This window comes from Saccoglossus kowalevskii, chromosome 1, assembly GCF_978046115.1.
Source record: "Saccoglossus kowalevskii chromosome 1, keSacKowa6.1, whole genome shotgun sequence".
Lineage (NCBI taxonomy): Eukaryota > Metazoa > Hemichordata > Enteropneusta > Harrimaniidae > Saccoglossus > Saccoglossus kowalevskii.
Window position 1 is genome coordinate 15764578 of NC_140641.1, and position 72089 is coordinate 15836666.

At 34.5% G+C, this 72089-nt stretch overlaps 2 protein-coding genes and 2 long non-coding RNA genes across 7 annotated transcripts; 1 reads left to right on the forward strand and 3 right to left on the reverse strand.

The window, feature by feature from the left end:
• Positions 1–2705: 2705 nt before the first annotated feature.
• LOC144344470 (uncharacterized) lies at positions 2706–13276 on the forward strand. 3 transcript variants are annotated; one of them, XR_014930047.1, is made up of 7 exons: positions 2706–2803; positions 5248–5320; positions 6655–6688; positions 8625–8767; positions 11042–11074; positions 12690–12725; positions 13163–13276. It is a non-coding gene; the product is annotated as an uncharacterized LOC144344470 (long non-coding RNA). The 3 variants fall into 3 exon arrangements; XR_013419183.1 differs by having other exon boundaries at positions 8729–8767; XR_013419184.1 differs by lacking the exon at positions 11042–11074 and having other exon boundaries at positions 8729–8767.
• Positions 13277–17169: 3893 nt separating this feature from the next.
• LOC146750384 (C-type lectin-like) lies at positions 17170–19701 on the reverse strand. Of its 2 annotated transcripts, none has more exons than XM_085501986.1 (6): positions 19657–19701; positions 19404–19515; positions 19217–19252; positions 18895–19050; positions 18470–18708; positions 17170–17957 (listed from the first exon to the last, which is right to left on the reverse strand). In XM_085501986.1, the coding sequence occupies exons 1-6, from the start codon at positions 19687–19689 to the stop codon at positions 17775–17777; spliced, it is 759 nt and encodes a 252-aa protein (XP_085358112.1). In that variant the 5' UTR covers positions 19690–19701; the 3' UTR covers positions 17170–17774. The 2 variants fall into 2 exon arrangements, with proteins under 2 accessions (XP_085358112.1, XP_085358145.1); XM_085502019.1 differs by having other exon boundaries at positions 17791–17957; positions 18466–18708.
• Positions 19702–31237: 11536 nt separating this feature from the next.
• LOC100370188 (uncharacterized) lies at positions 31238–32662 on the reverse strand. The gene has a single exon (XM_002742241.3). It carries the CDS (start codon positions 32660–32662, stop codon positions 31238–31240), a length of 1425 nt encoding a protein of 474 aa, XP_002742287.3.
• Positions 32663–37915: 5253 nt separating this feature from the next.
• On the reverse strand, positions 37916–53316 carry LOC144344471 (uncharacterized). Its single transcript, XR_014929459.1, has 3 exons — positions 53107–53316; positions 52916–52982; positions 37916–38061 (listed from the first exon to the last, which is right to left on the reverse strand). It is a non-coding gene; the product is annotated as an uncharacterized LOC144344471 (long non-coding RNA).
• Positions 53317–72089: the final 18773 nt, after the last annotated feature.

Genomic DNA, 72089 nt, shown 5'->3' on the forward strand with positions numbered 1-72089 from the left:
GTCGCCAGAAATCGAACACTACGTGCGCACGTCAAGTTTTTTTTCTCACGTACTGCGTCTAATTTGCATATAGGAATGCCGTTCTTTGAATAACGAGATTATTGAAAACTAATTGCCATCCGAAAATGATTTTCAGATTTGCACTTTCACTGTTATGTACAAATTGCTAAAATCATTACAAGAATCTGGGTATTTTGTGAGAGGCTTTAGTTATACAGTGGGCCAACACAGTATACCATATTTCCTCAATTAGATGTGCATTTTAATATAAATTAAATTACACAGTCGAGACTCTCAGAATGGTAATAAAGGACGGTGACCGTACAGCGCGTGTTCGATTATATTGTAAACAAACAGTACTTTGGTTCCAACGCCGTTTAAAAACTTGTTACACGTGGGCTAGTGTATGACCCGATAATATCTAATAATATCTATGTGGATGGCATGCATTTGGCAGCAAAATAAAATAATGACAAATGCCAAAAATAATATAGATAGGCAAAAACAACGAATAATAACATTTTAAAACAAAAGCTTTATTAAACAGATGTGTCTTGACGTTCTGTTTAAAATTACTGAAACTGCTTGGCAGCATATGGTACGTCCTTGCACAAACATAAGCCAGTAACTGAAAATAACTTGTCATAGAGTTGTTAAAATTCATTTAGATTATACCAATAAAGACATAAATTGAGGGGTACATATATATACTTGTTCCTACCCGAGTGTCTTCCACACTAGAAGTAACATTTTGAATTCAAAAAACATCCAAGTTAATTTAATAAAGATCAATGCGATGTGGTCACATTTTGTACTGTTTTATGACGTCATTTCATATGGACATGCAGACTACAATAGTGCTTTTTAGATTCTCGATTATATTGGCTTATATCAATGGCAACATTGGGAACATCAAGCGTAACTTAGATACTAGACACTCGAAATTGCGATTATTTGGCAAAACGTGAAATATTTACCATGGTTAGAGCGAAGTTACAGGGCGGCAACACGTTGTGTTGGACCAAAATAACTGTTATACTTTTATTTTACTGTCAATGATCTCGACGTATCTGATTTGAAAATAAACTGTTATTAAATGAATGCAGTAGCTTTGATTGACCACCAACTGGCGACTATTTGACAAAAAACGTATTGAGTGCATGATATAGTTTGTGTAAGTCAATGAATACTATTCCTATCGTGACACTCTTGTTTTCTGTCTGGGAATATTTGTTTTACAATTAGTTTACCCCTAGTCCACCCTACATATGCACGTACATATTTATTTACGGCAGCTTTTTATTGGTTTACATTAGAAGAAACCGTGAAACGAGTGGTTTGCGAATCAAAGTAATACGTTTCTATGAATTCTAGTATACCATATTTGCTTTTGTGAATGGCTGGAAATGAAGTGGATATCTATATCAAAATAATTGTTGATGTTTCTCATAACTTCAAATAACATATGTATGACCTGGAAATAAAGCAAAGAGATTAATAGAAGTGAATATTGTTGAAACAAATCGGCAAATATATTAATGTTAAAAAGTAAGTACATGGTAAAGGATTTGTCTTGGTAACCAAATGCTAAATTTATCATTTATTGTGTTTTTGATGATTTTTTCTTTCCAATTTGTACAGAAGTTATTAAGGCGAAGGATGTGTTGTAAGATTCCTTTCCTAGGTGAATGATCGAGGCATGGGTGTTACAAACATTGACGCAAAACTTGTCTTTATCACTGACTAAAGATAAAGAACTCGGAATAAACGTGTGCCATTTTTTTGTCTCAAAAACCATGCAACAATATTTTGATCATTTCATTTTCTGTTTAGGATCATGTTCAGCCTATGAGTATAGTATCACATAACTTGTATACCATGGAGTTCATATATCTTTCTCTAACTGACTATATGTAGTGTTATATGCGATATAAGCGGTTACGGTCTTGATGTGAAGATAATGTGAATACAAGTTTTCTTTTACTCGTTCCATGTGGAGTTATCTATTGGCCCTGTCGTTTTAACATTTATTATTGCTTTGGCATACAAGAAGATTACTTATTTTGACATATCGGCTTTCTTTTCCGTTAAGGAAAACAAGTGGCCTTATAACATAACTCGACTGGTCTGTTATTTGGTTTTACTTTAATTGCACATGGCATGCATTTTCTAGAATTTATTCAATCTTTCCTTATGTTGCCCGTAATATCGATGCTAAATAAACATTGTTTTCAACTGATCTATTGGTCGCAATTTTATTTGTTAAACTCACGCTGTTATACTAAATTTATATGACATTGATATTCACGAATATCACGTTCGAAAATTTCATTTTTGTCATGTCAGTAACAATAAATTACATTGGTATAATTGGTCAATTTACGTGAATATCGATGTCTAAATATGCTAATTTGCTGATTCATACGATTATGTAGTTTCTGTAATTCTGTAAAACAAATCTTGTTTTCGGGAATATTAAATTAATGATGGAAAATTGACTAACTATTAAAAGATATATATGTATCATGTCCTTATATGGTTGTATGGTAATTGGTACTGCATTTAACGTAACAAATTACACACAATTTATTATCACGAAAGAGAAACATTACATAGCAGACGATAAAAAATCATAAACACATTTTCATCTGTACACCCCCGTAATCTGTTTGCTACTGGTATATGCCATACACAAATAGCGAGTTTTAAGTGCCCCCTAACCAGTCGGTCATACAGTCTTCTGATACAGTCTAACTGATCACTGAAGAAAAGGTATTCTCTACAATTCGATACAGACTGACCTGTAAGTTTCTTATTTTTAACATTCACACAGTTCTCCAGATCAATATGCCTTTGCTACTCAGAAACAATCATACTTACTAACATGATTTTAGACCACTGTATTTCAGAGAAGAGGCTAATTTTTAATCTTGCAGTAAAAACATTATTTTGTACATGCAGATCTTTCACTATCAATCATGTTGTCAGGTCGTAGTCGTAAAAAGTGTGCATGATATAAAGACGTTCACACATAATATAATGATATTCACACATCCTGTAAAGAAGTTTACTCAATATAATATTAAACACACAAAGGCGAATATCATTGTGTTTAAGGTAGAGATGCAGTTTACCTGACAGGTATTTTAATTAGTTAATTAGGAAACCAAGATGACCTTCCTTGTCCACAAAACTATATATTTTCGGAAAGCTTATTAAAAAAAATTAAAAATGTTGTTATTGTTTTTTATGGACACTGTAGTTTGAAATATGCACAAAATGAGCTTTTTTGGTCAAAAGTGATTTAAAAAAATTAGCTTCTAAACGAAAGTGCCGTCTTGAAAACTGTCTACCTGTTGTCAATTTTGCAGGGCAGCAGCTCAAATTTCACTACTTCAAGTTTATGCATTAATTAACACCCAGGCTAGTTGTCTGTACAATTGTTGTAACACTGTTCAGCCAAAAACAATGCTCCGACGGCGTTTTGAAGATAAACACATTGTCAATCATTTGTGAAATTTCAAAACAAAAGGTCGAAGCGTCTAGGAGCTATTTTTTGTTAAAGTTCTGGGATGTGCACTAAAAAGAAGCTGAGATAATTGCTAATTTGCATAACAATTCACTCAGTAAGAAGTTTGCTAATGTAACAGTTCCAAATTTAAATATATTATCGTTTCGTTAAAAGTTGAATACAGTGCATATTATGGAGATCCCGTCATTTCTTTTTTTCAACATGTTTCTTTTTTACTATTGTGTACAGCCTTGCTAAATCTTGCTAAGCATTCAAAAGAGAGAATGTTTGCACCTGTTATCTCTATTTTAAAATCGTTTTTTGAGTATGTTCCACTATTCACCATTCTACAAAATTTTAACAGTCTTTATCCAAGACTGTTTAGATAATAAAAAGCAAAAAAAAAAAAAAAATTCACTCCCAAGTGCCCAAAAACCTGCATCTCTACTTTAAGTTACACTATAATTACAGAGTAGTCCATTGATGTTGACAATTCCTTGTCCTGGTATGTCACTCTGTACACACAATTTGAATTGTCTAGTTGTTATGTGCAATCGTTTCCTGTAATTCTTGTTTGAATAATAATTCAATGATGAAACATTGGCTAACTTTCAAAAGATATAATTGTATGCACTTGCATCTAAAATAACACACAATTTATTACCATGAAAAAAAGAAACATTATATTACATAGCAGACGAGAAATATATTATGCACACATTTTGTTTTTAAACCCACGTAATCCATATGTTATTGGTATACGCCATACAAAAATATAGAGTTGACTCCCTAGCCCGTCCGATATATAGTGGAGACATAGATATATTTGTAAAACTGGAACTCTTCGTGGAAAATTGGAGCTTCAACGCTGCTTTATTCGATCAAATACTAACGCAGTATTACTGACATCTAACAATATGTACTTCGTAGCTGGGAGTCAATTCTAGTAGTATATAAACTGGAAAAGATCAAACACTAGTCCGCCATCTTTGTGCATACAGGGTGCATACCCCTGTAGCACAAAGATGGCGGACTGGTGTGTGTACAAATTATTGCAAATTACCTGCATTTTGTCCAGCACCTTTCAGTTTTAAATACCAACCACCACTTTTATCTGTTGTACACTGCTTTAACCTTTTCACCACCAGCTCCCTCTTTTCATCATAAACAAGTCCCGTATAGTATGCACTTTTCATAAAAGGATTGGAACGAAAATAGCCAATTATTTTTTTAGTAAAATCGGAAAATTTACTCAAATTTTGTCTCCAAAATTAGGGTTCCTTTCCAGAAATATTGAAGAATATAAGATAAAATGCAGAACAATTAGGCGAGAAAATCCGGTGACGAAAGGATTAATCCAGCTACATCTACGAATTTAACGCACTGTGCAACTATTGCATGTTCACTATCCACAACGTGTATCCCTCATCTATCAATTGTATTCAATGGGCAAAACCTCTATCCGATACCCATCACTGATATCTGCCACCTTTTCCAAACGTTTAAATTCATTCAGTTTATAATTTGAACCTGTAACGTCACCACTGTCTGTAACTGTGTGTTTGTTAGTGTTATAGAAAAAATATATGCTGTTCAGCAACTTGAATTATTGTGCAGAAGTTAAATGTGGTCTTCACTGAGAAACATATGTTTCAATATAAATGTCAACAAACCTGAGTCTAGTCCTAAACAATTTGTGTACTTCAGCTGCTTATTATTTTAATGTTTTCATGCAGGAATATGACATGCTATAAGGCAATGCTGGTTCTATGTGTTGTGTTTTCTCTCGTCGTACGTATGGAATGTCAGGTAATTTTTTTATATACGTAATACATCTATGTAGAAATCATTACGACATATCCAATATATACAATGCAACATATCCAACCGCATCATACAATGATAATGACACCTTGAATTTGTATTAGCAACATAGCAATCTAATCCATTATCAAACTATTTACTAGCCACACGACCTTGAATGGTTTGAATACCTCTCATCAAGTTAACAAATTAATGCTTGTAATATATCAATGGAAGAAACAAAAAGCGCTTATCATGCCAAATAAAACATGGTATCTCGACGACATACTTCCAGTGTAATAGTGTTGATACAGCTTATGGTATGGTATGACTCTGTGTCTCGATTCCAATAGGTTGGTCATCGATGGCTTATACACTCACATACACACCACATAAAGTAGAGCATAATATGTCATTTAGACACACTGGCATTATTCATTGTTTAGGTTCACATAAAAAACACAGTAATCATTGTTACTATCAGTGTTGGACATTCATCAAACTTAGTTAATAGTAAAATGGGCAGATAATTGTTCAATTTAAAGTCGTGGTTCTAACTAAGCATAACTCAACTGCATACCACCATTACTAAAAATGTAAAAAACTTCTTAGTTATCCTTAGATCTATACTCAAATATGATTAAAATTAGCGGATTTCTACTGGTTGCTTTGACAACAAACTCTTTCCTGCGTACGAGGTATATATTTTCCAGCATTTGGAAGTTTGTGAGATTTAAAAACAAAACAAAAACAAACAACAACTTGTTACCCTGTGAGGGGGTACTCATAGAGGTACACGATGTACTTATTACCTGGGTTACTTTTTCATGAATACTGGAATATTAAAAACGTGTCTTTTTCTACCCTGACGTTGTACCAAAAATGTTAGTTTAAACAATTTCGAGCCGATGTTAATCAAAGATTTAATTTCCTAGAGATGTTTTGCCAGAAATAGCGAAGTTTTTTTAATCTATCACATATTCTATCACAGATGTTTGCCGGTGATATGTCACTTCTCTGGCGTGGATGTCAGGTTTCTAACAAAAGCCGTGTGATTACTGGGTTATATGTTGTTTTTACTGAATTGTTCTTTGTGGACTGATGAAATTATTTTAAAGTTCACAAATCAGACGAAGATATCAAATAGTTAACGTAACGTAACCAGTGAGCAGATTAGTTAAACAAGTTCTGAATTAAGCTGTGATTTTAAGGAAGCACATTACATATATTGCATATTGTAGCATTGTGGGATATGTCAGTTGCGATTTTCTTCTATTCAAAACATATTTTACAATGTATCTGTAATAATGTACCCATTTTTTTCCCCTTGAATTCTACAGGGTTTGCGAGAACATCGAATTATGGTTGATGAAGGTTAGTATTCATATAACCATCATTATATTCAGTTCTTATTATAGCTCTGTGGTAAATTACATAATTCTGAATTACATTTTTCTTAGGATGTAAAAGTTCATACTCGTAAGGGCAGCATATATTGCACAATGATTGTATTAATCATACATAGAACTGATATCCGCATGTGTCATTTCTCTTCATATGGAAATATTAAAACATTCTCTTTGGTCACTATTTTGTTTTGTTCAAAATGTCGAAACTACTATCATCGAAGAGAACTCGACAAGTGGATCACAAAAAGTTTTTGGTGATAAAACATACATTTCATATTAAAATGTAAGCTTCTGCACTGAAGACATGTTGTGGTACTTCCGGGTTAATAATTGCTCGAGAATTGGGTTGAATATTTATCACCTAATTTGCATAATGATTAAACAATTTTCGGCTTTTCTACTGATATATCAAATATAAATCATCACATTCCAATTAAACTTGGTGCATAGAAGATCTGGTACAATGCAAAGACCTCAATATTTTGGCTATAAAATCTGTGATGATTAATTACTTGTTTTGCATAATAATTTATCTCCAGTACTTATATTATTTCATTCAATCTTGCTACATATTTATAATATAAGACAACTTGAATGCGACGATCTAATTATGTTTTGGTTTATTTAATTTAGTTTCCAGCTTTCTACCAGTGTTTTAAAAATAATCATCACATTATAATGGAAATGAGTACATATATGCGCAGGAACAATGCACATACCTAATTAGTTTTGGGTTGTAATATATTTTGGAAGTCTTGATATATACCTTCCTGGGAACAATGCTAAATACCTGGTGTGTTAAAGACCGACATGGTCTATGAACAGGCGCGGGCGGAAGCTATTATTAAAATGAAGTCATCCTCACCCACAGCAAAAACGGTGAATGAAAGCTCCACAAAAAACACGAGAAACAGTGATTTATTGCATTATATTTTCTATTGTTCGAAAGTGAGTGGGCAACGAATGCCCAAAATTAAAATAGAAGTCAATTTGACAGCTACCCAATTTCCTTTTTGCGGAAAAAACAAGAAAAAATATGATCACTGGCAATGATAGCAACACGTGAATATGGGACGCGAAACAAACCATTTCCCGTACGATAGTTCTGATTTTTTTCCGCGTTTATTGCTGTTTTGTTGTGAAAAGTCCACAAGATCGCTATAGTTTGTATTCATTCACTGTATAGTTCATGTGCTAACGGCGCTTTGACAAAAATCTCTGAGTGTCAAGATACTTTGGAAAAAGGTCAAAATGCTAACTTTCGGTTCAATTCTAATTCAAGATGGCAACCAAACAAGTTGAGCAATCACAGTTTAATTTATTATTGTGAAAAACTTGAATAATTGTTGTTGTATAAAGTTATTGTGATTAATAAAAACCACCGCCTTTTGAACCCAATACTTGATGCATCTTTTCAATTTAATTGCATTATCAGCGATGAACAATTGAACAACGTTACAAATATTATATTTACCATGCATAGTATCAATGATGATTTGTATACGGAAAATACAAAATACTGCATGGTATCGCCATAGTTTGAGAAAAGGTTTTGTTACATAACACAATATATATCATGCCATTTTTATTGGGCTATTCTGTAATTACTTGAACCAAACACCCCGCCTCACAGAGAGGGGAATGAAGGGTTATGATACGACAATCCAAAGACATCGCATTGTATGCAATATACTACTTGTTGCTTTACGTGGTTTATCAAAATCACAGGGTAATCGGTACGCTAGCACAGATTTTCTTTCCAACATTTAACGTTATGCTGTGGGTGACATTTATTTTGGAACATACACTATAGTTTTTGTAACAACTAGCTTTGTAAAAGCGTACACTGATTAGGATAATATCGAACTCGTGATATAGTGCATTTTTTATTTAATTTGCAGTGTAAAATTCGACTATTTAATGCTGTCCAATGATACTGCGAGTAATTAAAATACACCGGCTATCCAACATAGTACTCATATATTATTTTCAATTGCATTGGCAGCGAAGGATTTTTGGTTTTGGTACGAAGAACGTGATGAAGGTAAGTTAGTTGTAGAGTAAGTAAGTTGAAATAACCACTGACATGCGAGCTATTAAATAGATATCCAGGAAATATCCAGTTCGGTACTTATACTGTATGTTTCAATGGTTAAATAACAAAAATTATTTTTTTGTTTGCCTTGACGAGATTAGAATGTAATAAATATGTCTCAAATGTATAATACTGTCTGCAAGTCACACCAATATGCACATGCATACCAATACCAAAATGATTGTACATGAAAAATACATAAAACGTACGGTATTACCACATACTATACTGTACACCTGCATGCTAAATTGTGTAGTGGCAGTTAAGAACAAAATGTATATATGAATAAAAGATCCATATATAAAAGCTAGTGAAATGTGTTGTTGATATACCCAGGCAATGAACAATTTCGGTATAATATCATTTTCTAATTCTGTTTAATTCATAATATCTAAGCTCGCTGACAATGTTCAGCTCCAGTAATCCTGAGTGCATGTATTTATTTGTATATAATATGGCCCTTCATCGGGGTGTAGTTATGGATGTACACATATGGGTGTATGTATAACTGTTGTATATATGAATGCTACCACATGATTTCACACGCAAGCGAGCATGGATGTATTACAACCTACAACACGGTATTCAAACAAGCGATCACGGCAAGTTTCTCGCCGTAACAGGCAGTCACACAAGCTACCACGTCTTTCAAAATGGCGCGTAGTACATATATCACATATATAGCATTCATTTGTATATGCATGTATTACTATAATTACTGCTAAACGCATATTACGCATATACTGGATTCCAACGGTAAAGACACGCAATAACCAACTAAGGTGAAGAAGATGGTTTTACAGAAAACGGCGCTTAACTTGGTATTGGTGTTGCAGTAGAAGCTGCAGATACTGAAAAGATAGCTGATACTTTCAATAAATCACTTGATTTAACCCCGGAAAACACAGAAGTAGCCCATAGGGTGCTAATACAACAAAGTAAAAAATACTGATTAAAGTATATACATAATATTAAAATAGATTACATCATAAACATTCTTCCTGTTAAAATGAATCTGATTACTATAGTTCTGGATGTAGGTGATAATCAATGATTCCCTGGCATCATTCAGACCGTCGTGGTCATTGTCGCTATTGTGCTAAATGTGTCTAATTTAGTGTGTCTAATTGGGAAGGTAATGGAAGTATTTGAAAATTATCGTCAATACAGAATTGTTAATCCGGGCTGTTAACTTTTTGGCATACATAGTGAAATTTAAAACTGCTCCGTTAGGCAGGCACACAGAAATAAGAACCACCATGATTGATGCACTTGTTTTGATCGTTGGAATGAACAATCCCAGCCAAAAAGAATACATAGTTCACTGATGTATTCAAATTAAGTCAGCTGTCTGGTGTATTATACAGCATTAAAATAGTCCCGTGACTATCCTGTTTAATAATGGCGGGACAGCCACTATGTTGTATTGGGTACTGATATCTGCCATTGTATGCAACCAATTGTGATTTCATTGTTCCTCGGTTTAAATATGGGGATTGTTTCACTATAAAATGGTTCCACAGAGATTTCGGCAGGGGCTGTTACATATGTGACATCAAAACTAGTCATCTCAAAATGGTTACATATTGTTTACTGATGTATTGAAATTAATTCAGCTGTGCATCATGCAGCATTGAAATAGTCCTTCGACTTTCCTGTTTAATAATGCTCCTGGGTTTGAATATGTGCATTGATTTCTGATTTCTGTTCACTATAAAATGGTTCCACAGAGATTTCGGTATGAGCTGTTACACATGGTTCTTTATTGTTAAACTTCTGGTTTATCAAATCATTTTGGAATTGACTTTAGGAATCTGTGTCTGTTTGTTATGTATATAGTGTAGCACTGTCATACTGAACAAGGGTTCATTAGAATAACCGCAGTAATATGTTTGTATACATGATTCCCGTGTAGTAAAGGCGTTGTGTGTTGGCTTGCAGTAACAATCTAGTACGAGTACATTGAATACGTCAGATGAGAATCCCGTGACGTAAGATTAATTAGAATGACCCGAATTTCAGTCTCAATGGAGAGAAGAATTTGAATTATTATTGCCCTTTTGCAATATACAATGCTGACTGCATTGAACATAATTTTGTCTTCCAGAACTGACATATTCTACATAGGTCATCTGGTACACATTAATGTGTTTGTATACATGTTTGTATACACCATCTTTCTAATCTAATATTCTTTTCCTTATTTTTCAATTGTATCGGCAGAGAGGGAATTTCGGGACAAAAAACGCGAAGAAGGTAACAAGTTAACCCAACAACACTGTGTATATTATATCAAACATACAAGATGTAAATTGGGATTCATAAGTGGCAAATACAAACACATTATAATGACAAACAATAAACAAGCACACTAAATATATGATTATATTAACCTCAAGACGCACTTAATGTGAGGTGTATTATAAAGAGCGAGAACATCCAACTGTTTGTATGTTACCGCCATCTGTCCAATCGATTTCATATAAATTGAAAAGCATTTCGATCTGTGGTACATCCTGGCCATTTCACAATGTAATCTCATTCTTACAATAAAAAATTAGTATATTAGTCTTATTTTTGATTCGCTGTTAACATAACTCTGTACTATGGTATTGGTGATATATGCATTGGGTGCCATAGGATGGTCCTTGATGGCCAACCAACCTACTCAAATATGTATTTTGCATTGCACGAGTGCAAAATAAGTTATTAGGAAATTAGAATATTAAGATATTAGTACCAGCTGTTTTATACGCATGCGCATTGGCCGATCCTGTCAAATCTCGTCATCTGTTTTGGGGCGTATCTGGTCGATGTGAAATTGCTTCAGCCATTAGGTAACGGAATTAACTGGTGTCTGTGTGAAAACCGTTGTAAATTGGCGGTGAAATGAATTTGCGCGGTTTTTGTGCTGCCATTTTCCGAATGATTCGGAGCAGCAATGGAAGCCGACCATTTAATTGATAAAAATCTTGTCCAGAATATGATTTTAAATGGCCGAACTTATAGAGAAATCAGTCTCGTATTGGAAAGCATGTTTCCGGGAAGGAGAGGTATCGAGGTGGCGTGGCGTGGTGAGTAGATTTCCTCCCAGGACGCCGAGTTGGCCGTCGGTACCGAGAGGTCCTTAGTAATTAATGATTCCACGTATTTATTTGGCCGTTATTTGGCAGACGTAAGATGCCATAATGTTAATTGACGGAAATTTAAACATACTGATAATGAATTAAAAATTTGCAAAAAAATACTAAATTTGTTATCCCATGGAAATAATTGAAATCAAAATAGTTGGCAATATTTTAAGTTTTGCGGCGCATGCACACGATTGAAATATCATATAAAATTGGCCTAATGTACTAATGAATGGCCACGATGTACTACGGATCTATTTTTAAGACAATTGATGGTGTTCACCCAGGGACGCCGCACAAACGATTTTACTGCGACATAATCACAGATGCGAAAGTTTATAGTGGAGGCTTGATTCACATATCGTTAAAATTCAAAAATCATGGAGACCACGCCACGATATAACGCATTTTTCTTATAGAGTTGGGGGAAATAAAGATAATTTTGAAGCAAAACTAGCATAGTACATTGTAAGCGTACAGTAAACGGCACGGGTACTATTGAGTGCATTTCCGGAGAACGCTCCTTGCCCGGAGAGGGGTACCGATATTGCGCATGTTTGATGGAACGTAATGTGGACTTGCAGTAGCTCGTCAACTGTGACAATTATTGACCACTCATATAATACTCGCATCAAACAAGACAAACAATACTTATAGAAAATATGGTCTTCATGAATAATTTACATATAAAAAAACACCTATTCAATTTAACATTTGCCTTATTTCTTTTCTAATTGTAGAGGCAGAGAGGCACGTATAGTTGTTTAAAGATTAAGGTAAACAAGCAAACAACATACATACATTAATACAAGCAAACAACATACATGACGCCAAACATGTTCCGTATATATAAATTCCAATATGATACATAGTTGATAAACGCCAGACACACTACCATATAACTATCCCAAGACTTAACCAACAGATTAAATCGGGTCATTAAGAATGATCAACTTAGTTATTCCTATTTTTACTTGAATGGTTGCTCTAAATGAGAATGTGTGCATAATGAAATTCTGAAATAGTCTAGTCATTCCTGTGCATAATTGTGTATCAACTTTTCAGTGACTATGTATTTCAAACGGTATATGGGTTAATAAAAAAAAAATATCCCACATAATATGAATCTGTAAAGGTTTATTTGTAGAAATGGTCTAATTCATGAAGATTGTTATATTATTCACATATATATATATTTTCTTATTTTGAACAGGACAAATTAAGGAGAAGATATCGCGATTTTGTCGTATTCCGCAGCCATGGAAACGTTATTACACTTGTACTGGATACAAAAATCATTAGAATAAAGTAGCGTAACCAATGGTAATATACAGTCTCTTGTATAATAATGTTAAAATGTCATTCAGTCGCTGCGCAGTAAACAATGCGTAAACAATGCATTCTACATGCGTGTTGTATGTCGCTATGGGTCCCATGCCGAACACGACGCGATGCGACGACTTGTAACCTGTTAAATAAATGTGACAAAAAACAAGGAAAGGTATTTTGCTCCTCTGGTTTCCGTCTTTGTCGAATATTGGTTCTGACATATCAAAACTATAATGGTTATCTTTTCTTATTTTTCCGGATCTAAATCATCCTTGGCACTAAATTAAATATACGTAATTGAAACACTTTGAGTCAGAGTGTAATTTACAAGATTGATTCAAAATGTGGATATGTAAACCCAGACTGTTAAGTCAGTGTTTCGTACTTGTACTTATACCACAAAAAAAAAATGTCAGCACCATCATATTGATTTCAAGCTCATTGAATTTTGAGAAAACAATAATCGCTAATGAGAATAATTTAATAAATTGAATTAATGAGACATAGTTTGCTGGTTCTTGTAATCGAGTTCGTGCAAGCATACCTGATGGAATGGTAATTCCACGTGTTCAGTCAGTCCATAATTCTAGTTGTGAACATCGATACAATGGCTGTTTATCCAGGTTATCTCTAACACTGACGAAGCGTTAAGCGTTCTTCTCTTCTGTTTGGCAAGCCTTAAACTTAAAACTATAAGACAAGCGGGACATTAATCTCGCGAAACAAGAACGCTGGCGTCTTGCATTTCCAGGTTATTTTTTTCAAATTCAAAAGTGTTTATTTTTATTCTGGAAGGTTTATATCCTGTAAAACAATATGGTAGAACTATATTAACAGCATACAGTTTATATACGTGGTGGGATTCTGAAAGTACAAACACAGGAGTAGAGAAGTCAATACAATTTTGGAGAGGTTTCATTACATTAGAGCATTACCACATGAATTGAAGGCAATATGTGAAAAGCGGCGAGCAAAGTTGAAAAATGTGTTTGGTAAGTCGAGATATTGCTCGGAAAATTGTTGAAAATTACTTTCAAAAAAATATTGTAAAATCTCACAAAAGTTTATTATTTTCAAGAATTGTCGCACAAGACAGTAAAAACTCCCAAAATTTGTATTAAAGTTCAATAAATAAAATACAAATGTCAAATTCGGGTGGCGAATTATTTTGGTGACACAGCCTCTTTTCACCGCAAATAGAAAAAAAAACAGAACTATCCTTACATATACAAATTTACATATACAACGAAAAAATGGAAATGTCATCAAAATATAACTTAGAAAAGTGTATTTAACTAAGTTTACATGATAGTTAATTCTAATCTCCATGCTTATTTCGTGTTAAATAAAAATGATAAATATACTGATAAATATAAAAACTAAAAGAAACACATGTCTCGCAATATCTACTACGACTTCAAAACAAGTTAGTGCGTTTTTTTTTCAGTTTTCGCAAACCTGAGATTGTTCACAACAACTCTGATCAGCAATGAACTGTTCTGAAATCGAAGTGCTTTTTGTTTTAAACTGTTTGTTGCCATAAAATAAATTGAGATGACAAATTAAACATAGAATAACAAATTAATTCCCCTCAGTTCATATGTTCTTGTGGGTTGTAACATACTATGACAACAGTATTTGCTCTACATGTATTCGTTATAGCATGGTCTATATTATGTTCACAAGAATCATATGTATATATCAGGAGTTTTATTATGAATATGGCCAATTTGTTTGTATGCTGCCTTCTACGTTTTATCAGTGTTAATGCTGTGTACTTTCGTTTACGTCTGACAAGTTCAGAATATGTGTCTGGGCGGATTCATACAATATGGATATAAATTGTGTATCAAAACATGGCGGCGCCTTTTTAAAGATGCTAGCTGGAATGTGCTGGGAACAACAAATCAGCATGTTATGGATATGAATGAGTATCATATGAGATTGGTTACATTTTTATGGGATGTTGCACTAAATGTTGATGACTATGTCGGTAAGCTAGTGCTATTTGAAGATGTAAGAAACAAAGAAGATTGTGTGTACTTTACCCTAATTTTACCATATGATTGGCGTGATGATGTTACTAGTGTTAAAATTAGGAGCATGGCTATCTGCATTAGCCAAATTATTACAGAAAGAATTATTCGGGGAACAGCTACCAGGTCAGTATGATGTGAGATTACGGGAAAAACGTGTTGATAAGCGTAGAAAGATTGTTTGGTTACATGGATAATCTGCTGAAATTTAAACTAAATATCCTTGTCAATCAGCTTTGAGAGTATAAATGCTCATAGCATGAAAACAGAGTATCTTACTTAATATTCATTCCCGCAAGTTCGCTGTCTATTTTAAATGGTTAAAGTTTCTTCAAAACCTTGACAGCAACCCGAAAGCAACAACAACTGGGACAGCACTAGCGTAGCGAACGAAAATTTGTTATAGGCGGTATTTTCAGTGACGTCATACAAGTAATATACAATGTGATATCCCCTTGGCGGGCAATATAGCATGTAATATTTATTTCTATTCAATGTCATGTGACTGAGTCTCAGCCAATCACAGCAACAACACTGAGATGTGATAAATGATGTATATTAAGGTAGAGATGCAGGTTCGTGGGCACTTGGGAATGAAATTTGTTTTTGTTTTTGTCTTGGCTATAGACTGTTAAACTTTTGTAGAATTGTGAATAGTGGAATATACTCAAAAAACGATTTTAAAATATAGATAACAGTGCAAACATTCTCTTTTGAATGCTTAGCAAGATATAGCAAGGCTGTACATAAATAATATAAAAGAAACATGGTGAAAAAGAGAAATGACAGGATCTCCATATTATGCACTATATTTAACTTTTTACAAAACGATAATACAATTAAATTTGGAACTGTTAGAGCCATTTTAATTATGAGCATTAGAAAATTTCTTACTGAGTAAATTGTTATGCAAATTAGCTATTATCTCAGCTTCTTTTTAGTGCACATCCCAGAAGTTAAAAAATAATAGCTCCTAGACGCTTTGACCTTTTGTTTTGAAATTTTCACAAATGATTGTGTTTATCTTCAAAACGCCGTCGGGGCATTGTTTTTGGTTGAACAGTGTTACAACAATCATACAGACAACTCGCCGGGGTGTTAATTTATGCATAAACTTGAAGTAGTGAAATTTCAGATAACTAGTAATCGACATATTGTTCCACTGGGCTGGGATTCCGACCTAAAGTCACGTTACTAAGTGACGTAATTTGAAAACATTCTTATATTCGTTTTCTGTAATCAAGTCTTCATTACGCTATGCCCATACATAGACTTGCATATTTGAGATGTTTCTGGCATTTCTCGCCGTTTCTGTACAAATTTATAACAAAAGAAGCGGTTTTTATTCGCACAACTTTCGAGAGTAAAAAAAAAAAACTTGCTCTAGGGCCACCAGCGTAAGCGCTGACGTCAGGTAACCAAGGGAAATAGAACAAGCAACGAAAAAGTGACGGACCAATGAGAATGTCGGAACCGTTACTAGTTACCGGCCTCTTGTGGCTTGGTATGCCAAGCACGAGAGACGGGAACCAGCCAATTTACGTCATTGAATTGCTCCGTCACGAGAGGGCGCGATTCATGAGAATACTGTATTCAACAACAACTGTGACGTTGACCTTCATAAACACACTCTAACTCGTGTAATTTCCTAAATGTTTCTTAGGTGACTGGGTCTTAATCTTAATTTCCTTATTTTTAGTATGATACAAATTTCAAATATATGAAAAGCAATTTGTAATGAGAACAGAAGAATGTGTTATGAACAGGAGCTTCGTGTTCGAGGAACTTGGTCTCACTTGACTGTTAGCCCTTACACGGAGACATACCAGATTCGTCCCAAATGAATACACATTGGTTCATTACAGATATTCCAGCTTTATTCACCCATTTCACTCATTCTCTCCCTCTTACAAATATTACAGACTGTCTATCTTAAAGGTCAAGTCTCTAAGGCCTTGCAGAATAAACAGCCAATCGCGGCAGTCGTTGGCACGATCATGTGATTACAAGGATTGTGTCTCGCAGTTAAAGCCTTGCAAAGATGCGACTTGTAAATACAATAATTAAACAATATATTTATCAAATTCCTGTGATATATGTTTATAATCTCCACCCTAAATATAACAATTGTTGATTCTAAACAATAGTCTAACGGCGTGTGATTGGAATGTGCGAATATGAAGTCGCTATCATAACAAAGGATTGAAACAATATTGGTAATTGTGTAATCACAACCTAAATCTGTTAATGGCATTGTTTGTGACATGATTGTTTTAGTCGAACAATAGATGTAATAGATAATGATCTCGATGCGGTCATATGACTGCTTGTTGAAGCTGAACATTGATATGATGCGATGAATAAAGATGAATAAAGTAATGATTATACATTCTCACATGGTGATTCATGGATCGTCTCGGTTAAAGTACATTTTTATAAGCCGTATTCAAACTTTAAACCTCATACTTGTATTTCAAACTCGCACACATATCTTCTTCGCTGGGTACAAAGCACATCATTCCATTCCGACAATCTTGTAACAACAACACAGTTATGTTGCTCGTTTACATCATTTGGTTCACCCTGCTTCCAACGGAAGTAGCTGACACTTTCACCATTTGTGTACTCGAATCCTGTGGAAGTCTGTAAAATATACGGAATATATTAATGTAGTATCAGAAGTCACAAAACAATTAGGTTGTAGAGATGTCAAAATAATTCACCACACTAACTACTGTAATCTACTTTGTTTACCATATTTTACATTTAGTTCGTCAAAAATCAGTGAAAATAATACAAATACACTTATAAGAGCTTTTAATATTTGTTCTGTACAGCAATTCCATCGATATTGTCACACAGTTATACAGATTGGTGTTTATTATTGTACAATTAAAACACAAACAAAAATACTTTGGGATAATAGATATGTTCACAGTATAACCTGGAAAAAGAGATTGCTAATTTATAAATGTTCATTATGTTCACAAAAGAATATAATAGCATAACCGTCGTTTGCTGATCGAGTCATACTACACCATTGTTATAAACCGCACCCGCCAGTCGTGATCATTCCTGTCACGCATTGACGTCATAGAAGCCCCCCATCGCTGGGAACGCGATTTATAGGAAGGTTGTAGTGATAAAATACCTACAAGTCTGATGCCTATAAAATAACGGCACGAATACAGTGGGTCGCAACCATCCGTAGATACATCAGCCATCGCTGTCCCCAAAAATTCTGCTTCTTCATCATCTGTAATGAATACCAAATGAGCACCCATAGTTTCGCAGTTATCATTCGCTTCTTGCCAGGTTGTAAGATTTACTTCTAGTTTATAACACGATACTACTGCACCATAGCATTTCAAATACCAACCTTCGGGGCATGTAACTAAAACGGAAAACGATACACTAATTGTGACAATGTATTTATGCAATAAACTACACATTAAAACAAGTGTTCAAAACGAATATGTGTTTTGGAACTACAAAATAATTTTTAAATACACAAATAACTATTCTATATTCAAAACAATATTACTTGTACATATATAAGGTTAAAATAAGTCACTCTCACCCTCCTCGCATGGCATTGATGGACCCGGTGCTGGTTCAGTTGGGGTACCACGGGAAGTAAGAACAGGGTCTGCGGGCGTTGTCACATGCGCTATTGGTGACGTAGTGACTTCAAATGAGTGGTCATCGCGTTCACGCCATCGTGTAGTGGAAACATCTATAGGTTTGATAACAATTAATTTATATATTAAATCCGTTCCCAGGCTTACGTGCCTTTCCTGTGTCTCGTATTCTCTCCACAATAACCATTAAGTAATTGTGTAATGTGTAATATTATTAGTTACTAAGTGTCGATACGAGTGTCCGAATGATCGATTTCTTACCTGTTGTATTTGTTACAGATGTTATATTTGGTTTGTCTGTGAATAAACAAATATACAATTTGTGAAAAAAATTCTATAAATATTGATGTCGAAAGTTGAAAATGGTGTCTATCATTGTCGATTCGTCGATGTCATGAAATGAATTACACTTCCGAGCCGTGACCTAATACATGTGTCATAAACTTACCCGAGTCGTTAGAGACTAAGATGCCAGTTGGTATAAAAACTACAAGCATAGTTGTGAAAACACTTAATGCTGCCGCTATCACACGTTTTCTTATATTATTTTTGACTTTTTCCTGAAATACAAGTATTTCGTCGTCAATGACAACACGCTGCATTGGAATAACATGTCCATTTATTATATTAAAATTTAATTAACACATAGAATAATACTTACAAATGTTTTCAGTAATGTACAACATAGTCATTATACTTACTCTTTCGGTTGGTACCACTCTGTTCTTCATCATTTCAACTCGGCTACCAATACCACACTAAGATATCCTAGTCTAGGCGACGTTGTTTGTTGTGGACGACGATTGCGATAGCAATGTACTCGTGCTTGCGGCGTTTTTCGAGTGTATATCAAAGCTCGCCACCATAGTTAATTGTGTGCACTTAATACTTTTTTTTAAAAGTGTTGGTGTTAATGGTAAATGTAATAATAATGTGAGACAATGGGTTGGATTAACGCCATTCATTGCGTTGTACTTACGTAAATATCAAATGAAAGGGCGGTCACTGGTATAATAGTTAACCGAAGGCGATGATTACATTTTTTGTGTACGATGACAGCAATATCTGAATCGTGCAGTGTAAAACGCATTAAAAAGGTAATCGAACCTGTGAATTGCACACAATGTTGTGTTGCGTGATTAAAAACGTTTTGTCAGTAGAAAGGCATACTAGTGAAAATGGCTAAGCGTTGAAAACACGTCGGTCTGGCACACACGGCAGAATTATTCACCTATATCTAATATAAAATTAACCTCAAGGTGGTGTTCAAAAATGTATTTACAATTAAGTTGAGAGAGAATGATAATTGTGCGGCACACACGGCCGAATTAGTCGCATATATCTAATATAAAATTAACCTCAAGGTGGTGTTCACAAATCTAACAAGTAACTACTCACAATTAAGTTGAGAAATAATTGTGCGGCATGGGATGCTCTTATTCTTACTGGACCCATGTAAATATGTTACGACTGTTTTCGGAACCTGCTTTTTAAATGTTCACAGAGAAGTGTTTCCATCCTATAAGTCACTACTACTTAGCACAAATGATTGGCCATTATTCCATGAAAAGGCATAATTATATTGCAAAACACAAACACATCCACATCTGTCACAGTCTTATGGATCATCGGTGTAAATTTTGAAAACATGTGGCACTAATGTAGTAGATTTGACGGGGGGAATGCCAGTAAGATTCATTCATTTTTTAAGGTTGAGAAAACGACTTGCTTGTTCTAATACAATATTTATAAATGTCCCAATTTATTGACCAGAATTATGTTTTCAAGAAAATAATTTTATACCAAAGGCTGCAATCTATTGTCAAACATTATTGTTCCACAACAATCACAGAATGTTTACAAATAAGCTTTAATTTGAATGCATCTGTACATATCTGTAGTACTATTAATTTGTTTAAAGACATTAGTTGCGTTTGAACACGTTTTTTTAGCAAAGGCTAAAGAACACTAAGTATGGGTTGAAAGCTGTTTTTAAGACTCGGTCCAGAACCTGAACACGGCCTAACGAGGTATGTGCGAACGCTTAGATCGGGGCTAACCGCCCAAAACTCCGTTGTATTCAACGTCCATTTGGAAGAAAATACTATTATATTCATGACTATTCACTTCAGTATGCCATTTCCGACACGACAATCTACGCGAACACATCTCGGGACATTGTTCTCGCGAGAAAAAATAACTAACGATGACGCACTGTATTACTTCTTGTCATTCTGCAGTGTCACTTTCTGGATCCGATTTAGCAACGTTTTATAACCGTATAACTACCATGTATACCTTCCTGGTTAGTGTACTGAATAATCATTGTTAAAATGACTAAAGAGTAAGACTTTCATATTCTTAACATGTTTGGGGGAGTTTCTTAGCATGTGCAAACCGTTGCTTACATCCCGTGCGTGAACGCAATTGGGTATAGCCGATATGCAAATATATGAGATTAGCTTAAATCTTATCCAGCATGTTAACAATGATGAACAAACAACCCAATCACTGCCAAGTCAGCTAGCTACACAAATGGAGTTCTATGCTATAGACAACCGCAAAAAAATAACACCGGGTATGTTCACATATATGTTAATAATAGAGAAAATAACAAAGTTTTAAATGAAGCAAAGCATCATGGTTATACAACTTCCATTCAGCAATATCTTCTACAATTTATAGCACCGATAATGCAATGTACACGACTTCATTCACAATTCTGATTAAGTAATTCTGTCAACGCAAAATGTTATAGTTTTGGGTGTAGTTTATGAATGAATTTAACTATCTGTGACAAATAAAATAGCGTATTTAGTTTAAGTTTGAGCTTAACTCCAAGTAGAGAGACAATGGATTTTACATTTTGCTTCGTTTTGGAAATAGATCTCTATTGTGTGACTGTCATCTGGTACATATACATAAACACCTTGCCCGTACGTGTGTAAAATTGTGTGTTTCGGTAGAAATGGACATTTGTTGTGCACTGGTTCAGTAGTTGTTTGGTAAAATGCTGGATATTGTATTCAATATTTCAAACACCAATTATACACTGTCCCAACTGTATTAGGATTAGCTATAATGAGCTCTTCTCAAAAATAATCACAATGTTGTTGTATATTGCCCTTTATGTTTTATCAGTGTCCATGATGTGTACTTTCGATTTTGTTTTGCGGATAGGTGCGCCGGCTATTCAAATAGTTTTCCCTCTGATAATCTCCGAGTTTATCAGAGGGCAAGTTTGCTATATAATGGATATAATATGAGGATTGACTGTATTGCAATATTAGGCATGAGCCGCTTGCTTTTATTACTTTTCACTTTGTCTTGGCGGATTGATACATTTTGGCAGATGAAGTGTGTATCAAATCAGTATAATTTTCTTATTTGGTTCTGAACCACTTTTATGTTTTCTTTTACTCGTTCCATGTGGAGTTATCTATTGTCCCTGTCGTTTTAACATTTATTAGTGCTTTAGCGTACAACAAGATCACTTATTGTGACATATCGACTTTGAACAAGTGGCTCTATAACATAACTCGACTGTTCTGTTATTTAGTCTTACTTTAATTGCACAGGGCATGCATTTTCTAGAATTTATTCAATCTTTCCTCACGTCGTCCGTTTTTTACGCTGGTATCAATGCTAAATAAACATTGTTTTCAACAAAGCTATTTATCGCATTTTTTGTTATACTGACACTGTTATATTAAATTGATATAACATCAATGTACACGAATATCGCATCTGATTATATATATATATATATATATATATATAGGAAGGTAGTCGATTATTCCAGGTGAGAGTGCTCGATACTAAACTATGAGTTTGTAGAGCAGATTACATACGTGGACAGAGAAATTAAGGCACGACTACATGAGTAAAGTTCACTCTACAGTACTGTTTCGTAAGGTAGATGGAGTACCTCACTCATCAGGAGTTAAGACTACCGAAACAGACTATGTTATAAGCGCTACAGATTTGCATAACAATGGAGTGTGTTTACGATATTTCAGCCGTAACACCATCAAATTGAGCTACAGTTGTACGAATAACCATGGAACTATAAGTTCCATGGAATAACGTACAAAGCAAATAATCTGTAATCAAAACAAATGAATTTAAAACCCGTACAGAAACCACACTGCATCGCTACGCAACCAATCATTGAGAAACGCAACAGAGCTCAGTAAATACGCTTGGTCATTAAAAGACAATAACATCGATTACGACATCAAATGGAGTGTTATCGCGTGCTGCACCATACAATACTTCAAGCAAACGTTGCAACTTATGTATTAGAGAGAAATATATTATATTTTTCCAACCACATTACTGTAGTTTAAATAAAAGAAATGAGTTGTTTTCTTCCTGTAGACACAGAGCCAAATCTAGTTTTAATATCGTAAACACACTCCATTGTTGTGCAAATCTGTAACGCTTATAAAGTAGTCTGTTTCGGTAGTTTATTTAATAAAGTCTTAACTCCTGATGAGTGAGGTACTCCATGCACCTTACGAAACAGTACTGTAGAGTCAACTTTACTCATGTAGTCGTGTCTTAATTTCTCTGTCCACGTACGTATGTATGTGTGTATATATATATATATCTATATATATCTCTATCTATCTATCTATCTATCTATCTATCTATCTATCTCTATATATATCTATATCTGTTCTATTTTTACAGAAGAACCTTCCCAAATAAAAGAAATTCTAAAATTTAAAAATATAAGAGGTAGTCACTAAACCATGTACTTTCACACTCAAGCAAGAGAATAGACATGTTGGTGAACTAGCCTTGCACTGTGAGTGTTTTATTGTTTACACTCTGTAAAATACCATTTTTTTTTCACAAATAAAAAAATTAAAAAAAAAGAACTGCAGACCACACTTCTTTATATTTTTGAGTGGGCCAGCCATGTTTCCACATACAAAAATACACATGATATTTCTATTTAATTTATTTTATTTAAAAAAAAATATTTTAGAAGCATAACAATACAACGACTAGATTTGGTGTCACAGTTTGCTCCCAATTCATACTGGAATATTGCCAGCAATAATTAATTAGGCTTGTTCAGAAAACCATTTATTCCCAACATCATATTCAATGGCTAGTTCTCAGGATCTACAACAGTAAATAAACAGAAATCATTTTGATGCGTGGTTTTTAGACGACACTGCCATATTCAACACCGCCATATCGAATTTGGATTTGGACCATACCATTTCAATGACTCAACAAACAATAAACACATCTTCCACCCACCACACAAATTTTAGCCACAATTGAACAACCAAGAAAGCAACAAATATCAGACTGCATCTTGAAAACAACGAGATACCACATTACAACCAGTCATTACAAACATGAAATCCTCCACCCCTCCCAGTACACCTTACAGCATCAATGGTTCCTATACTAATTTGCATCTATGTACAAGCTTAGCCAATAGATGCACCTGACTCGTCAAACTTTTGACCAACCACTCATTCTAAATATTGTTGAGTGAGGGCGCTATTTACTAATGAGGAATCTTTTAAACGAATTAAACAGATCTAATATTACCAGCAGTGAGTATCTAGTTATGCTTTAATTAATGAAGGTATACAATTCACTCACCTGTCAGTGTAAACATACTATGGGATGACTTTTAACTTGTTCCTATAGATTTTGTAGCCTAGGCGCAGTGAATAGTTGTGAGATATATGATTTCTTAAGTAGTGATTGAGATTTAGTTACAATAAAATAAAGAACACTTTCCTGGGGTATTTGAAACTAAAAATTTGCATTCCAGCTCAGCAGCCAATCAGCGGCGGCCTTACGCTTAGATGACAATTTCGGTTTCAAATACCTCGGCTTAGTGTTCTAGGTTCTTCGTGTAATTACATGTAGGTGTTCGTATGCAAAGGATTTTTCCACACAAACGAATTCGGTTGAATTTTGTAATTGGTTGGCCTAATATAACCCCAACGAACCGTATTTTTGTGAAAGATTGGTATTTTTGTCCTGATTTGTAGGAATCTGAAAAACGAGTTTCACAACTTGTCTCATTTAGCTGTGTGCGTCATTCAAGATGGCGGCCCCCATATAGTAAATATCTAGTATTTATTTTATTATCACGTTTGCGCCAGCTGACTGTGACTGGTACATGTCTCCAGGTGTTTTTTTTTCAGGATGGCGTGTGCTAAAAAGGGACATCAATTTGTTTTCAGCTTCATTGAAAGTTATTTTATCGTTATTACGTTAGTAATGTGAATATTCGTTTTTATGTCTGGTTGTTTTTTGATTGGCGTTTGAGCAAATAGTTGGTCATGTTCTAGAAAATACATCTTGCAACCTCACCATGAACATATAGTGTGTTGTGCGTTATTAAGTGGATGTGTGGTCTGGTGAAGACATGCACCGGTGTGTGTCATTGGCCCATTGCATTTGTATACAAACGTAACACACATACACTGTGACAACACACAACCCGAGTTGGAACCTAAATAACTGTGCAGTAGCAAGGAACTTATTCAAAAGCCAAAATTATACTATTCTTATCATATTAGAATTAGAATAAAATGATATAAGAGACATTTAGATGGAATACTTTTCATTAATGAAATCAAAGAAGCGTTGCAAGTAGTGCAAACAAACTGCGAATTTTCCCTGTGGTGTGAAATGAAGAAAGATATTCACATTTGTACAGCATATATACAATCAAAAGAACTTTATTTAAGAAAAATATGAATGCCACTGCACATGTATATAATATTAAAGAAACACAAAAATACAGTATAATGAGAAATATAATCTTACAAGGAGAATAAGGACATAACAAAACGAAACTTAATGGGTGTGATAATCAACAATCAACGCATATAAACATACAAAAAGTCAACAAACGTATATATTTTGACAGTAGGGTATGTTAAACAATTTAAGGAATTTATGTGAGTGAACATGTGAAAGGAAACTAATATGGTATAGTTACCATGATGCCAGTACAGTTGACCAGTGAATCTCTCCGAAAAATGTTATACAAGTAGAAAACCCACATTCCGCCAGTGACCGTAACATACACTAATTATTAGAATATTTATATAAGCTTCAATCCGGTACAATCAATCTACCAATATCAAAAAATGGAAACCGCATTAGGCAATACACTAAATTAAATTAACAATAACGAAATTAAAAATTAAGTAAAACAAATGTATTCATTAAGTTCATTATTTATAAATGCTCTCATCACAAGAATTAAAGTAATGAAATAACTCAAGAACTTCGAGAAATCAGTTTCGTGTCTACAACAATTGATTTTGTTATGAGTATACTAACTAACACTGGATATAGAAAAAATAAAACACGTTAATATTTTTCACATGAATGGATGTAAAATAAATCAAGAACAATCCAAATATGGTAACAAATTAACTAAGGACTGGGGAGCAATAAACAATTGAAAAAGTCTGTTTACGCCATAAACCAGCAATAAAAAAAAGACAGAATGTGTTCAAAATGTCATGTAGTAGAAGATGCACCGTGATGAAATATAATTTATTTAACAAAGACAACATAAAATAGTTCAATAAACGGCAAATTTGATAACATAATTTCAATTCAAATTCGAATCAAAACACCACAAATTATATAGTTGCATTATCACATCTTAAGCGAAAACAGGATTTAAACAAAACAGTGTTTTCTACATTTTGATTTATAGTATTTTCTAATGAATGGAATCTTTTATTTCCTAACGATTGAACAGGATCTGATATCCTTTAGATCCACGATGAAACAATTATTCGAATGATACAATGTGTATGTGATATTGGTGATCGAGTCATGTGTAGAAATGTGGATGAATCTATACATCTTAGGAAGAGTCAAATGGAGATCTGTATGGATTGTTCTCTCCATGAAGAAAAAGGATTTAATCCACTGGATAGGCAAAGGCGATTAAATTAAGGTAGAGATGCAGTTTATTTGTGAATTTCAATCAAAAATAGTTTTTTTCGTTTTTTATATAGATTTTTATCTAAAGAACATTCTGTGAAAATTTGACCAATGAATTCTTATTGGAACACTGTTAAAATTGCTGTTTATTTTCTGGTTGAAAATAAAAAACACTCACACGTGGCAATGTTTATGTCCAATTGCCTAATTTGCATGAGTAACCAAATAACAAGACCTTTGATTGACAATATGCAAATCGAGATTGTACGGGTCATAGTTCATTCAATTACGCGCATGTGCAATTAATCTTAAATCAGTTCTCGCTCGCTAGCAAACCAAACATATTTCCTCAGCGTTTTTTCCTAATTTTTATCATTACATTATGCGTGGTGTGAAAAGAAAGAGAGGTAGAAAGAAGATTCAGATGATTTCTATGTCGGAAGAGGCAAAAGCTACACTGAAGGCATCAGCCCACCGAACGAAAAACAAAATCGATGTGAGCGTCCAAACATGACTTTCCTTGAAGGCATGAATCCGAGTTTCTGATTGACAGAGATTTTATTTTTAAATAATTGTTTTCAAAAAATAAACTGAGCATGTGAAGAATAATTTAACATTGTTTACAGTGATAACTGCTCATTGTCGAAACGAAGCTTACCCATTCACGCTAGTCACAATAAACATCATACTCTTGAATAGGCGTCAATGACTACGGTAAAACTTAGAAAATGACGTCAAAATACACCTTAAAAGTCCCATTTTATTTATTTTTTAAATCCCATCCCGAATTTACGGCAGAATCTGTTCCCTCAAATAAGGGGCACGTGAGCTTTGATTCTAACCGGATATATTGCACTGGGTCGGGGAGATACAAACTTTTGTGTATCTTTTGTCCAATGGGTACCTGTACTTCGATCATTCGCAAGTTTTGCTAGGTGGTGCGAGATAGCTTTGTTTGCAACCGGACGAACTCCGTTTAATTCAATGAAGCAAACAACTGACAATGCTAAAATAAATTGCAGAGGTACGCTAAAATTAATTGAAAACAACCAAATAATTTCAATGAAAAATAAATCACAGAGAGAGGTAACTTGATACATTTCGGTAACAACTCTTTTGACGCGCTGACCGCTTCTCCGCGTCTGATGTTTTGTTTTCCTAGTCATAATACTTACTGATTGATGATTTTGTTTTGATTTTTGAGTTTTTTAGCCTGCAACTCTGCCACGACCTTTGCTTTTTCCGTGAAAAATGGGGAAGTTTACGTCAATTTGACGGACATTCCATTTTTTTTAAACTAACGAAGCACACTGTTTAGCACTCCTATTTTTTTCATTTGCCGATTTCTATTCAGAAAAATTCGACCGCTCGAAAATGCACTTAATTTTGCACTCTTAAAACATGTCAGATTTCCAACATTAATTATTTAAAACCGGTCGAAATTTTAAAACTTTTACGTTAGGAGCTGGAGCTCTCTTCTTGCAGGCGACCGTCGCCGGTAGTACAACAGCATGTTTTGTGCGTACATCCGTGCGCTGATTGTCTGCGACTGTCTTAGAAAATCCCTGAATAAGGCGTTGCCAAAATCGGAAAAAAATATATAAATGCCTCCTTAAAAAACGAACAGAATTAAAATATTTCTTTTAACAAATATGTTGCAGTGGGAAAAATGGGATTGGAAACGATGAACAAAACTTCTGTGCCTCGAGTTTCGATTCTAGGATTACGCGATTATTCATTATTGTGCGTTCGCTTCCTGGAGTTGGTTCTCAATACTACATAAAAATCATCAAGGATAAATAATTTAATATCCCACTTTGTACTCTTCACGGTAAACCATAGGCTCTGAAATACTCGTAGACTTTTTATTGAAAATACATCGAAGAGAAGCCATGATGTTTTGATCGTGATAAAAGGTCACCTTCCTAGGACCGCCCCCTGTTTAATAATTCATGAGATGACGCCATATTTACTGGGCATTGCCACGTGTTTTTACCGACCCCATCAAAACACTGGTATGAATAACTGTATCTGATTTATATATTCAAGAGTAGTTGTTCTGGTCCAACGATTTTACATAAAATGTCTATGTCTATACGTTAACTTTCATTTTCAATAGTCTAGAAAGTATGACAAAGTATGACAAAGCAGTAATTCCCGGTTTAACGCGCAAATATGCAAATAAGCCTTTTTCTCGTCTTCTATTTTTGGAGAATTCTTGGGTTTTAAATTAAAATAGCTGATAGACGCTTTGGCCATTTGCTTCGAAATTTTCACACATTATTGACAAGGTGTTCCCCCTTCAAAATGCGTCCGGACAGTTTATTACGGCGAGTGGAACAAAAATAACAAGTCCGCAATTAACATGGATATATAAATTATGCAAAAATAGAAAAGAGTGAACTTTGAGGTCATGCTGTGCGACTTTGAAAGCCGTTAGAGAGATGAGTGTACGCATTTGAATTAGTAGTATACCTAGGTATCCAGTGATGTAATTTTACCCACAAACGAACTTGAAGTTTTTAAGCTATTTTTGTTTAAACCACTTTTGTCCAAAAAAGCATATTTTTGACCCAAAATCAGAAACGCATTCTGGATATTTAAAATAAAGACAAGTTTTACAAAGTTTGTATAATAAGCTTTCAGAAAATGTATAACATGTTGGATATATAATACGATCTTCATTGTCTAATTACTCAATTAAAAAGCAAGCCAAATAAACTGCATCTCTACCTTAAACCACAAACAAGCAAGCAATGCATGGCGCAGTCCCTGTTAGTATGCAAATCTAAATTATGCAGTTTTATTTATACTACCATAGTACAATACTTGTCCATATTGAGAGATACTGCGCTGGAACATCATTAATTAAAACAAAAGGATCACAATTCGGCCATTTTGAATTGGATCATCAAACTGAAACATCTGTATATCTATGACATGATGTATAATGAATATAGAAAATTTAAACATAATCAGTCAAAGCACGTCAGAGATTTGGCTCTAGTAAATCATTAATAAAATGGCCACCAGTGAGCCATTTCTAATCCGATCTCAAAAACAAAATGACGTACATCAGAGACCCATAATTTCTAATGTATATACCATGTTTGAACAAAATCCATCCATGTCACAGATCTTAAAAATGCTATATCTGATTGTTATATATTTTAGGTATTACAAAAACATTCATGATAATACAAAAATATTTGTGGAAAATTGTTGTGAACTATATAATTCGTTGGTGTTCTTTCAGTTGCATAATCACAAAATAGCTTAAATAAAACTTCCTTTTCAGTAAAACTAAATCTTTATCATAGTCTAAATATCTTACAAAATGGTGAATAAAATGTCTTCAATAGATTTGACAAATCTCTGGTGTGAATATGGGAATCATGTTAACATATGTCTGTATCAGGTTGAAAAATCATAAGCTTTAAATTGATGTGCATAAGTAAACCACTTAATCACACAAGGCAAAACTTGGTTTGTAAATGTACATCATTGTTACTCGGATCTCTAAAATGAATTCGATGCCGCAAGTCCGAGAGGCAGATGTGAGAGTTTGTAATTGAACTTTATATTTGCTATTATAAATTACATCGATAAACTGAATATTTTGATTGAATTGTGTGATAGAAAAGAAAGTTGTTTATTGTTTCTACAGTCAGATATACATTTGTTTCCACATACGAGGAAATATTGATAAGCAATATTGAGAAGTCTTGACAGAGTCACTGTTTGACCAATATGCTTGCTCCACTTACTAAAAAATGTTTCAGAGAAACTCCACCATATATTGTATGCACACAAATTTGCTTTGTATTTTAGTGGCGTTGGTTTGTACAACTTCTCATTGTACTCATTGTATATAAAATGTTATGTAGCAATTTCCACTGAAAGTCTTAGTCCTATATAAATTGCAAGTGAAAATGTTCTGTTATATATATATCCAATACATTTTCAGAGTATACAGTACTTGATTAGGATTCTCATTAGATATGTATTTACAACTGTTACAACAGCGACATGATTTATTGGAAGATTTTAATACGAATGGTCAAAATGTTGGGGTTCTTCTTTGCATGAAAAGTTTTCTAGGAAAACAACACCCACAATTAAATTTTTTTTTCACTTTCAAGTGGTGATTAACTAAATTATATGCAACTTAAATCGAATCATTTTAATGTTTACTCAAAAAAAATACTCTGCACTTCACAGGAACTACAAACGTCTGCCAAAATAATTAAGGTGCTTTTTCGAAAGAAAATTAATTTCCGTTTATGCACTGTAATAAGTTGATTGAATGAGATTACACTTCAGAACGTATCAACCATGGCTGTATAATCTGAATTCTTCCACAGCATCATGACTCCTCTTCTCAACAATGAAAACAGCATGCATAATAAACAATTGTTTCTGCTCCTCGTCGCTTAAATGCTCATCATATCCGTTACGCGTGACAGTTAACTGTTTTTTATCATTCATTGTTTCCCATCTATATGTATATTTCTCCTCTCTATGAATAATTAATAAATGTCTTTGACTGGTTATTTGACTATATATACACTCACACTGATGACAGTAAAACTGACTTACTGAATTAGGTATTACAGTAACATTTGGATTATTTGAATCTACCGGTATAAAAGTAAAATTTCCAAGCTTAAATGGATGTCTCTTTTTTATGTTATTGTATGAAGAGCAGTTCTCTTTGGAAGACATTTTATTGGCATGTGTTTGCATATGCCCTTTGAGATTACTTGACCAATTGAAACTCTTCTGACATTGCTGACAGTGATAAGGCTTCTCATTGGTATGTGTTCGCATATGCTGTTTCAGAGTACTTGAATGGGTGAAACTCTTCTCACATTGCTGACAGTGATAAGGCTTCTCATTGGTATGTGTACATGTATGCTTTTTCAGAGTACTTGAACGGGTGAAACTCTTCTTACATTGCTGACAGTGATAAGGCTTCTCATTGGTATGTGTTCGCATATGCTGTTTCAGAGTACTTGAATGGGTGAAACTCTTCTCACATTGCTCACAGTGATAAGGCTTCTCATTGGCATGTGTTCGCATATGCTGTTTGAGATTACTTGTCCAATTGAAACTCTTCTCACATTTCTGACAATGACAAGGCTTCTCATTGGTATGTGTTTGCATATGCTGTTTCAGAGTACTTGAACGGGTGAAACTCTTCTCACATTGCTGACAGTGATAAGGCTTCTCATTGGTATGTGTTCGCATATGCTGTTTCAGAGTACTTGAATGGGTGAAACTCTTCTCACATTGCTGACAGTGATAAGGCTTCTCATTGGTATGTGTTCGCATATGCTGTTTCAGAGTACTTGAACGGGTGAAACTCTTCTCACATTGCTCACAGTGATAAGGCTTCTCATTGGCATGTGTTCGCATATGCACTTTGAGATTACTTGTCCAATTGAAACTCTTCTCACATTGCTGACAGTAATAAGGCTTCTCATTGGCATGTGTTCGCATATGCTGTTTGAGATTACTTGTCCAATTGAAACTCTTTTCACATTTCTGACAATGACAAGGCTTCTCATTGGTATGTGTTTGCATATGCTGTTTCAGAGTACTTGACCGGGTGAAACTCTTCTCACACTGCACACAATGATAAGGCTTCTCATTGGTATGTGTTCGCATATGCCGTTTGAGAGTACTTGACCGGGTGAAACTCTTCTCACACTGCACACAATGATAAGGCCTCTCATTGGTATGTGTTCGCATATGCCGTTTGAGAGTACTTGACCGGGTGAAACTCTTCTCACACTGCACACAATGATAAGGCCTCTCATTGGTATGTGTTCGCATATGCTGTTTGACAGTACATGACCAGGTGAAACTCTTCTCACACCCCACACAATGATGTACCTTCTCATTAGTATGTGTTTGCATATGCTGTTTAAGATTACCTGAGGTGATAAAATGCTTCTTGCATTGCTTACAGCAATGTGGCTTCTCATTGGTATGTGTTTGCATATGCTGTTTAGGAGTACTTGACTGGGTACAACTCTTCTCACATTGGTCACACTGATATATTTCCATATTCATGAAATTGTCTTAAAATGGTTGGAGCAAAGCACTTCTCATCGTGTTCACAGCCTATATTTTATAAATATTTACCATTTTCACTACTTTACAGAATAACACACTTCCTAATTTGTGTATGTTCCAGTTCTGTTGTTGCTTAAGAATACTGCAACTGTAAAAAATATAGACATTTTGAAAGCAAGGTGAATGTGACCAATAAACTTTTTTGACCTGTGACTGAAGAGACAAACAATCATACTTAGCCCAGAAGTGTTGTTGCTTGGCACACTACTCTATGCTCTAGCAGGTTTGATATATAGGCTTGGCATTCAGAAAAAGAATGTGGTCATTTGATTGACACTCAATTACCCTTACAAAAGTTTAATATAGGATTCCTATAAGAATTCTATAGAACAAATTCCTGTAGGATTCCTATAATATTTTGACACGTGTTTTCCTATAGGAATCCTATAGGATTTTGTGTCAAAATATTATAGGAATCCTATTGGATTTTGTCCTATAGGAATCCTATAGGTTTTTGTGTCGAAATATTATAGGAATCCTATTGGATTTTGTCCTATAGGAATCCTATAGGATTTTGTGTCAAAATATTATAGGAATCCTATTGGATTTTGTCCTATAGGAATCCTATAGGTTTTTGTGTCAAAATATTATAGGAATCCTATTGGATTTTGTCCTATAGGAATCCTATAGGATTTTGTTCAATAGAAATCTTATAGGATTTTGTGTCAAAATATTATAGGAATCCTATTGGATTTTGTCCTATAGGAATCCTATAGGTTTTTGTGTCAAAATATTATAGGAATCCTATTGGATATTGTCCTATAGGAATCCTATAGGATTTTGTGTCAAAATATTATAGGAATCATATTGGATTTTGTCCTATAGGAATCCTATAGGTTTTTGTGTCAAAATATTATAGGAATCCTATTGGATTTTGTCCTATAGGAATCCTATAGGTTTTTGTGTCAAAATATTATAGGAATCCTATTGGATTTTGTCCTATAGGAATCCTATTGGATTTTGTCCTATAGGAATCCTATAGGATTTTGTTCAATAGAAATCTTATAGGATTTTGTGTCAAAATATTATAGGAATCCTATAGGTTTTTGTCCTATAGGAATCCTATTGGATTTTGTCCTATAGGAATCCTATTGGATTTTGTCCTATAGGAATCCTATTGGATTTTGTCCTATAGGAATCCTATAGGTTTTTGTGTCAAAATATTATAGGAATCCTATTAGAATTTGTCCTATAGGAATCCGTGTCAAAATATTATAGGAATCCTACATGAATTTGTCCTATAGCAATCCTGGATATTTTTCCTGGAGGTTCCAGCTGTTTTGGGGAAAGAGCCCATCAATCACTTACATAAATAACATCATAAACTAAAATTAGTTAAACAAGAATATTTTATTGCTTAACATGTACCAGACTTAAATTTAATACAATTGTAAGAAAAATATAAAAAAAGATAAAACTATTACCATAAATATATTGCACAACATTTCTTGAAATGCAATGAAAATATAAAGTTGATGACAATTTGAATAATAAATGTAATTCCCTCCACTCTGTCATTGTTTCTAAGTACTAGATTTTTTTCATAAAAATTATTTTATATTACCGAGTAATTCCAAAAAACAAAACAGTAAACAATCTCAACCAGCAATTACAAACTTTTCAGTCAATCAAGAAATGTACCGGTACACTGAAATAAAATAAAAGTTTACTGCCTTGGAATAAAATGATGTACACTGAGTGATACACAGTATCCAGACAATTTAAATCAAAGAAAGCTTAGAAAGAACTCCCATGTGCTGAGAGTATTGGAGACACATTAAATATAATTCGAAATTACTTAGCTGAAAACTAATTATGCAAATCAGAAAATTAATATGACCAGATTTGAGTGTAAAACTAATGAGGTCTGCGCAATGTAACAGAAAATCTATGTCTCCAAGTTTAATTGAAATGTGATTAGAACCAAAAAATTATGAATTATTATGCTTATTAGGGAATTAATATGAACAGATTTTTACCCCAAACTAATTAGGTTTGTACATTGTCCTAGAGCATCTTTGTACTAAGTTTCATTGAAATGGAATAATTAGTGCCGTAAAAACTCCAAAATTTTGACCCCTCTAAAAATTCGTCCACCTAATTATTTGCCGGGTTTCGGTGTTTTATTTACCTCCAAATTGTCGACTCCACTAAAAATTGCCGACTCATTCTTAATCGAAAATTGCGACCAGTTTTAGTTTTCCCCCAAACGAAAAAAAACCCCGATGTGAGCGTTCAAACGGGACCTTCCTCGAAGGCATGAATCCGGGTTTCTGATTGACTGAGAGATTTTTATTTTATTGGTAACGAAAATATATTCTAAATAAACAAAGTTTCAAATAAAAACGAACACAAAAATCTCGGCATGCTGCGTTTCTGAATTGTTGATTATTACCGTACTCAGTAGTGATTATAATAATGTACACAAAATAAATTTGTTGAATGGTTATGAAATACAAATAAAAGTCAACTTAGTTTCATCGTAAGCGAATGATTCTGGTCTCGTATAAACGTTTGATGCTGTAGGATATCCACCATGTTCTCTTAGGTCAAATAGGTCAAATCGCTAATTAACCAATCAAAAAGCTGGATGATGCCAACGTGTTCAAATTACCATAGCTTATTTAAATATGTTAATGTTATTGAACGCAATGCGGAAGAGATTGATGTTGTAGTACGATATTTTGGCTTGAATTTTGATGCGAAAACGGCATGATTTTTTTTAAATAAAAAAATTAGTTGTTTTTAAAAAATAAACTGGGCAACTGAAGAATAATTTAACATTGTTCACAGTGATAACAGCTCATTCTCGAAAGCAAGCTTATCCGCTCACGCTAATCACGATAAAAATCATACACGTGTACATGTACTCTTGAATAGACAGACGTCAATGATTACGGTAAAACTTAGACTATTTTAGCCGGCAGGATTGATTGAAATGTATGAAAAATGACGCCAAAATACACCTTAAAAGTCCCATTTTATTTTCTTAAATCCCATTTTATTTTTTAATCCAAGGGTGAATTTACGGCAGAATCTGGTCCCTCAAATAAGGGACACGTGAGCTTTGATTCTACCCGGATACATTGCACTGGGTCAGGGAGATCTTTTGTCCAATGGGTACCTGTACTTCGAACATTCGCAAGTTTTCCTAGGTAGTGCGAGACAGCTTTGTCTTTTGACCTATTAGTTTTGTGCTGACCTCTTCTCCGCGTCTTGATGTTTTGTTTTGCTTGTCATAATACTCACTGATTGATGACTTTGTTTAGATTTTGAGTTACAACTCGGCCACGACCTTTGCTTTTACCGTGAAACATGGGGAAGTTTACGTCAATTGACGGACATTGCATTTTTTAAAAACTAATGAAGCACACTGTCTATCATCCCCATTTTTTCATTTGCTGATTTCTATTCTGAAAAATTCGACTGCCCGAAAATGCGCCTTAATTTTGACTAAAAACACGTCGCATTTCTAACACCAATTATTTAAAACCAGTCGAAATTTTGGAGTTTTTACGGTACTTTAGATATCAGTGTGAAAGCTTAAAATTGGTTAATTATGCAAATTAGGTAATTAATATGTACAGATTTTAACCCACAATTATTCAGGTCTGTCTATTGTCCTACAGCATCCATGTACATTCATTGATATGTGATGTATAGTACCTGAGATATCAGTGTGAAAGTTGGTTAATTATGCAAATTAGGTGATTAATATGCACAAATATTTACCGGAAACTAATTGGGTCTGCATAATTCTAGATTCATTGAAATGTGATGATTAGTACTTTAGATATCAGTAGAAAAGCTGAAAATTAATTATGCAAATTAGGTAATTAATATGCACAATTATTTACCCTAAAACTAATCAGGTCTCTGCATAGTCCTAAAGGATCTATGTACCAAGTTTCATTGAAGTGCGATGATTAGTACTTGAGATACCCGTGGAAAAGCTGAAAATTAACTAATTATGCAAATTAGGCGATTAATATGCACAAATATTTATCGAAAACAATCAATCTCTGCATAGTCCTTGAGTATGTAAGTACCAAGTTTCATTGAAATGTAATGCTAACTACTTGTATCAAATGCTGAAAATTAATTAATTATGCAAATTAGGTAATTAATATGTACTGATATTACCATAAAAACTATCAGGTCTGTGCAGTGTCATATGACATCTATGTACCAAGTTTCATTGAAATGTGATGATTAGTACTTGAGATATCAGTGGAAAAAACGAAAATTGACTAATCATTATGCAAATTAGATAATTAGTATCCACGGATTATTACCAAAAACTAATCAAAACCTAGCATTAGTTCAGAGCATGTATGTACAAAGTTTCATCAAAATCCAATGAGTGGTTGTTTAGATATCAGTGGAACAATCATGGAACAGCTAAAAATCAGCTAATTATCATGCAAATTAGGTAATTAATATGCATGGATTTTACCAAAAACTAATCAAATCTGCGCATAAGTTCAGAGCATCTATGTACCAAGTTTCATCAAAATCCAATGAGTGGTTCTTTAGATATCAGTGGAACAGTCATAGAACAGCTAAAAATTAGCTAATTATCATGCAAATTAGGTAATTAACCAGCATGGATTTTTACCAAAACCTAATCAAATCTGCGCATTGGCCCAGAGCATCTATGCACCAAGTTTTATCAAAAACCCATGTATGGTTCTTGAGATAGCAGTGGAAAAGTCGGACACACATACACACATACAGACACACTAACTGCAAAGACTCCCATTATGTGCTTCGCACATGGGAGTCAAAAATAAATGTATAAAAAGTACAATTACAAAAATACTGGTATGCATATTGTGTTTCTAAACAAAAGCACAGAACCCTCAATTCAAATTCATTGATTTTTAATACTAGTATGAGAGAGATCTCCATTTTGGGTCAGAAGGTTCAATTTGTGATAAAGAAATGCAAAATAAATATTTTCAATGCAGTCTTCTGTGAGATATGTCATTCATAGGATTTGAGTATTAGACCTGTAATACAAAAAAGAATTTGTTTCAAATGTTTTATTAAAATATTAATTAAAATATTCCAAATACTGTAAAATACTTTATTTCACTTGCAATTAATTTTTGCTATTTTCGCTGAAGGGATAATTCAGTGAAAAAAAAGTCTAGTGAATATAACTTTTTTCCTGTATTTCAAACTCACTCATCAAAAATCAGTGAAAATAATTTCCTCACAAAATACCCAAAAAGCCCTTTCAGCTAAAATAAAGTATTTTACAGTAGATAAAAAAAACTACTATTTACTGCATATGCACTATTAGATGCGTATTCCCAATAGAAGTGCATATAAACCCATAGACAAAAAATTCACTGCTGTTATGAGTGAAATTTTTTGTTTAAAGTAAAATTTTATCTTAATATATTATTCATTTACTGGGAGTTTTTCGAAGATGCAAGATGGATGAAAACAAATATGAATACAATAACAAACATGCCATACAATACAACTGATTGTAATGAGATTGACTAAAGTATTTGAAAATTTTCTTGACATCTTATGATAGTTTGTAATATTTTTGTAGGTGAGTGATATGAATCTAGGTAACTTACTCTACATGTAGAAATATCCAGTCCTATAGGACTGGCAGTGTAAAGTCCTATAGGAATTGTATAGTCCTATAAGACTTGCGATCTCACACACCTGTCCTATAGGACGGGCAGTGTAAAGTCCTATAGGAATTGTATAGTCCTATAGGACATATGATCTCACACACCAGTCCTATAGGACTGGCAATGTAAAGTCCTATAGGACTGGCAATGTAAAGTCCTATAGGACTTATTAATTCCTATAGGAATTTACATAAAATCCTATAGAACTATAAAAATCCTATAGGAAACTTTTGTAAGGGTAATTAACAATTAAACCAATCAAAATGCTTGCACAAAACTAAGAAAACAATCGTATCAGACGACTTTTTGAACAGTGATCAAGTCAGTAATTTTATTGGAATTCAACTCGCTCCTAAGATTTCAACTAATCCCAAGAGGTTTTTAGTTATCAGTGATAAACAGTTATTGCTTATGTAGTATGGTCAATGTTCAATCTGCAGTAATCAAGATTTCAGCTACACATCAATTTAATTATAAGTACATGTAGTTTACACATTAGTAAAAACATTTAAATTAAAATTAACTAAACAGTTATTGCCCAAGCAGTATGGTCAATGTACATGTATCTGTGGTAATCAAGATTTCAGGTACACATGTTTTTAATTGAGTTTTATTCACATGTCAGTGGGAAGAGTAAAAATAAATTTCAGTATGCACACATATTTGTGGGTTAATTATTACATTTCTAGTAGAATCATAAAAGTAGTAATATAGGCAGTTTTGGTGTGTGACCTAGAATATATGGAGATATGTGTATATGGAAATGAATGACATCACGTTTACAGCAAAAAAAAAACCCACAAATGTCAACAGCATTGCACAAATTATTAGCATAAAGGTTTCTGTTCATATTCATTGTGACTCATAAAATGACCAAAGCACATACTTTATTTTAATTCAATCTAAAAACTATACATATCTCAGGATAATTTATCTCCTATACCCGTGCATAATAAATATTTGTTCACATTGCTATATTATTGCTTCAAGAATTGCACATACAGTACAGTTCTCGCGAAAGCTTTGGCTTTTGTGGCATCATTGTCGCCTACGCATGGCTTCATTGTCACCTCAGCATCGCATCATTGTGGCATCAGCTTCGCGTCATTGAAAATTGAAGCTGTGTTCACCTTGCTTATTCTGTGGCATCATCGTGGCCTCAGCTTCGCAGTCTCATGGCATCAACATGGCATCAGCTTCAAAGTGTTGCGACATGAGTATGACCTCATTATTTTCACACGGAAAGGCAGTAGAGAAAAACACATGTACAGAAGTTCGATATGTAATCGATTTGAAATTCAAGGCGGTAAGGGGAATAAAATAATATGACCAAGAGTAAAATGACATTTTAAAAAGATATCTTGTTTAATTATTTAATGTTGCGAGTACTGAGTACCAAAAACTTTGTGAAGTACATTGCAATCTGCAAGGTGACGAGAGTCATATTGACTGCAAGGGAAATCGTGATCTATTTAAATCACACGATGCAATCATCGTTCCGTTTTAGCCGAGTCCGATCCCATGCCCGGACTACTAATACATGCAAAACACGCGAACGCCGCCTGGCGTTGTCGCCTGCCATCTTGATACAAAGTTCCAAATCAAGTGGGTACATTTCCAACTATGATTGGATGGTTGTGGTGGCGTCGGTCTGGTAAAATTTTACATCCAATTTTCACGATCAGTGACCCTGAGCTCGATCTATACATACTTTAAAAGTATTCTCACAAAAAAATATTTTCGAATAAAAACGAGCCACAGGCCTGTTAAAAAATCGAATAGCAATTGACGTGCAGAAAAAAAGTGTTCATTTAGTTGTAGCCGTAAATATTTGGTGACCAGTCGAACAATTTGAAACTCATTATACACACGGAAGTCCTTCGATACTGAATACCATCGACCCCAATCTGGTTTACCTTATTTCCCAACTTGCAAAACTGATTTGTATCTCAGCTCCGTTTTTCTTTTTTAATTTTTTGAACTGAGCTCAAATCCCAGCCGTTTGTCAAAATATACCGATGTTTTTCAGTGAATGATTGCCTGTCACAGCACAGTGAATTGACGCCGGAGATTGGACAGTACGACGACCCTTCAATCGGCGTCAAATATGCTTTGTTACAACATCATTGATTTGCTGAAAGTCACCTGATCGGAGCACGACCTGGGTCACAGAACCATATTTGTCCGTATTATCAACGGCACTTTGCGAGAGAACCACACCCACATTTTCAACCATTTTTAGCACGGAAGTTGCCAAGAAATGTCGAAAAACTCGTGAATTTCATGGATTTGAATAAAATAAAGCTAGCGATTAGTAAGACTGGTTAATAATATATCCCCCGATGCTCTTCAATTTTTTTTAATTTTATTTCAAGGCGTGAAATAGATAATTGAAGTTCCATCGATTTCAAGGCGACTGTTTCACCGCGACAACTCTACGCTGTGTTGTAGTTTCAACTAGGTAAAAAAATATATATAATAAATAGTACATGTTTAATTATTTGGTTTTACAGCCCGCAAATTACAGGACATGATCCCCATGAATTACGATAAATAAATGCCGATTGTGTTGAATAATGGACGTTGGGACCGTTTGGAGAAACCAAGGGGGATCGATATTTCAAACAAATTATTGGGACATGGTCGGCAGACATTTCAAACAAATGAAATTATTAACGAAAGACAAGATTTTTCCAGATATTTACGAACATACTGTCACAACAAATATATGCAAAATTGACAAATACACAAAGAAATATTAGGTTTTATTTTAGCCTTAGAAATATTTTCTTTCACTCAGTCCATGCGTGGGACTTCTATTTAGCTTCATGGTCCTTCGGCTTGTGTTCTCCTTGGGGGAAATAACAATAATTATACAAATCGTAAACTCAACACAGTCAGGAAAAGAAACCCGGACAACCATGTCGTACTTCTGCTGAAATACATTTTGTAGCAGTGCGTCACGTCAGAATATTGTTTAAAATAAAATAGTCAATCCCAGCCAAATCTAGGTCAAAGGGTCAGATTGCGTGCATATAATTATAGATAGTTAAAACAAAAAAGTATTTGAACTTTTGAGGGTTGTTTAACATCTATGCACGGTTACTAAACTAGTAACCGTGATCTATGAAAACCAGAAAATTGTAAGTAGTCCGAATTTTTGCACAGTCGAAAATAAAGCAGAAATTCAACAAGCGGTCGCAAAAGCGAGCGACTGAAAAGCGGAAGTGGGCGAGAGGTTGGGCGAAATGAGTTCTGTACTTCTTTGTTTGATGAAGCGATGCTGATGCCACATTGTCGCCATAATGAGGCCACAATGAAGCGAAGCGTTAACCGCCTAACTTTTTAATGTCGCGACATTGAAGCAATGCTGAAGCCATAACAATGCCATAATGATGCGATGCTGAAGCGAAGGTGAAGCTGAAGTGAAGCCAAAGCTTCCGCGAGAACTGTACTGTATGGGTATCATGAAAAACTAAATGGCCACTAGTCAGCCATAATAGTTTGAATCACAGAAAAAATATGACATGCAACTATAACCCAATATGTATGATCATCATACCAACTTTGATCCAAATTGGCCTGGTCATCTCTGAGATACAGCTCTGGTCATGACGATGACGATTTAAACACTTTTACATGAAAATTGGCGTCGGCCAGCCATATTGAATCGAATCACAAAAATAATGTTGGTGCACATGTATCTCTTGGTATACTATCTTTGTACAAAATTTAAACAGAAACCTTTATTGAATCAAGATAAAGTAGCATGAGTACCATGAAAAACAAGATGGCCACCAGTCGGCCATATTTGTTCGAATCACGAAAAAAAAATGATGTGCACCTACAACTTAATATGTATGATCATCATACCAGCTTTGATCAAAATCGGCCAATTCATCTCCAAGAAACTACTGTGAACACGTTTAGGTATCAGAAATAGCAAATTTTACATCCGAAATGGCCGCCAGTCGGCCATTTTTTGCCCCAATCATAAAGTAGCCTGACGCGCAAGACATTATGTATTGTCTTCATGTAAAGTTTGAATGAAATCCGTCGAGGGGTGTCCGAGATATAGCCCGAGGCGTATGTACGGACGGAACAAACCCAAATTAATAGTCCTCGTTTTCGGACTTTGTCCGAACAGGGACTAATGAATATGCATTGTCATAATTAATTTCAAATACAAACAAGTTTTGGTTTTGAAACAACAGTGTGAAAGCAGTCCACCGAATGTCCTTGATAGATGTATCTTACAAAAACATTTGTGCCGAATTTGTTTTATTATTTTCAGGAACAAAATTTCCAGCTCTATTTTAGTAACAGAAAATCTTAGCTGGCTTTTGTCCAAGTATTTTGTACAGACGTCTGTCAAAAATTAATGATTCACTGAGACAAATATGAACTGCCTTATTATATTCATTTTTTGAAAAGTAAAAACAAAACACCCTCTAGGAAAAGCTATCATGTTGCAAGCTCTGCTTAGTTGGTGTCCAGTGGAGAGAGAAGTCAACAGTACTGTTGCTTCCTGAGAATATCTTCAAACACAGCAATCTTTGCTTTTAAAGTGAGTTTTTAAATTAGTATTATAAAATCTTTATCATTCTGTTCTAATAGCTGAAACAAATGCCTGTGAATTTTCATTTGTCGAACGAACTGTCAAATGCAGAATACATATTTTTGAGTACAATTTTCTTTTCAAAATGTGGATGCAATGTTTTGCTTTTTATCTATTTTTTATGTATTGTTTTTGATTTGATAACTTTGGACTAAAAAGATTTTCTATTAGCTTCTGATCTTGATCAAAGTTTGGCACCCAATTCATAGGAGTGCTTATATTGATTTTCTGACATCTTGTTTTCTGTAAAAATTTTATTGGTAGGTTTGCAAATGTGTATCAGACTGTGAAAAACTCCATGAGTTGGTTTTGAAACCAAGTATAGTATTCACATGGGATTTGGGAGATACATTACCAAGGATATTGTTACAAGATAAATGATTTGCTTCATTAAACACATACAACAATGCATATTTCCACTGAGATCAGTGACCTTTGAATCAGTCAAGTAGAAACAGTCAAAATATAGTATCAGATTTTCCCAATTTTGCACAATATTTTCATACAGGACATCTGTCGCTCATACTCAGGGAAGACTTTATACTGATGAATAAGGTGATCAAGTTTGATAATGTTTGGAATAGAATAAGTAAAGTTATTGTGCACACAATAACAATTATTAATGACGAAGACGACAACAGCGACGACAATGCCGGACAGAAAATTTTGTCTTAATATACCTTTCCTTTCCATTTTTTAAAATACTTAGATGTCAGTTGGCTATTTTTGTTCAAATCACAATAAAATAATCAGAATATGCATGAATGATACTAATAATAACATCCCCGTTCATTTTGAGAAATGGTTATGGACATGGTATTAGACTTATTAGACATGGTCGTATTAAAACATATCAGTCAAAGCATGTCTGAAATATGGCCTTTGACACATAGACACACACACCAATATATGGGGTGAGATTACCATTAAAATTACCTGTCTCAATTGTTTTTACATTATTTTTTGATTGTTTATTTTGAAATTACTTGTATAATAATATTGAATGTTTATTTAAACTTTATTGTTACATTATTGTCACATTTCGCTGTTATTCCCCATTATTCAATTATATATTTCTCAAATATTTGATTATTTTGTTACTGTAGAAACATTTAATTTCGCGCATTTAATTTTGTGGTTTTGAGCTGTCCAAAGATTTCACGGTGTTTAAATTTCGCAGTTTTTCGAACAATAAAACAAAGGGTCACACCACAAGACGAAGTCATTCAATGTCTTGTTGATTTCCGACATGTGCAGCTTCCAACAGAACAGTTATTTCCGGCACGCCTATCAGTATTACACAACTATTTGCAGCTCATTGCAGTCTGGCACCTATTTTACTGTATCCTTTATTTTAAATAGTAAGTAAATAACGTGTTTGCAGACGGTCTAGAAAGTTATACAAAAACTATCATCCTTTGAAAACATAAGTGTTAACCAATGTTCACGAAAAAATGTCCACACAAATCGATCAGTGGTTCATCAAAAAATTCACTTGACAAACAAGCAGCCTGTCGGCTGAGATAGCACCGCTGTTAGCAATGCACATTTCAATTAAGAAATAAAGATATCATTCAAAAATGAACAATATTAAAGCAATCAGACAAGAAGTCGAAAATATCACTTTTTACCAAAAATTGCAAAAATATTCACCAAAATTAGAGATTTAAAGATATCATCACGAAATGAACAAATATGAGAGAGGTACACATGTAGTACCTATATATGTAATATCAAAGCAATCGGACTCGTGGTTTTTAACAAGAAGTCGAAAATACCACTTTTTACCAAAATGACATTTCATTTTTGACATGAAATGAGAAAATCTGAGAAAGAACCATCCAAGGTACTTGCATATCAAATTTGAATACATTCTCACTTGCGGTTTAGAAGAAGAAGTTGAAATTGTGAAGTTGACAACGACGGACAATCAGTATTATGAACAGCTCCGCTGTGTCATTTATTTTTTTTAATTTTATTGGTAAGTAATAAAGAAAATATATTCTAAAAGAAGTTTCAAATAAAAACAAGCAGCCTGTTGGCCGAGATAGCTCCGCTGTTAGCAATGCATATTTCAATTAAAGAACAGAAGATATCATTAGAAAATGAACAATATGTATAAGGGAAGAGTAGGAAATCAAACAGGCGGTTCACCGCGGTAATCACCGCGGCTCTCCGCGGTACACCGGGGAGAGCCGCGGACTGCTTATAATTAGGGGTCTCTACCGCGGTGGCCACCGATACCGGTTGCAACCGCGGTCGTAGGAAAGGTGTGAAATACGTACTTAACAGTTTCGTTTGTGATTCCACGAGTCTTTGTTTCAAATAGCTGTTTTTAAATCGAGCAGGTTACGAGCATCGCTGGCATGGAAATACTAAGCATATAGTAATATTATCGGCCCACGTATTTTATTAATATAAAAATCCATAAGTCCAATGCTGTATACGAATTGTTGTTGCGTGAAACAATGTTGTATTTTATGCATGTATTTATCACCAATTCCAAGAGTAAAAGTCGTAACTTTCGAAGGTACAAGTATTATGACTTGTCCATACATTTCACTTGCGTTTGTTACACTTGAATAAAGTCTACCACATGAAAAGAATGTTATTTACGAAGTTTTAAATAGCCGAGCCTTCCTGATTCGAGCCTCTTGTTGATTTGACAACGGTGGGTATCATTAATGTTTATTCTTTGCCTGTATCGCATTCCAGACAAAAAGTTCAAGATCGGTAAACAAGAAATGGACGAACTAAAATGTCTCCCGTGCGACATGATTATTAAAAAAAAAAAAAAACAGAGTTAAGCGGACATGTACGTTCTATAAATCTAACCTTGCACACATAATCTTGTATTGATGTTTTTTTTTGTCAAAAACGACGTTACCTTTCAGTTAACTCTTCGCGAGAGATTACCGATTTTTTGAACAAAAATGTTAAGTAACTATATCGTTTTGCGTCAAACTGGGTGGCCCGAATTTAAATGTTAGTGCGTAAACTCATTGAGGTCATTGCCCATTGCCGCACGTAATTCAAACACGTGGTTATTAGAGTTCAGTCGAAATGTACGTGAATAATGCGATCGAAGTGCGCTGCGAGTTTATTATAGAAAAATTTAACATTTATACGCATGATATTGTATGTTATTGTATGGTTAATATTACATATTCACTTTATTTCGAATAAAATAATTCACCGATGAGTCACAAGTATTTAAAATATTTTCTCGACTTTCGTTAGACACCTGACTCCGGGACCTGACTATCTTTTTCAATGATTTACTAGTAAATGCGCCCATGTTTATATTTGCGTAATAATTACGAATGCAACGCATTATCAAGTCGGTAATATTGAAATATTCACAGACCCAATAGCCCGGGTTAGTGTCCCAACAATAATAAAAATAACTTAGTTTGCGTAATTATTATAAAAGTAATACATTGCAAAGTTGAAATATTTAGAGCCCGTCCAATACTGTAAACATATTTGCGTTATTAGAAAAGCAGCACACTAAGTAAACGATGTTGAAATATTCAAAGCCAATACAGAGTTGGATACAAGTTGTGTTATTACAGTACCGCCGGATATGATAACAAATTTACGAGATCGAAGCGCGGACCAAGAAAGAAAAGGGTTGCTAAGGTAACGCGCCAGTTCAGTGCGTGACTTGGGGGTCAAACTTCGGTCAACACACACTTGATGTCAGCATCGCCGCGGAGCAAGTTTTGCAACGTACTTGAAGTTCAATTGTGCCCCAAAATGATGTCGACGATCACTCAATTGTCGCAAGGCATGTTGTACCAAGTCCATGATACACCCCGTTTCGACTTTGGCTTGCTTTTTCTTCTTAGTGCATGTTCTTGTTCACGTAAATGCGACCTCTCACCAATGTATTAAAACACTTTTAATTTATACTTTCGCGTGATTATATTTGGTCTACGCGAAACATTAATCTTTCTAAACATTTTCTGAGACCATGCATGATATATATTCACAAAATAATGCGATCTTATTTTATATTATGTTGATCTCTACGTCTTTCTGGATCGTTTTGTGATTTTATTCCAAAGCTCGGGCAAATAAAATAATGTGAACTATTATAGACTAGTTTCCTAGCTTTTGGCTCAGCCAAATTGGTTTAATTTTTCATTAGAACTTTGTGATCCTTTTAATTTCCCAGTTCTTTGTGTTCATTAATGGTCTTGACAATAAGTGTGAATTGCTGTGCGAGCCCACCGCACACGACCGCGGTAAACCGGGGTCATGGAATCTATGCATAAATTTGCATAAAATGTGGTCGACCGGCGAGCACCCACCACCACCGCGGTAATGACCGCGGTGCACCGCACGTTTGATTTCCTACTCTTCCCTAAGTATCAAAGCAATGGAACTGTTTTCAACAAGAATTCAAAAATATCACTTTTCACCAAAAATGACAAAAATAATCATCAAAATTAAGTAATTGAAGATATCACCACGCAATTAACAAATCTGAAAGAGGTCCACATGTAGTACCTATATATGTAATATCAAAGCAATTGGACATGCGTTTTTCAACAAGAAGTTGAAAATATCACTTTTTACCAAAAATGACAAAAATATTCACCAAAATTAGAGAATTGAAGATATCATGAAATGAACAAATCTAAGAGAGGTCTACCCAAGGCTTGTAGTTTATCAAGAAGAAGTTGAAAAAGTAAAACATTGACACGGACGACGACGAACAACCACTCATATGATAAGCTCCCCTCGACAAAGTCGACAGCGGAGCTAACAAATTCAACTGCATTGCTGAATAGCAAATGATCAAGGTAGCGCAATCCTGTCATGCTGAGTTTGACAATTGTTGATTGACACTTGGTAGTGATTATTAATAACGTGCAAGAATAAATTTGTTGGATTGTTATGAAATATCAGCAAAATTCAACTTCGTTTCACTGTAAGCTAATGATTCTGATCGTAAATAAATGCTTGATGCAAATGAAAAATTTGATTCATCAAGTGACAGATTACGTCTTTGAGGGAAAATCAAATTACGAAATTAGTTGAGTCGTCATTGATTTTCACAAGGAAGAAACAAAAATGATCACAACAAATATGCACATTTTATTACAATATTAATTACGTACCACCAGAATTTATGAAATTAAAAACATTTGAGTCTGTTGGAACACAGTTGAAGTCAAAATTGTCATATTATCTCCACTGACGAAGGTGTTGAATCGTACGCAAACTCTCGATGAAAATCACTTTCCGCCATGATGCATTTGCATTTGACCTGCAGCAGCATCCTTTGACCTAATGGGTCAAGTTGGTTATTTACCAATCAGAATGATGTGTTGCACTGACGCAATTCTTCCGAAATTCCCGAAGACTTTCCGGTAACGCAATGCGGAAGTGAATTATCGATGTCGAAGTACGATCTGTTGGAATTTATTTCAGCGAATAAACGACATGGTTTTTCCAAAAAAACTAGTAACTAGCCATTTTTGAGAGGTAAACTGAATATGGCATGAAATATTTACCGCATTTTACTTGTATTAACAAGTCATTGTCAAAGCGTAGTTTACGCACGGTTACAGTGTTTTACGCATTCACAACATGTTCACAACGGTCGATATCCACGCTGTATCATATAAAAACGATTACCAAAATTCGTTACGCAAGACCAAGTTTTAAATTAGTTGCATTTTGAAGGGGTGGGCGCTTTGCCGAATGTGACCCCAAATATAAAAATTGCACAAAAGTGGGGGGTGGGCGCTTGCCCGGGCATGGGCGCTGACGCGGTCGAGTACGGTATATACATTGGACATGTAAATCGACTTGTTTTCAGTAAACATGAATGAACGTATTGCCTTTGCACTTAGCACGGTTACTAAAAAGACGGTTAGGAAACAAACCATGTTCTTTTCATTAGATGCGTGTCACGGGTAAACATTTGAAACAAAAGACGTACTAATCTATGATAAATCATCAACATAAAATGTAGACGGGAAATCACGCAAATATGATGGCATTTCCCCCAGAGTTCATTGCAATCCACAACTGCACGCCATTTTATTGTGTCCATGTTGATACTTTCAGTAATACTAAAGTGTAAGTTGTTCCAGTGAATCCTGACAAAACCTGTCGCTCAGTTTAAACTCAATACAAATTTGCCTGTCTTGTATGGCATTTTCGTTTCTAAAGAGTAAGATCGGCAGAAAACTGAAATAAAAAAACCAACAAAACATGATCAGAAAAAAGACGTCAAAGAAACCATACAAGTGCTTATATTTCAGCCATGCGAAAGTTTTAATGAGGAGCAATGATACCACATACATTTTGGTGGAAATAAACAAAATATGCGATAAGATAACTGAAATGACCCGCTCATGCTCTACAAAATGCATGTAAGTGAACGAAATATGCAACAGGCAGTTCAAATGAAATTAAGAACGGTTAAAAAGGGTTCGAAAAATTGATTTGGCGAAGAGACTGCTAGAAAGTTGTATCGACAGTTCAATGTGTTCAAAAATTGTAGCGTTGACTAAAACCGTATTTAACGGCACGCTGAATATTGCAACATGAAAAAATTGCTAAAAAACTGAAATAAGGACAGACAAGAACAATTAAACAGGCATTTTATGAAACTGCCGCAAAATGTTGAATACATTTTCAACGATTTTTACGGCGTCTACAAAAAAAGTGTTAAGACTTTAAACAAAATGGCGAATACAGTGACGCGAAAGCAAAACGATAAAATTTACTTTAATAAGCCGCCGAATCGCATACAACCGTCATAAGTACGCACAGTAGTATACTAAAAATTCCTTTGGTGATAATTTTAAAATAATGAATTAGGGGTTAGAATTTTTGTCACTTTTTTGTTCGGGACCCAAGCTTCAACTTTCATGACAACAGTGAAAACTATAAATGACGATTCTCGATTATGAATGTTATCACAGTCACAAAGAGTACTCATGCAAAATGTACGTGTAGTTCTTCGTAGAGCTTGTGCACCGAACATGGATATTATATCGAAAACCAGCTGAAAATTTCAAATTCTCAGGACATCAAGTGATCGACACAAAAATGAAACAAAATGGTGGGCCTTGAAATCTCAAGCAATAGAGGGCGTACACAGCTCGACACGCATCTTTGAGGGATTAGGCAGATTCACATCTTTTAACAATAGCGTTTCCTAACCGTCTTTTATAGTAAACGTGCACTTAGAAAGTTAAAGTATCCATCTTTGCGATCAAATCAAAACAACCTTTAAAAGATCATGTTTACTTTCACAAACCCACTCATGAATAATCAATGACATCATGAATAATTAACAGCAGTCAAATGCCTGCAGATGCGTCCAGCCGGAATTTCTTTAGCGGTCAGGCCAGTTTTCGCGATCACGCTAAAAAGACTTAAAGAACAATTATTTCTTTTTGTAAAACAAAAAAGAAGTCCCGACTTTGCCAGTCTAGTGATGACCCGTGCGCTCTAAAATATGCAAATCACGGTCCCACATTCAGACAACCCAGATTTGAAGATGTTGACAATCTGACAATGAAAATACTTGCATTGTTTTATGACAATCTGCATTTCGTCGATAGACTCGCGGTTACGAAAACAGACAGTTAGGAAACGAACCATGTTCTTTTCATTAGATACGTGTCGCGGGCAAACATTTGAAACAAAAGACGTACTAATCTGTGATAAATAATTAACATAAAATGTAGACAGGAAATCACGAAAATATGACATCATTTTCCCCAGAGTTCATTGCAATCAACAACTGCACGCCGTTTTATTGTGTCTCTGTCGATACTTTCAGTAATACTAAAGTGTAAGTTGTTCCAGAGAATCCTGACAAAACTTGTCGCTCGGTTTAAACTCAATACAAATTCGCCTGTCTTGTATGGCATTTTCGTTTCTAAAGAACAAGACTGGCAGAAAACTAAAATAAAAAAACCAACAAAACATGATCAGAAAAAAAGACGTCAAAGAAACCATACAAGTGTTTATATTTCAGCTATGCAAAAGTTTTAATGAGGAGCCATGATACCACATACATTTTGTTGGAAATAAACAAAATATGCGATAAGATAACTGAAATAACTCGCCCATGCTCTACAAAATGCATGTAAGCAGACCAAATATGCAACAACAGGCAGTTCCAATGAAATTAAGAACGGTTAAAAAGGGTTCGAAAAATTGATTTGGCAAAGGGACTGCTAGAAAGTTGTACCGACAGTTCAAAGTGTTCAAAAGTTGTAGCGTGGACTAAAACCGCATTTAACGACACACTGAATATTGCAACATGAAAAATTTACCAAAAAACTGAAACAAGGACAGACAAGAACAATTAAACAGGCATTTCATGAAACTGGCGGAAAATGTTGAATACATTGTCAACAATTTCTACGGCGTCTACAAAAACAAAGTCATTGTCAATGACACATCCTTGTTCCGTTCATATTTGAGTGATATATACATTCAAAGCAGATCATGACCGAAATCTCAGACCACTTTCAGTGACCTGATCCGAAATGCATCTGCATATGTACAACACATTGTACCGGTACTAAATCTGAACAAAATCCATCCATGCATGACTGAGATCAGGTTCCGGAATTGTGAAAATACGTGATTTTGATGCATTTTCAGCCTTAAAATGGCCATCATTCAGCTATTGTTAAGCGGATCATGAAACAAATGCACAAATCTATTTGTGACATGATGTACCATGTGTGTGTGAAGTTTGAACTTGTTCAATCCAGACATGTCTCCGATACGGATCCAGAACTGAATTCTTTAAAACAAAATGGCCACCAGTCGGCAATTTCGAACTTGATCCGAAAAAAACATGACGTGCATCAAGGTCCTATTATGTTTAATGTATGTACCAAATTTGAACAAAATCCGTCCATGCATAACTGAGATCCGGGCCCGGAATGGTGAAAATGTGCGATTTCAATGCATTTTCGGCCTTAAAATGGCCGCTATTCGGCTATTGTTAATAGAATCATGAAAAAAAAGCATGTGCACATGTCCCATATAATGTGTGATGTATGAATGAAATTTGAACTTAATCGGTCCATGCATGTTCGAGATACAGGTGATCACGGACGCACACAGGGCAAAACTACGTCCGAACGGGAACTAAAAAGTGTTACGACTTTAAACAAAATGGCTGATACAGTGACGCGAAAGCAAAACGATAACATTTACTCTAATAAGCCCCAAAATCGCACACAACCTTCATAAGTACGCACAGTAGTATACTAAAAATTCATTTGGTAGTATTTTTTATAATATAATGTATTTTAAAATAGTGACTTAGGGGTTAGAATTTTCGTCACTTTTTCTTCCGGGACCCAAGCTTACTTTCATGACAACAGGGAAAACATTCACAAAGAGTACTCATCCGAAATGTACGTGTAGTTCTTCGTAGAGCTTGTGCACTAAACGTGGATATTCTATCGAAAACGAGCTTAAAATTTCAAATTCGCGGAACATCAAGTGGTCGACAAAGTAGTGGGCCTTAACTTAGAAATGTGGACAGTATACTAACAAGTGAAAATATGAATGAAGTTTAACAATTATACTCACTAATGCATAGAGAACCAAGCCATATTCCAGTCAGCAAGCCTCACATTTGGCCACAGTCACTTGGGGGCTGAAAATCAATAAATACTAATTTTCAAAAAAAATCATCCGCTATACGTATATAAATAAACAAGTTGTGAAACACGGCACCTAGTAAATCGACACCCTGTCGGTTTCAAATGTCGATTTCTTACCTTAAAATGCGAAACAAAAATGTTAGAGGGGGTCAGGTGTTACGTTAATAACCATTGTTCATAATCGCTAACTTGGTTTTATTCAAAACTGCACAAATCCCGCGTTTTCTGATGATATCCGACGATTTCATGAACGAAAATGGCCAGCAGCCAGAATCAAGGGGGATTCGCACAGAGTTCTGGGTAAATCAAGTGCGCATACTCATTTTCAGCCAATCAGGCGTGCCGTAACAGCGAGTATTTCCTTCATTTACCCAGAACTCTGTGCGAATCCCCCTTGATTCTGGCTGCTGGCCATTTTCGTTCATGAAATCGTCGGATATCATCAGAAAACGCGGGATTTGTGCAGTTTTGAATAAAACCAAGTTAGCGATTATGAACAATGGTTATTAACGTAACACCTGACCCCCTCTAACATTTTTGTTTCGCATTTTAAGGTAAGAAATCGACATTTGAAACCGACAGGGTGTCGATTTACTAGGTGCCGTGTTTCACAACTTGTTTATTTATATACGTATAGCGGATGATTTTTTTTGAAAATTAGTATTTATTGATTTTCAGCCCCCAAGTGACTGTGCATTTGGCTGGGCTCCCGCCTCTACGGCGGGTCACGTGATCTGACGCACAGTTCAGCGAGGCCTCACGTGAGGTAGAACAAAATGGAAGCTTTAACAACAACGCCCTCTGTAAACCAATTATATTCATAACTTCGTTTTGTTTTAAAGTTTGCATAAACCACTTTCCCAGGTGTTGAAGATACGGCGTAGCGTAACATTAACTTGCACGCGTGTGTTTCTGCGTCTGCCAATCGTCGTCATAAAACTAAAATTTCTTTTTATCGACATTGTATTTACCGTTATGACAAAGCCGGAGTATTTTTGTACACCAGTCTCACTACTTCCGGGAAATTAGTCTATTTGTGCACATAGAGGGACTGTGATTTGTGTAAACTCTGACTCAAGTTTTTTTCTTACAAACCGTGCCTGGAAGATGTATGGTGACATTAAGTGCCATTGGTGTATTGTAGATATACGCATTGTTTATCTGGGAAACAATCGTAATATTATTACTTTACACTCACTGTAACCATCATTGTAGGCTACGTTGCTGCAGTTTATGCAGCTCTCTTGGTCGTGGTATAATAGCTTAAGCGGCCAATAAGAGCTGCTAAACTGCAGCAATAGGCTACGCTGAGTTGTAGTTTCGCTCCACTCATTGCCAGACAAATGTGGAAAAACACGCGATAAAACTAACTATAGCGGGATTAGAACAAAATCAAATAATACATTTCTATGAATATTAGTGTGAATCACAATAATGTGTACCATCGTATCTCACAAGTTATTATTATTACAAAGGACGGGACGTTATTTAAACAATAATGTACTCCCCGTTTGGCTCTTGAGCCACCGGGGAGTACATTATTGTTATTATTTTGTTGCATTGGCAATGCCAGTAAAATTTCACACGTTAAAACTAAGATAATTTGGCAAAAAAAAAAAAGACCGAAAACAATCAACAGAATCGCGTCTGCACTATATAGGCCTTGTAATCTGTATAATAGTACTGTTTATAATGTCAACGCGTTCACGCAACGATTCCCATTTACATACACAATACATTGTGCAGCCACAGTCAACTGGCCCAGCTGGCGCACACATGATAATATAATAAATACGATATTTACTATATGGGGGCCGCCATCTTGAATGCAGCATAACACTAAATAAAAGACAAGTTGTGAAACGCGTTTTTCAGATTTCTACAAATCAGGACACAAATATCAATCTTTCACAAAATCAATCTTACAAAATCAAAAATCAATGTTACATCTAATTTAGTATGGTAACACTTCAATTATACATACGCGATCTACCAATTTATTCTCAAGTTAGTCAGCTTTACCTAATTTCAACTCAAATGAATTTTCTAATATTGTTATTTTATACTGAATTTATTGATGTTATGTGACACAGTGTAAGCAATGAATGGGTATTGATGACACTGATTCCGATAATATATGCTAGATCATAATCAGATAAAAATGGTTTGTTCAAAACGCAGTTCCGCAATTATAACCGGGCAGCATGAGAAATCAGTTTGAAATCATTACCTGCTACGCACACACAGATGTTTAAATCCTTAGAATCCAGTTACATCATATACTCGCATAAACTAAATTTGATCTCACAAGCACTCTATGTGGCAACTGTGAATGTCGTATGTAAATTTAAAACCGTGTTGTCTTTTGGTCTGCAGTTTATTTTTCGACCTAAACGACTTTAGTCTAAAACAGAAATCCTAAATAATATTAACTGACCTCAAATACAAATAATTAACTATTAAGTGTCGTTGGAGTTATGGTCTTTGGAGTTAGCCAGTCAGTAAATTACAACAATCAAAATGGATATTAGGAAACATTATTGCTATTGTCATATGTGGGACACCATAAAATCATAACATATAAATATATATAATATACATAATATATAAATCTCAAAACAATCGAGCATATTTTAATGGAAATAAAGCCTACTGTAATTGGTTTGTCAATGTTTTGTACATTATTTATTGACGACTTTACGGATACATTCCAATACAAATGAATATTTGCCAGTATGCCGTGATTATTAGCATCACAGGCAAATATACAAATATATTTTCAATTGACAAGGCAATAAACAATTTATTTTAATATTAAATGGACGATAAGTTCAGATAATATTTATCATATAACCTGTCTATATTTTGTCCTCATACAAAAATTCAAAAATATGAATTCCGGAACATTACATATTTAAACAAGTTGCATATGACGTAGCTCATGTGTGTTGTAATTCGTAATATCACCTTATGTTGAAGCTATTATTATTTCATCTAAAATTGTCTGTGTGCTAAAAGCCAGAAATAATCAAGACCAATAACTGTACTGTCCTTGAAGTAAATGAGAAAGCTACAGGATTAGTTGGAAATCATTATGCAGAATATCAGTCCAAGAACATCACTTTACATGTGGTAAGACATGTGTTCTTGTTATGGGTTATCTGGTTATGTAATATCATCATCCAAAAGTAAGAATGAAGTTACCAAATACACAAGCCAAACAAATGAATAATGGTTTCCATTATCTAACATATATTTTTATTTCAGTAACCAAGAACTGTGTACTATACATAGTTCAAATATAACAACCAGGCACTGTATTTTGAGTCATTCTGATGTTGATTGTTGTGTAGTGTCTTTCTGAAATACATCTGCAAGATGCAAAGGTAAACTTGAAGTTTACAGGCTGCTTAACAATTTTATTATGGATATATTAAGAGTTACTAGTGGGTTACAAGGGACACACAGTAAATGTTAAAGCATATATCAGCATGTAATGTACGTGTATAATATATATATACACATGTATGGGAATTAGTTATTCACATAATCAATGCGCTCGCACAATACTAATGTGTACCCAATTAGCTTTATATGTTTGTGCACAATATGCATATCTGCCAAACCAGTTTCACAATTTACATACGACCTTACTATACTAATAAATATGGAATAGCTGAGATTATATTCAAACAAGTACTTGATGAAATGTTATCATGACTTACGACCCTACGACATACTTGACTTCGGAGTACATAAACATAAAACATTTAAACAAATGACTAAATAATTGATGTCGTTATGAACATCTATCTACATTATCTGAGGAATCAGTGGAACGTATTACAGATGGAAATACACACACATATACTAATATATAATTTCATACAACCATATTTCACAAGTTTTTATGAGTGATTGGCAATTTATAAAATGAGAAGAATAACAAATATATATTCATTTAAACAAACATATAATGACAATGATTTTTTATCTTATATTGCAAGAATGTATTTTTTCAATCGATCAAATATTTCACAACTATCCTGGAAATACAAAAAGATAAAAATACAATACAATATACTATATTGTCATATTGTGTATATTATTTTCAATGGTGACAAAATCAGCCTATGCACACTGTTTCCATATTGTATAGCGTCATGAAACCTTGTATATTTATATTTTAACAAAAACAACATTTGTGTAGTCTTGGGTTCTATAATACTTAAACAAATATATTTTGTTATTGCCGAATCAGCAATAAACTTATTTTTGTATGCTTTAAAAGTATCGCACAATTATACATACTTACTGAATATTATTCATAGGTCTCATAACACGTTGGAACTAATGACATTGTTATATTGATACAGTCTTGAATTCTACAGATTGAATCACTGCGTGTAAATGATATTACCAGAATACGCCCTGCTCGAGTTTCAAAAAATGCATATACCTTGCTGTCAAATAATAGCTCGAGCTAACTAACCTTTTATCATAGTTTCGAATTCGTGATGGTAAACACCATGAATGAAAAGTAATTATTCCAGGTACAATACAGCATGTCTTTTTTAATCTAGCTATCTGGTTAAAACAGGTAGTGTATCTGACACTAGAAACCTGTAATCCTGCTTTAATATTGCATATACCTTGTTGTCAATTTAGTTCGATCTAACGGTTCCCTTTATCATAGTTGCGAATCGTGACAGTAAAAAATCATGAATGTAAATATTCACAAAATGAGTGCCATAATTGTCATTGTTGGAGAAAACAATGCTGAATACGATTTTGAAGTAGAGGTAATTGCGAAAACAATAAATAATACAGAGAAGAATCATGGTTGTATTTACTGAAAGTGAGAGCCAACAACAGAATAAGAGGAACAACTTTGCTGTGCTCACCTACTTGCTGGTAACAATAACATCAAATGCCAATTCAATCATTGGTATTTTATTCAGGTCTTATATGTCGTATCGTTTCCTCGTCTACAAGTATGGTGTATTGAATGGATTAACTATTTTGCAGTGGTGAATTGATCATGCATATCTGTGAGTGACTGATATGTTATTTCAGGCTTAGTAATTGATGCATTTTACTTTCACATTATTTATTGCATTTCGTCAAAAATTCTCAGAAAAAGTAACAGTATTGACTTATCGTTTTGCATTATATTTACGTTAGTTTGTTTATAAGTCATTTTATAAACACATGTCGTGGCATGCAGGCTTGTTACAAAACTACAGTAGTAACCCACAGTAGTTAAACAGGGCAAATCTCTATAGTATATAGTACACACGTTTCCAATTTCCACAATGATGCATTGACGATGTTACTCTCTGTGTTCTAGAGTACTTGCTCAAGGCTTTACCACATCAAAATTAACATAAATCATTTGCTTTTGTGTACTAATATTGATATTCGAGTACAAAATCTAGAACACGCACTACGTGGTCGTTAAATTATTAAAAATGAAAATTAAATTCCAGTCACAATAAAACTCAATATAGTGAAAATATTTTTATAATCATCACATTGTATTTTATCAGCATCCTTACATAGTAGTATAATTCATGAAAAGGTGATTTGCGAATTGGTAAGTTACACATGGCTACCTTATGTAAACGGCTATGTTGTAGCGTATTTTTTTGTGCACGTATGTTATAATAATAGTATGAAAGAGTCGTCGGAGTATTTAAAAAATGATTATTCCAAATGTTTCTGCGTCATATGGGAGCTATTTCCTCCGTTAATGCTTATGAAACCGATTATTTAATAAAGTTTAAAAACTCACCAACCCTTTCACAGCGTTTAATTAAATAACCTATTCATACAATAAGTAATTTATAAAATTATATTTGCCAATTAAATTCACTATAACTCACTGTAACACCTAATACTCAGTATACTTGTATACATTTGGAACGACACATATTCACTATTATTATTACACTTCACGGAAACAGAATAATTCAATACTAATAACATAGATTTTTTAGACGGTATAATCATTGTTGATGTGTTTAGACGGCGATGAAATAACATCAAAGAAATCAAATAACATATAAATTACAAGATATTTGGGTGTGATCATTGTTGTCCGCTTGAGGATGTCATTTATTATCATTATGGCATCATTAACGTAAACACATTGTGCTTTTAACCTATACAAGCATCTGTGGTTTTCCTACCAGCCCTATTTAATTTTTCATTTACCAGATATGGTTCAACAATTCAGAACAGGTTTATTAGGGTCATTGCGTGTATATACAATAATTAATCATAGATATATCTATATTGCCGACTTTGTATGTATACAAGTGGACGTGGACGTAAGAAGACGTACATCTGTATACTTATGCGTAATTGAATTCGCTTGAGATCTAAACTCAAACACTCACTGAATTAACAATTGGTGATTCATCTGAAATGTGTATGATTCGTGATTTGCGATTATGTCATTAATCAAATTCACACTGTCGCATACTGATTAAACTATGATGTGGCAATGGTATTATAATACTACTAATAATAATTATTTTTTTTCCAATATCCAATGTTTCTCTGGTGTACAAGTACCAATTGTCTTCAAAAATCTAAACATATAACCCTTCATCTGCAGTATATGTCAATTATTTTCTGGTAAATTGCACCAGGTATACTAAGAAAGACACGTCATACTATACAAGGTATACTAAGAAAGACACGTGATACTATACTAGGTATACTAAAGAAGACATGTGGTACTATACTAGATTTACTAAGGATGACACGTGGTACTATACTAGGTATACTAAGGAAGACACGTTGTACTATACTAGGTATACTAAGGAAGAGACGTGGTACTATACTAGGCATACTAATGAAGACACGTTGTACTATACTAGGTATACTAAGGAAGACACGTGGTACTATACTAGGTATACTAAGGAAACCCCGTGGTACTATACTAGGCATACTAAGGAAGACAGGTGGTACTATACTAGGCATACTAATGAAGACACGTTGTACTATACTAGGTATACTAAGGAAGACACGTGGTACTATACAAAGGAAGACACGTTGTACTATACTAGGTATACTAAGGAAGACCTGTTGTACTATACAAGGTATACTAAGAATGACACGTGATGCTATACTAGGTATACTAAGGAAGACACGTGGTACTATTCCAAGTATACTAAGGAAGACACGTGGTACTATTTCAGGTATACTAAGGAAGACACGTGGTACTGTACTAGGTATACTAAGGAAGACACGTGGTACTGTACTAGGTATACTAAGGAAGACACGTTGTACTATACTAGGTATACTAAGGAAGACACGTGGTACTATACTAGGTATACTAAGGAAGACACGTTGTACTATACAAGGTATACTAAGAATGACACGTGGTGCTATACTAGGTATACTAAGAATGACACGTGGTGCTATACTAGGTATACTAAGCATGACACGTGGTACTATAATAGGTATACTAAGGAAGACACGTGGTACTATACTAGGTATACTAAGGAAGACACATAGTACTATACTAGGTATACTAAGGAAGACACGTGGTACTATTCCAGGTATACTAAGGAAGACACGTGGTACTATACTAGGTATACTAAGGAAGACACGTGGTACTATACTAGGTATACTCAGGAAGGCACGTGGTACTATACTAGGTATACTAAGGAAGGCACGTGGTACTATACTAGGTTTACTAAGGAAGACACGTGGTATTATACTACGTATACTAAGGAAGGCACGTGGTACTATACTAGGTTTACTAAGGAAGACACGTGGTATTATACTACGTATACTAAGGAAGACACGTGGTACTATACTAGGTATACTCAGGAAGGCACGTGGTACTATACTAGGTATACTAAGGAAGGCACGTGGTACTATACTAGGTTTACTCAGGAAGGCACGTGGTACTATACTAGGTATACTAAGGAAGACACGTGGTACTATACTAGGTATACTAAGGAAGGCACGTGGTACTATACTAGGTATACTAAGGAAGGCACGTGGTACTATACTAGGTATACTAAGGAAGACACGTGGTGCTATACTACGTATACTAAGGAAGACACGTGACTGTACTAGGTATGCTAGGGAAGACACGTGGTACTATACTAGGTATAATAATCATGACACGTGGTACTATACTAGGTATCCTAAGGAAGACACGTGGTACTATTCCAAGTATACTAAGGAAGACACGTGGTACTATACTAGGTATACTAAGGAAGACACGTGGTACTATACTAGGTATACTAAGGAAGGCACGTGGTACTATACTTGGTATACTAAGGAAGACACGTGGTATTATACTACGTATACTAAGGAAGACACGTGACTATACTAGGTATACCCAGGAAGAAATGTGGTACTATACTAGGTATACCAGGGAAGACATCTGGTACTCTACTAGGTATACTAAGGAAGGCACGTAGTACTATACTAGGTTTACTAAGGAAGACACGTGGTACGACACTAGGTATACTAAAGTAGACACGTGGTACTATACTAGGTATACTAAGGAAAACACGTGGTACTGTACTAGGTATACTAAGCATGACACATGGTACTATACTAGGTCTACTAAGGAAGACACGTGGTACTATACTAGGTATACTAAGGAAGACACGTTGTACTATACTAGGTATACTAAAGAAGACACGTGGTACTATACTCGGTATACTAAGGAAGACACGTGGTGCTATACTAGGTATACCAAGGAAGACACGTGGTACTATACTCGGTATACTAAGGAAGGCACGTGGTACTATACTAGGTATACTAAGGAAGACGCGTGGTACTATACTAGGTATACTAAGGAAGACACGTTGTACTATACTAGGTATACTAAGGAAGACACGTGGTACTATACTAAGGAAGACGCATTGTACTATACTAGGTATACTAAGGAAGACACGTAGTACTATACTAGGTATACTAAGGAAGACACGTGGTACTATTCCAGGTATACTAAGGAAGACACGTTGTACTATACTAGGTATACTAAGGAAGACACGTGGTACTATACTAGGTATCCTAAGGAAGACACGTGGTACTATTCCAGGTATACTAAGGAAGACACGTTGTACTATACTAGGTATACTAAGGAAGACACGTGGTACTATACTAAGGAAGACACGTTGTACTATACTAGGTATACTAAGGAAGACACGTAGTACTATACTAAGGAAGACGCATTGTACTATACTAGGTATACTAAGGAAGACACGTAGTACTATTCCAGGTATACTAAGGAAGACACGTTGTACTATACTAGGTATACTAAGGAAGACACGTGGTACTATACTAAGGAAGACACGTTGTACTATACTAGGTATACTAAGGAAGACACGTAGTACTATACTAAGGAAGACGCATTGTACTATACTAGGTATCCTAAGGAAGACACGTGGTACTATTCCAGGTATACTAAGGAAGACACGTTGTACTATACTAGGTATACTAAGGAAGACACGTGGTACTATACTAAGGAAGACGCATTGTACTATACTAGGTATACTAAGGAAGACACGTAGTACTATACTAGGTATCCTAAGGAAGACACGTGGTACTATTCCAAGTATACTAAGGAAGACACATGGTACTATACTAGGTATACTAAGGAAAACACGTGGTACTGTACTAGGTATACTAAGCATGACACATGGTACTATACTAGGTCTACTAAGGAAGACACGTAGTACTATACTAGGTATACTAAGGAAGACACGTGGTACTATTCCAAGTATACTAAGGAAGACACGTGGTACTATTCCAGGTATACTAAGGAAGACACGTTGTACTATACTAGGTATACTAAGGAAGACACGTGGTACTGTACTAGGTATACTAAGGAAGACACGTGGTACTATACTAGGTATACTAAGGAAGACACGTTGTGCTATACGAGGTATACCAAGGAAGACACGTGATACTATACTAGGTATACTAAGGAAGGCACGTGGTACTATACTATGTATACTAAGGAAGAAACGTGGTACTATACTAGGTATTCTAATGAAAACATCTAGTACTATACTAGATATAGCCACAAAGAAACTTGGTACTATAATCGGTATACCCAGGAAAAAATGTGGTACTATACTAGGTATACCAGAGAAGACATCTGGTACGACACTAGGTATACTAAAGAAGACACGTGGTACTATACTACGTATACTAAGGAAAACACGTGGTACTATACTAGGTATACTAAGGAAGACACATGGTACTATACTAGGTATACTAAGGAAGACACGTGGTACTATACTAGGTATACTAAGCATGACACATGGTACTATACTAGGTCTACTAAAGAAGACACGTGGTACTATACTAGGTATACTAAGGAAGACATCTAGTACAATACTAGGTATACCCAGGAAGAAATGTGGTACTATTCTAGATATACTGAATGAATGAACTTTATTGTTCCTGTTTAAAAAAAAGAGTAGGTTACATAGGGTGTTTGCAACAATGAAGAATTTTTGTTAACAAGAAAATATTTTGAAAATAACTAGAATGAATGTACTTAAAATTTACAAATAAATAAATATGTATAAAAATAAATACACAAATAAATTATTAAAGAAATCTCTAATTTTGGTCGCAGCTAAAATAAAGTTTGATATGTCTTGTTGAACTAATTTATCTTGATGTGAAAGTAAATATGTGAAACTATCTAAACTATCTATCTTGATATCAAACTTTATTTTAGCTGCGATCAAAGTTAGAGATTAAATTTCTTTAATAATTTTGTTGTGTATTTATTTTTATACATATTTATCTATTTGTAAATTTTAAGTACATTCATTCTAGTTATTTTCAAAAAAAATTTGTCTTGTTAACAAAAATTCTTTATTGTTGCAAACACTCTATGTCACCTACTCTTTTTTTACACGGGAACAATAAAGTTCATTCATTCATTATGGAATGATTACGCGCATAAGCGTCCTTTAATAATAAAAACAACCATGGCTGCCACCAGGGTTTGACCGGACTGCACACAAAAACGTTCGCTGATTCTGTTCTAAACTTTTTGGATTTCGGCATTCTAATGATGTATCCTTGGAAAGAAAGATGTATAATAATAAGGTTATTACGAGAATACCTCAAAGTTTGCAGTACGCCACGCATCGACCTCCGCTGCGCGTCATTCGATACTCCAGCTGTACTGTCTTCGTGCATACTTTGAGGTATTCTCGTAATAACCTCATAACATTATTTTATTAATTATATAATTAATCAATGAATATTTACATAGAAAAAGCAAACTTCTATTGTAAAACATGCAGCGCAAAGGAATATGAAACAGTATGAAAACAATAGTTGTACATGTATGTGATAACAATTTCATTTATTCATAAAACTATCTACAAAGTCACTATGAACAGCTTTCCATTACTACTGTAGCTAAGAACTTTGTAAGAGAATGTGTACATTATTCATAAAAATGTATGTTTTAAAAATGTGAATGTGACATAGTGAAAGTAATATTATAAGGTTATTACGAGAATACCTCAAATGCAGAGATAAGACTGTTTCACTTCCAGCCAAATTGAACATATTGTATTGTTCTACGGACGTTTGCAAGAACCGTGTTGCCTTTCTACACAAGATGTGCAAGCACTTTCTGCCGTTCAAAGATTGCAACGCATTTGTTCAATCCTGTGTTAGTTGTCGTTTGTCGACGAGCCTAAAATTAAGCCATGTGTTACGTGCGTCGAAAAGGTTGACTCTTAAAATTTGATAATTGTGTGACTCTAGGCGACGGTAAATGTATTTTTTGCGTATCCTAATATATATATATTTATATATATCTGTTCTATTTTTATAGATGAACCTTCCCAAATAAAAGAAATTCTAAAATTTAAAAATATAAGAGGTAGTCACTAAACCATGCACTTTCACACTCAAGCAATGGAATAGACATGTTGGTGAACTAGCCTTGCACTGTGAGTGTTTTATTGTTTACACTCTGTAAAATACCAGATTTTTTCACAAATAAAAAAATTAAAAAAAAAAGAACTGCAGACCACACTTCTTTATATTTTTTGAGTGAGGCGCTACTAATGAGAGGAATCTTTTAAAAGAATTAAACAGATCTAATATTACAAGCAGTGAACATCAAGTGATGCTTTAATTAATGAAGGTATACAGTTCACTTAACTGAAAACATATTGGGACAGAACTTATAACTTGTACCCATATAATTCTTGTAGTCTAGGCGCAGTTGCATTTTATAAGAAGTTATTTAAAGCCTGTTTAGACGTCACTTGGCTGGAGTCGTGAATATACAATACTAGTATATGGCCGGAAAACTGATTTTAGTGATTTCATCGAAGGGAAAGCTTAGTTCAAGCTTTCAGTACTATATACAATGTATTTTACATTTTCCAATGCAAAATATCAAAACCTTCGTATTTTAAGTTATGCACGTTATGAATTGGGACTTTTATTGTATGGAAAAAGTTCCTTTTGTAACCCCCCCTCCCCCCCAATGCCTAACCCTACGTCCTGAAACAAGAGGCATTTTTTGAGATGTACAACACACTACTAGCCATCTGCACCAATGTTGCGCCTTATTTAGTTAACCATTTAAGACACCATGTAAGGTATTAACAAATTGATGTAACAGTAGAAATGAAGTTGAGAGAATGAAATAGAAAGTATGAAATGTCCACAGAGGTATCCTATATATAACTTTTATATAGTTCTCGAATCAGTCATTTGAGAGACGAATAATATTACAATGGCCAACAACAAACGTGAACAGACTAGTGGGCTTAGTTCGAAACAAACGAAGATTGCCGCCGTGATTTACAGCCATTAATTACGAGCTAAAACATTTCAATGCGCACTTTGGAAAATCACAAACACTTGTTCACTGAAACTGAAATCTAGATGACATTACACGTAAACCTAAAAAAGTAAATTGTTCGGCTGTGCGACTGAAGCCGGGTAATTACGATAACATCGTGGCCTTCATACACTGACCTTGTCATTACAATGTTACCACGTTGGGATTACCTACATATGCCGAACATATAATTTCACAATTGGTGTATTAGCAGACAATGAAACACTAGGAACAAGAACATAGTTGTCAAAAAACGATACAAGTTAGAACCTAATTTCGCCTGTTCGTGAGATATCACACAAAAGCTGTTCCAATCTATCTGGAATGTCATTGCAATTTTTCTTGTCAAAATCTACAAGAAGAAATAAAGTTATTCTCAAATTATGTTTTAGCTGCGTAAACCAACTCAAACGGTATAAACATATGTCTAATAGCACAAAAAATACCATATAGGAAATACTCGCTGATACGGCACGCCTGATTGGCTGAAAATGAGTATGCGCACTTGATTTACCCAGAACTCTGTGCGAATCCCCCTTGATTCTGGCTGCTGGCCATTTTCGTTCATGAAATCGTCGGATATCATCAGAAAACGCGGGATTTGTGCAGTTTTGAATAAAACCAAGTTAGCGATTATGAACAATGGTTATTAATGTAACACCTGATCCCCTCTAAAATTTTTGTTTCGCATTTTAAGGTAAGAAATCGACATTTGAAACCGACAGGGTGTCGATTTACTAGGTGTCGTGTTTCACAACTTGTTTATTTATATACGTATAGCGGATGATTTTTGTTGTTGAAAATTAGTATTTATTGATTTTCAGCCCCCAAGTGACTGTGGTTGAAAATGTGCATTTGTTATTCCAAATTCGAACTGTTGTAATTGATAATAATTAAAGGTTTATGACAACGTAGGTCACAACCATTCAATGTTAAACTCATATCAAGGAAATACTCCCCCAACGACCAACATTCATAGTCTTTTCGTCTATATTTCTTATTCTTCGCACAGGTTTTCAATGTTCGGTGATACACTACATAAACTACAATTTTCCAAGTGAATTCCACCTCATGTAAAAAGTAGAAAAACGTCAGGATTTTTACCCTTAAAATATCTTAATTACATGTATGGCTCCCTGTCACTGCCTTTAATGAATCCAGGATAAGTATTGTTTGTTAGCTGGTACAGGAAATAAAAACGGCATCTTACGTTTTTACATAAAATAAAATGAAAGTTCCATTTACATTAACAAATAGGTGGAAAATGCTTTATACGATTACAAAAATTAAAATCTTTGTACAAATTAAGTACGAATAAAATGGCTGATTACATTTACACTTTGCCCACTGTCTACGAATTTACGTTTTTTTACTGATTTGAATTCATTATTACGAAAATCAAAACAATTGATTACAGCTTACGAAAATACCCCTTACCGACCCTCATATAAGTTATGACGTACATTGCAACTGCTCATACAAAATCACTGTGAACTCTTCGAATCGCTGGGCCATCCCACAATAACTATTACCGATAGTAAATGCTCGTGTGATAAAGTATGTGCATTACAGCATGAGCATAATAAAGACAACTATTTCGTCCCCACACAAATACAGCATGCGTTATAGAGATATTTGTTACTTATAATTTTCGAGAAAGTTAGTCATAAATCACGAGCTGTTCACTGATAATGTTCATTTGTTTATTATGTACAATAATGGAACTATTGTCCCATGGTACAATGAAATAACATTATTTTATGTGTTGCAGTGATGTTTTTGAGAAACTTGTCCTAATATTTTTCGAAAATCGCTATTTTTTTTAAACCCCGAAGTTTTGAAATAATTTAGGACAACATAAAGTAAGCTATCATTAACAATACATTATTTTTCAGCCTATATCACCAACCTTCAATTTGAGATATTACATATTTAAGCAATAACGGGGGGGGGGGGGTTATTGATATTATATTATACCAGTATATTGACAATTCGATAATTTCGGTGGAACCAAATACCACTGAACGTCAAATATCCACAGTTACAAGTAGTATGATGAGTCACAATACCGGTTTATTTCACAACTGTACTTTCAATGGACACATTACAATCCAAATTGTACAAAAACCGGAATGAAAACGGGAAATATCCGTTGTTTTAATGATCTAAACTGTACACGACCCTGTATTTCAAATGGCGTTGACGAAGTCAGTAAAGGTCATTTTTTGTTATGCTAATTTTTGTATTTACGCTGCTCTATTCACCGTGGATACGTTTCTTTTTTATGCGGAATGAAAATTAGTTTGTATTCAATTTGAATTTGTGTATGCATTCAGCGTACAACTACCTACTAGAATGGGTGGATACAACTACAAAACTGAGACACCAAGCAGGCATACCAACTACAACCATCATCCAGCCCAGCATCAAAGAAACTACAACAAAGGAGGGATGTCTGACAATTACATGTACCAAAATCACAACCATCATCAAGACACATATCAAGGGAACAACAAAATAGAGGAACTCTTTACCGGTATAATCAATTTTCTTAACAGATAAACATTTCTCTCCATAGCCTGAAAACATTGACTTAGTTTCAATTACTGGACCAGCAATCCTCAGCAATACTTCATTTTTTGGTAAATTATCTTTTTTTGTTTACTAACTGTATTTTAATTTCTCTGCAACATGCCATCCAATACGGCAAGTATGCATATTCTTAAATTTTCCACCTTGAACATTTATGGAAGTCTGGAACATAAAATTCAAGATAAAATTTATTTAGATAGTTTAGTTGATTTTGATTTGTTTTAGTTTAGTGGAAACCAAAACATGTACAAGAAAAACATGTCCAAGAAGGGTATCACTCTTCAAAAAAGTAGCTCAGACGACTTCATCTGGGTACAGTTCAAAAGGGATTTTTTTTTCAGTTAGAGGAAGATTTATTTCTCTGCACTGTTTGCCCCCAGCTCTCGAGTATTTTCAATTGGAAAGAAAACAGTTTATTTCAGCTACTTGAAAATGACATAGCAAAATACTCAAAGAAAGGATCAATTATTTTAACAGGGGACTTTAATGCTAGAACCAGAAATGATAATGATGTTGCGATTTACAACAACCACAACTACCAGTCATCAGACATAACCTGTAACTTTAGAAAAAGAGTCTCTCAAGACTCAACTAAAAACAAATATGGTGAATCACTTTTAGATCTTTGCATGGCTACTGACCTTATTATCTTGAATGATAGATGCATGGGTGATAACACATGCAGGTTTACTTGCCATAAAGGAAAAGGCAGTAGCATCGTTGATTATACAATAGTTAGTAATAATTTATTTGAAAAAATCAATCTATTTTTGTCCACCCACTTGATCTATCTCTTTCTGACCACTGCCAGATATCCTATCACCTAAACACTAATGCTACCTCAGATAAAAGTGACAAAATAAACTACAAATCTGAAACACCAACAAGCACTATCTATTTATGGAATAACGAATCTAAATTGCACTTTAACAGGGCTTTACAGAGTAAAGAAATAGGCAAGCTAATTGATGAATTCAATAAAAATACTTTACCCAAAATATAGAGTCAATTGACCATGCATGTGAATTGATATCAAATATGTACATTGGAGCAGCAGACAAAAGTCTGAAGAAAAAAATAATTCGACAAAACATTTTACATGTTAAATCAAAAAACATAACTAAACAAGCCAAATGGTTTACAAATGAGCTAGCTAATATGAAAAGAAAAGTATTTAAATTGTTTTCTAACCTCAGTAGAAATCCTGACAACAAACATTTAAGAATTCAATGTTACAATCTTAAAAGAGACTATAAACGTCTAATCAATAAAAAGAAAGAGAGAATTTAAAAATGAGATACTTAATAGACTAGACAACATGGGACTTAATAAAAGAACTTAAATATAACCAACAAAATGAAAACTATGTTGAAAACATTAAAGATGAAAAGTGGTTTGAACACTTTAAAGAACTGAATTCTTCCGAGCAGATGAGAGACTATAACCAAGATGCAGACATTGACCTATTAGAATGGAGCTCTCAGACAGTAGATATGCTTGACAAAAATATTTCAGAACTTGAGATGCAAAACGAAATAAATAAGCAGAAAGCTGGAAAAGCCCAGGTCTGGATAAAATTAAAAACGAAATGATGAAAACAGGCAAATATATTTTAATAAAGCCTTTACAAAAAATATTCAATCTTATTTTATCTAGTGGCAAGTATTCAAGCAGCTGGAATACAGGTATCATTAAACCCATTTATAAAAGAAAAGGTGACAAAACAGACCCTAGCAACTACAGGGGTATCACCCTTCTGAGCACATTAAGTAAACTATTCACATCAATTCTAAAACAACGTCTAACCAACTATATACAAGACAATAAAATAATAATTAAAGAACAAATTGGGTTCATGCCAAAATTTGAAACAAGAGATCACATATTTGTATTTAAACAACTGGTCACAACATATCTTAACAACAAGAAATACAATTTTGCATATTTTATTGACTTCAAAAAAACATTTGACTCAGTCTGGCACCCTGACTAATGTACAAATTAAGAAAAAATGGCATCACAGAAAATGTTACCAAATAATTAATAGTATTTACCAAAATTCACTTGCATGCGTAAAAACAAAAAATGGCTTAACAAAAACATTTCCAGTAGAAAGAGGCATAAGGCAGGGGGATGGCCTAAGCCCAATCTTATTTAATATATACGTTAATGACATTAAAGAACATATAAACATGGGGAGAACAACCCGCCATCTTTGCGAAATAATACACTGCCATGTTTACTATACGCAGATGACTTAATTCTACTATCAGAAAGCAGCTCAGGTTTGCAGAATGCACTAAACGGTCTTCAAATTTACTGCAAAAAATGGAAATTAAGCATTAATATTAATAAATCAAAAACCATGATATTCAACAAAAGTGGCAAACACATTAAAAACCTAAATTTTCACATAGTTGGTGTAGAACTAGGAAGAGTGTCAACATACACTTATCTTGAAATAAAATTGAAAAAAAAAATGGTAAATTTGACTTGGCTCAAGAAGATCTTAAAAATAGAGCTATGAAAGCATGCTTCAAAATGAAACAGTTATTAATCTCAGATACATATATACCAATACAAACAGATCTTAAAATGTTTGATACCATGATAAAACCAATATTTTTATACTGTGCCGAAATCTGGTAAGATAGTATAATTAAACAGCAAAAGATGTATATGAATATCATGTCACCAATGGAACAATTGCACATGAAATACTGCAAATACCTACTCAAAGTTAACAGCAAAGCGACCAATGTGGCATGTCTTTTAGAATTAGGAAGGTATCCATTAATTTTATTCTCACTTTAATTGTTTGTTTGTCTTTATTCATATCTGTATTGCATTTTAGTCAAAATCCTAATAAGGATACGAACGCAATAAAGATAATCAATATTACTATTCTTATAAATATTCATGTTCAAGGGCCATAATCATGAATTCTTAGTAGATGAAAGTAAACTCTTTTTTACTAGTTTTATCGATTTGTCAATATACTGGTATAATATAATAGCAATAACCCCGCCCCTTGATATTACATAATTAACTCCATATATGCACTCGCCTGCGGCTTGTGCATATATGTCGTGAACTGTGCAATATCTCGTGTTATACCCGCCTGGGTGGTGGGGGGGGGGTGTTATTGCTTAAATATACCTGCTCAAGGAACTTATTATATTATTCTTGGGGGCGAGGCTACGTCACAAGACGTTCCACATTGCTAAGACGCGCATCACTGTACCGAGTATTTCTAGGGGCTCTGCGCGCGCTGCTGAGGAACGCGGAACATTCGCGAAAACAACAGGAACTCAACTTTGAAGTAATTCTGAACAATCAAATTTATATGCGTTACAACACGCAGGCTAATCTTGTTACACTGCTCAGGGTAGTCTCAACAACCATCCCAAAGTACCGTTTTCTGGGAGTTTTCGGCCTTTGTTTTCACCGTGATGGTTGCCATGCCATGAAAATGCCCGGATGTCCGTCCCCCGAGGATTGCCTAATTTTTTGTAGTCTGGTCCCTAGACTGGCGCAGTCGGGCGATTAATTTGTTTTTGTAGTTTAAATAAAATAAAAAAATTCGCGAAATGGAGGTGTTAGCGCGAAATCCCCTGTAACTGCGAAATCACCCCGA

Coding starts and splice junctions, on each gene's coding strand:
- LOC146750384 (XM_085501986.1), bottom strand. CDS start 19,689: ATGATGAAGAACAGAGTGGTACCAACCGAAAGA. Junction 18,709..18,894: donor ATCAATGCCATGCGAGGAGG/GTGAGAGTGACT, acceptor TTTCCGTTTTAG/TTACATGCCCCGAAGGTTGG. Junction 17,958..18,469: donor ATTTTATAGGCATCAGACTT/GTAGGTATTTTA, acceptor TATATTTTACAG/ACTTCCACAGGATTCGAGTA.
- LOC100370188 (XM_002742241.3), bottom strand. CDS start 32,662: ATGCGAACACATACCAATGAGAGGCCTTATCATTGTGTGCAGTGTGAG.